This window comes from Bufo gargarizans, chromosome 3 (assembly GCF_014858855.1).
Source record: "Bufo gargarizans isolate SCDJY-AF-19 chromosome 3, ASM1485885v1, whole genome shotgun sequence".
Taxonomy (NCBI): Eukaryota; Metazoa; Chordata; class Amphibia; order Anura; family Bufonidae; genus Bufo; species Bufo gargarizans.
In genome coordinates, this window is record NC_058082.1 from 99,352,355 (window position 1) to 99,403,726 (window position 51,372).

The 51,372-nt window shown below is 43.9% G+C and overlaps 1 protein-coding gene across 1 annotated transcript; it reads left to right on the forward strand.

Annotated features, from left to right (window-relative positions):
- Positions 1 to 257: 257 nt before the first annotated feature.
- Positions 258 to 25,972, forward strand: BIRC5 (baculoviral IAP repeat containing 5). Its single transcript, XM_044288277.1, has 4 exons — positions 258 to 395; positions 7,102 to 7,211; positions 15,035 to 15,152; positions 25,850 to 25,972. The coding sequence occupies exons 1-4, from the start codon at positions 258 to 260 to the stop codon at positions 25,970 to 25,972; spliced, it is 489 nt and encodes a 162-aa protein (XP_044144212.1).
- Positions 25,973 to 51,372: the final 25,400 nt, after the last annotated feature.

The following is a 51,372-nucleotide window of genomic DNA, read 5'->3' on the forward strand; positions in this document are numbered from 1 at the left end:
ATCCGCAATACAAGCGCACACGCTGCAGGAATTCTTAGATAACCCGAACCTTGTACGCCGAACTTGAAAACACAAGTTCCCTCATCCCTTATTGCAATGCATTTTAGCACGTGCTTGCCATGGAGCCCTGACTGGAATCATTAGATGGTGCGTGAGAGCCCCCATAGGGATAATTGTCAGCTGCTCACAATGAAGACACGTCACATGACCAGCTCCATAATAGCTGTGCAGGGGGAGGGGGGGCTGGATATGAAGTCATGAATGGGTCAAAGAAAAGGTTTATGCGAGTTCTGCAGCATCTGAAGGACTTCAGAATAATGTATGACTATAACAAGCGCTTGAGTACATTTACTGACTGGCCCTTCTCCGAAAACTGCAAGTGCACACCTGAGAATGTAAGTGCCGACTGGGGGATGCCTAGAGCCACATTTACCAAACTGTTTGTGCCTGTTTTAGACTTTAAAAAAAATAATAAATAATTGCTCTTATTACTGGAATTGCGCCTTGTTTGGAAGCTTTTGTGCCTTGTTCATTTTATTGACCAATTCAAAAAATTTCTAACTCTTGTGACTTTTTAAATTTTGCACTTTACTGGAGACATTCAACTTTTCTCTGCAAAGATGTGGCTTTATTTTTTTTTTCCTGTGCAAATAAATTGAATCAGTCTAAGGGCTCATGCACACGTGATGCGGTGCCAGAACGGCCAGGGCCTGCTGTTTGCGGGCCGCAATACGGGTCGGGCCGGCACACGGTTGTGTGCATAAGGTCTAAGTCTGTGATGGCTTAATCTTCGGCACTTCAGCTGTGCTAAAACTACAACTCCCAAGATGCACACTTGCTTGGCTGTTCTCAGAACTCCATAGAAATGAATGGAGCATGCTAGGAGTCGTGGTTTCACCACAGCTGGAGCAGAGGAGGTTAGCCATCACGGGTCTAAGGCTAGGTCTACACGACGACATGTGTCACGCGGCAGATAGGACACAACTACACTGGAACATGTGTCGTGCGACAATTTTTATAATGATAGTCTATGGTGTCGCACTGCGACATACTGCGACGCGACAGTTGCAGAATTTTTTTTTTTTGTGACTGTGGCGTCGCAGTGCGACACCATAGACTATCATTATAAAAATTGTCATGTAGACCTAGCCTAAGTAAATATGACTGAGAAACCACCAGAGGTCAGACTAAGGCCTCTTGCACACAAACTTTTTTTTTTCCCGTTTACGTTCTGTTTATTTGCGTACCGTATACGAAACCATTCATTTCAATGGATCCGAAAAAAAAAAAAACTGAAGGTACTCCGTATTTCAGTGTTTCCGTTCCATTTAAAGATAGAACATGTCCTATTATTGTCTGCATTACGGACAAGAATGGGACTGTTCTATCAGGGGCCGGCTGTTCCGTTCTGCAAAAAACTGAATAAACACGGATGTTATCCGTATTTTTTGCGGACTCCAAAATACTGAAAAAGCCATACGGTTGTGTGCAAGAGGCTTTATAAATGTACCTAGTCTAATGGATCAACTGCTGTAACTTATAATAAATGCTTGCAAAAGAAAGCCAAATGAAGCAAACCCGCCTGTCTAATTTTATGGCCAAAATTGGATGAGCTTGATAAATGTGCCCCACAGTGGCTTAAGAACTTTGTTCTACATCTGTTGCAGATGTTATTTGTGCCACAATTTGGGACTTTTGCCCGCTCCTGCCAGTTCTAAAGAAGGGGATGAGGTGGCAGGCCTATCATATTTATTATTTTCTACACCTGTTTTAGGCTTTTTTTTTTATTTTTATGCACGGAACCATTCATGTCAATGGGTCCACAAAAAAAAATGGAAGTTACTCCGTGTGCATTCTGTTTTCGTACGTCCGCATTTCCGTTAAACAGAATAATAGAACATGTCCTATTGTCTGCATTACAAGCAAGGATAGCACTGTTCTATTAGGGGCCAGCTGTTCTGTTCCGCAAAATATGAAATGTCATCTGTATTTTTTGCGGATCAGTTTCTTGTGGACTGCAAAATACATACGGTTGTGTGCATGAGACCTTGGGCATAGAAAATGGTCTAGGCAGCTGGCGTAGATTTAGACAGGCGGTGGATATGCTGAAGTTATGTAGAGGCTGGCGCCCAGCTAAAGGGGTATTAAGACCGGCGTCTAAATAAACAATTTTATACCCCCCCCCCCCATAAGAGTTTAAAAAGCTGAGAAAAAGGGGTCTTGTGACTTTTTTTATTTTTACAATTTTTTATTTTTTTTAATTTATTTTTTTATGCCAAAACCTGGTGTAAATGACCCCCCACTGTAGTTGCTATGACTTAAGAAAATAGTGGCTGTAATCCCCCTGCAGTCTGTGAACTTGGCCTAAGGGAGGCTTGCATGTTGGAGAGTGGTGTGTTTAAGGCCTCATGCACACGGCCTTTTTTTTTTTTTATAAGAACCAAGACTCCTGCCTTCCTATTTACAGCTGCAGACCCGTACACCTCTCCCACCCACAGCTTCTTCATCCTAAAAAAGTCTACCGTCGACAGATGGGTCTCCTGCAACAGGGCGATATCCGCCTTCATCCTACGTAGTTGTCTCAGGACCTGCATGCGCTTGTTAGGAGACCTCAGACCTTTCACATTCCACGAGATTATTCTCAGGAATTTCTGCTGCCTAAGACCCACCCGCCGACAGAAAAACCCTCCCCACCTTTCCGTCATTGCATGAATAGTATTCATCAAAGCACTGCCTCCCAGCCCGACAGCACTCTGGTTATCATTACACATTGATCGCTCATATAGTGCCCCTAAACCAAAAAAGAAAACAAAGAAGGAAAAACCCAGCCACATTAAAATCATGGCCGATGGAGGCTAGTAACTTTAACAAAAAATTGTTTCTAACCAGTTATTAAACACCACAATTAGGTTGAGAACTTCCTTTTTTCAGGCAATAGACGCGTTCCATCACCGCCGACTAGGTGTTATAGCCACTAGTCCCCAGGAATCATGTAATGTCCCTGTAGAGCTTCATATCGAACTATAATAACGCCATACAATCAAATTAGGTCAAATTAACCATAACTGAACCTGACAAAGGATCACAGTCCACCTGACTTTCTCACTAGTTTGGATCCCGACAGCTTCTGGAACTTGGATATCCTCTGCGGGAGAGATGAAGAGTTCTGGGACACCCGATTCCATCCATTGCCCCCATCTCGAGCTTCAGCATCTCTACGGTTCTCCTCCACACCCACAGACTCCTGTCTGTTGCCCATCCGGAGCCGCACAAACTCCTCCGCCTCCATGGGATTGGTGAAATGCTTGGAACCTCCATTAGGTAATTGTATCCGAAGTATCACGGGGTATGCCAGCTAAAACCTGTTTCCAGCCTTAAAGAGGCTAGTGCAGACTGCCCCAAAGGCCCTCCGCTTCCTCGCTACTTCTGCTGAGTAATCAGCAAACAGCAGGACTTTCACACCATTCAGCATCAGCGGCTCTCTTCTTGCGCGGTATGCCCGCAAAATGTCCTCCTTGTCAGAGTAGTCCAGGTACTTACAGATCGCCTGTCTTGGCCTCTGATCCGCTCTGCCATTGGTAGATGACTTCTGATCTCTCCAGGGTCCCACTCTGTGCGCTCTCTCCACTTTCCTTTTCCCTCCCTGGAGACCCAGAGCCTGCGGTAACACTGCTTCAAATACATGTCGCAACTCTGCTACCGACACCGACTCGGGTATACCCACCAAGCGTAGGTTACTACGTCGGGAACGGTTTTCCAGGTCCTCGACCCGATCATTAAGCTTCTCAGCCAGCTGAAAGAGGTCCCGCATTTTCTGTGCCGTGTCAGCAGCCTCCTCCTCCATACAGGCCACCCGCTGCTCCACTTCGGACACTCTGTGGTCCTGCAACTCCACCTCCTCTTGTAGTTTGTTAAGCGCAGCGTGCAGGGTGGTGGATAATGAGGCTATAATGTCCGGTGCCAACTGTTTCGCTACCTCAATGGCCAGCATCTTTACATCCACCGTTTTGCCCGATGTTTCAAACAAGTCCAGCTGAGTGTTAACAGCCGGGGCTTCCTGCTCGTCCACCGACTCATGTCTTGGCAAGGGGGGAGGAAACGGCGCCATCTTAGGACAGGGCCCGTCCGTGCTCACTGTATCAGTAGCTGCCTGGGTCGTAGATTTCTGCCCACTTCTCAATAAGTAACGCTCCATACAGAGCTTCTATACCACGTTGGAGCAGCAATGGCACTCCGGCTGTGCTCAGAGAAGCAGGACAAGCTGGTATTATGCGGCGGTGAAGCGGAGCAACTTTCTCACGCGTCTCTACATGCCCGCGCCGGAACCGGAAGTGATTTTATTTTCATTTTGAGGGATATCTTTTTTCCATTCACAAAATGGGTCCACATCTGTTCTGTAATTTTGCGGAACGGGTGCAGACCCATTAATTTTCAATGGGGCCTGAATGTGTTGTCTGCATCCGCATTTGCGGATCCGCACTTCTACATCTGTGCTTCTGTTTCCGCAAAAAAAATAGAACATGTCCTAGTCTTGTCCGCAATTGCAAACAAGATTAGGCATTTTCTATTATAGTGCCGGCGATGTGCGGTCCACAAATTGCGGAATGCATATTGCCTGTGTCCGTGTGAATGGACCCTCATAGTAAAATTATTAAAGGTTATGTTTTATCTTCATGTATATTCTAATAGATTGTACAAGGAAGGCAATGTTATAATATACTTTCTATGTTAGAAAGTATATTATAGTGCATTTGTATTGTGCGGCAGTTGTGTGCGGTTCTGCTGCGATACTGCAGGTATATAGAGGGACAAGCGTTATTGGAACAAATCATTTCTACTGGTGTGATATACCAGTCGCCCCCCAAAAAAACTAATTGAAGCGGGGCGTTAGATACCAATATACTTTCTTTATAGTGCATTTGGGTACTGTATAGTGCATTTGCGCATGCGCATAAATTATATTGCCGATATTTTGCATTGAAATTTTTTTTATGGAGATCGCAAATTCGAATACTACATCTGGTATGTCACTGTCCATGTTGTGGGACTATTTGTGCACTTCTAGTATTTCTTGGCTGCAAATAGGTGGACATGGAATCTCCCATATGCCTTTCCTCCCTGAGCCCTAATCTCTCGGGTCCTGCAGAAAATATTAATGGACAAGGTAACAGTGATATTAGTGGTCCCCCTACTAGCCCAAGAGAAGCTGGTTCTCCATCCTAAAAGAGATGGCTGTGGAAGAACCGTGGAAAATACCATTTCAGAAGGACATTTTATCGCAGGGCCCAATCCTTCACCAGGACCCCAGCCTGTTCAAGCTATCAGTCTGGATTCTGAAAGCAAAATCTTAAAGTAAAGGGCTTTCAGAAAAGATAATTAATACTTTGAAATCTAGCAGGAAAAAGTCACCTCGGCTTTATCTCAATCTGGAAAAGATACTGTAGTTGGCTAGGGGAAGTCTCCCCGAATAGGTCACCCCCATGTATCCCGAAAATTTTACATTTTCTCCAGAGGGGGTTGGGTATTGGCCTTAGACCTAGTACGCTAACCCTGGGTTCACACCTGAGCGTTGCGCAAACGCGCGTTTTCGTAGCGCGTTTTTATGCGCGTTTTTTGTAATAGTAAACGTGCGTTTGACGCGCGTTTGTGTCATTGACTGCAGTGTCCTATGGCCACAAACGCGCGTCAAAACGCCCCAAAGAAGCTCAAGTACTTGTTTGAGCGTTGGGCGTTTTACAGCGCGTTCGTACGCGCTGTAAAACGCCCAGGTGTGAACCATTCCCATAGGGAAGCATTGGATTTCATGTCTTGAGCGTTTTACAGCGCGTTTGAACGCGCTGTAAAACGCTCAGGTGTGAACCCAGGGTAAAGGTCGAGATCCCCGCCTTGGGGGCCTTCTATGATATGTGCTTAGCCAACCATAGATGGATAAAAAGACTTATAAGAGCTGCCTTCAGACTAAGACCCTCTCTAACCCCAAGGGTTCCTCAGTGTGATTTAAACTTGGTCTTGAGAGGGCTAATGAAGTCGAAGTTTACTCTATTGGACATTTCAATTAAACATCTTTTCATTCAAAGCAGCATTTTTAATAGCTATAACATCAGCCAGATGCCTGGGAGAAATTCAGGCTCTCTCCTGCCAAGAACCCTACCTTTTTTATTCAATTTTTACGGACAGAATAGTACTGAGATTCGATCCGGGTTTTCTTTCAAAAGTGGTCTCAAATTTTCATAGAGATCAGGAAATCAACCTACCTTCCTTTTTCTACAGACCCACAAAATTCTACTGAAGTACAGTTCAAATTCCTCGACGTAAGAGATACAATTATCCAGTACCTAACAGCCACTAAACAATTTAGGAAGAACGGCAATCTCCTTATTCAGTTCGCAGGTCAAAATAAAGGGGGGGAGAAAAAGATTCCAGGGCCTCCATAGGTTGTTGGATTAAAACCACGATATCCTGCTGTTACTCAATGACTGGTCTTACTAGTCCCGCTAACGTTGGAGCCCATTCCACTAGGGCAATGGCGTCTGTTTTCTGGGGCGGAAAATGCTGGCATTTCCCTTGACAGGATTTGTAGAGCTGCTACCTGGTCAATTATAAATGCATTCATAAAGCCTTATTGTATAGATGTATCTGCTTCTACAGATCTGACCCTTTTGGCCAGAAAGTTCTGCAAGCTGTTCCCCTACCCCGCCAAGTAACCCGGTAGTTCTCATGTGTAGCTGTCATGGTGGAAGAAATGGAAAACCGTAATTTAGACTTACCGTTAATTCTGTTTACTTGAATTCACCATGACGGCTCGGATATTGCCTCCCTTAGTTGATCAGATATTGAGTATGAAGAAATGCTCAAATAGAATATAGGTTTGCACCCATTTTGGTAATTTGTAAACACTGAGGGTGAGAGTAGGTGGTGGCATTTTAAACTGTGTTCCTACCCTTATAGAGGTCAAGGGGTCAATCTCATATGTCGCCGTCATGGTGGATTTAAGGAAACGGAATTACTGGTAAGTCGAATTACTTTTTTAGCTCCGCAATGCAGGAACATATGAACATGGGACTAACACAGATGACTTCAGCTTTACACCTGTCTCTTTAGATGGCCAAAGCTGGCTTTGTGCACTGCCCGACCGAGAATGAGCCTGATGTCGCCTGCTGTTTTTTCTGCCTGAAGGAGCTGGAGGGCTGGGAGCCAGATGATGACCCCTTGTAAGTTTATTTATTTTTTTATTAATCTAAACATGGAAATGTATTTTGTTCTGGTGGGGTGGAACGCATGGGATTCTCCCATTTTAACATTTTACAGTAGTAGCAAGTTAAAAGAAAAATCTCACTGAATGGAACAAATTCACATGTGATGCGTGTGGTGCAAATGTTAAATCTACCACAAGGCTGTGAAAATGTGCATGGATTTTCCACAACAAAACGTGGCCTATGTGGACATACCCTTGGTACGGCCACGCAAAATGTAAATGCCGTGGATTTTCCATAGTGGAAATTCATGAAGTCCACAGCATCTGCAGTAGCAGCAAAGGGTATGAGCTTTAATAAAAATAAAAAAATAAACTCCTCCACATGCTAGAGATTTCCAGCAGTCTACTTGTGGTGCAAATGTCAAACCTCAGAGGATGACATTTGCACTAAATATGCAGTGTTTCTGCCTTGATTTGGTATGGATTATTGGCACATCCCTTAAGGCTGTGATGGCTAACCTTCGGCACTCCAGCTGTGGTAAAACTAAAACTCCTAAGCAGTGGTGTACATGGAGATGTAAGGATCAAACCAGGCCCCCCACACAGGACAGAGAGGTCTCTGCCTAAACCCTTTTGAATGACCTTTAGGCAATTTTTCCACTGCACCATTTGATAAAAGTTGTTCCTTTAGAGGGTGGAGTCCTGACTAAGTTTCCACCTCCAGTAGAAAAGGAGGTAATTCCAACTAAGACTGGGCCCCATAGCAGTCGCATGGTCTGCTGCTATGGTAGTTACGCCCCTGTTCCCAAGATGTACACTTGCTTGGCTGTTCTCAGAACTCCATAGAAATGAATGAAGCAGGCTGGGAGTTGTAGTTTCACCACAGCTGAAGTTCCGGAGGTTAGCCATCACTGCCTTACGGTATGCTCACAAGGCCCCATTTTGACCATGTCAACACTCTTCACATACCCCACAGCAAATCCTCTGCAGTTTCTGTGTTTTTTTATTTTTTTTTTCTCCCTTTTCGGGTTGGCTCCATCCAATGGCACTAAATTGCGAGCAGGCTCCTGCTGCAGCTTTCCAAGGTGTCAAAAATGGACGTGTACTTTCTTGGTGCAGTCTGGAAAACCGCAGAGGAAATCTCCTCTGCTGTATGAAGCATGGCTTCCCGTTAAAAACACTGGGAGGCGATTACAGCTCAGGTTTTTTTTTTTTTTTCCACTGAAACTGCAGTGTCCTGAAACACTGCTTAACCACCTCCCGACCGCTGTACGCGTATATGCGTCCGGGAGGTGGTTGCTTTATTCCTCCTGGACGCATATACGCGTCTTCTCGCGAGACGCGAGATTTCCTGTGAACGCGCGCGCACAGGCGCGCGCGCGCTCACAGGAACGGAAGGTAAGCGAGTGGATCTCCAGCCTGCCAGCGGCGATCGCTCGCTGGCAGGCTGGAGATCCGAATTTTTTAACCCCTAACAGGTATATTAGACGCTGTTTTCATAACAGCGTCTAATATACCTCCTACCTGGTCCTCTGGTGGTCCCTTTTGTTAGGATCGACCACCAGAGGACTCGGGTAGGTCAGTACAGTCGCACCAAACACCACACTACACTACATTACACCCCCCCCGGTCACTTATTAACCCCTTATAAACCCCTGATCACCCATGATCACCCCATATAAACTCCCTGATCACCCCCCTGTCATTGATCACCCCGCTGTCAGACTCCGTTCAGACGTCCGTATGATTTTTACGGATCCACGGATACATGGATCGGATCCGCAAAAAGCATACGGACGTCTGAATGGAGCCTTACAGGGGGGTGATCAATGACAGGCGGGTGATCACCCATATACACTCCTTGATCACCCCCCTGTCATTGATCACCCCCCTGTAAGGCTCCATTCAGACGTCCGCATGATTTTTACGGATCCATGGATACATGGATCGGATCCACAAAACACATGCGGACGTCTGAATGGAGCCTTACAGGGGGGGTGATCAGTGACAGGGGGTTGATCACCCTGATCACCCCCTGTCATTGATAACCCCCCTGTAAGGCTCCATTCAGACGTCCGCATGCGTTTTGTGGATCCGATCCATGTATCCATGGATCCGTAAAAAATCATGCGGATGTCTGAATGGAACCTTACAGGGGGGGTGATCATTGACACGGGGGTGATCACCCTGATCACCCCCTGTCATTGATAACCCCCCTGTAAGGCTCCATTCAGACGTCCGCATGCGTTTTGTGGATCCGATCCATGTATCCATGGATCCGTAAAAAATCATGCGGATGTCTGAATGGAGCCTTACAGGGGGGGGGGGTGATCAGGGAGTCTATATGGGTGATCACCCCCCTGTCATTGATCACCCCCCCCCCCCCCCCTGGTAAGGCTCCATTCAGACCTTTTTTTTGGCACAAGTTAGCGGAAATTTTTTGTTTGTTTTTGTTTTTTCTTACAAAGTCTCATATTCCACTAACTTGTGTCAAAAAATAAAATCTCACATGGACGCACCATACCCCTCACGGAATCCAAATGCTTAACATTTTTTAGACATTTATATTCCAGACTTCTTCTCACACTTTAGGGCCCCTAAAAAGCCAGGGCAGTATAAATACCCCACATGTGACCCCATTTCGGAAAGAAGACACCCCAAGGTATTCCGTGAGGGGCATATTGAGTCCATGAAAGATTGAAATTTTTGTCCTAAGTTAGCGGAAAGTGAGACTTTGTGAGAAAAAAACAAAAAAAAATCAATATCCGCTAACTTATGCAAAAAAAAAAAAAATTCTAGGAACTCGCCATGCCCCTCATTGAATACCTTGGAGTGTCTTCTTTCCAAAGTGGGGTCACATGTGGGGTATTTATACTGCCCTGGCTTTTTAGGGGCCCGAAAGTGTGAGAAGAAGTCTGGGATCCAAATGTCTAAAAATGCCCTCCTAAAAGGAATTTGGGCCCCTTTGCGCATCTAGGCTGCAAAAAAGTGTCACACATGTGGTATCGCCGTACTCAGGAGAAGTTGGGGAATGTGTTTTGGGGTGTCATTTTACATATACCCATGCTGGGTGAGAAAAATATCTTGGTCAAATGCCAACTTTGTATAAAAAAATGGGAAAAGTTGTCTTTTGCCAAGATATTTCTCTCACCCAGCATGGGTATATGTAAAATGACACCCCAAATCACATTCCCCAACTTCTCCTGAGTACGGCGATACCAGATGTGTGACACTTTTTTGATGCCAAGGTGGGCAAAGGGGCACATATTCCAAAGTGCACCTTTCGGATTTCACCGGTCATTTTTTACAGATTTTGATTGCAAAGTACTTCTCACACATATGGGCCCCTAAATTGCCAGGGCAGTATAACTACGCCACAAGTGACCCCATTTTGGAAAGAAGACACCCCAAGGTATTCCGTGAGGGGCATGGCGAGTTCCTAGAATTTTTTATTTTTTGTCGCAAGTTAGTGGAATATGAGACTTTGTAAGGAAAAAAGAGAAAAAAAAAAATCATCATTTTCCGCTAACTTGTGACAAAAAATAAAAAATTCTAGGAACTCGCCATGCCCCTCACGGAATACCTTGGGGTGTCTTCTTTCCAAAATGGGGTCACTTGTGGCGTAGTTATACTGCCCTGGCAATTTAGGGGCCCAAATGTGTGAGAAGTACCTTGCAATCAAAATGTGTAAAAAAATGGCCTGCAAAATCTGAAAGGTGCACTTTGGAATATGTGCCCCTTTGCCCACCTTGGCAGCAAAAAAGTGTGACACATCTGGTATAGCCGTACTCAGGAGAAGTTGGGGAATGTGTTTTGGGGTGTCATTTTACATATACCCATGCTGGATGAGAGAAATATCTTGGCAAAAGACAACTTTTCCCATTTTTTTTATACAAAGTTGGCATTTGACCAAGATATTTTTCTCACCCAGCATGGGTATATGTAAAATGACACCCCAAAACACATTCCCCAACTTCTCCTGAGTACGGCGATACCAGATGTGTGACACTTTTTTGATGCCAAGGTGGGCAAAGGGGCACATATTCCAAAGTGCACCTTTTGGATTTCACCGGTCATTTTTTACACATTTTGATTGCAAAGTTCTTCTCACACATTTGGGCCCCTAAATTGCCAGGGCAGTATAACTACCCCACAAGTGACCCCATTTTGGAAAGAAGACACCCCAAGGTATTCTGTGAGGGGCATGGTGAGTTCCTAGAATTTTTAATTTTTTGTCGCAAGTTAGTGGAATATGAGACTTTGTAAGAAAAAATAAAAAAAATAAAATCATCATCATTTTCCGCTAACTTGTGACAAAAAATAAAAAGTTCTATGAACTCACTATGCCCATCAGCGAATACCTTAGGGTGTCTACTTTCCGAAATGGGGTCATTTGTGGGTTTTTTCTACTGTTTGGGCATTGTAGAACCTCAGGAAACATGACAGGTGCTCAGAAAGTCAGAGCTGCTTCAAAAAGCGGAAATTCACATTTTTGTACCATAGTTTGTAAATGCTATAACTTTTACCCAAACCATTTTTTTTTTTTTTGCCCAAACATTTTTTTTTTATCAAAGACATGTAGAACAATAAATTTGGCGAAAAATTTATATATGGATGTCGTTTTTTTTTTTGCAAAATTTTACAGCTGAAAGTGAAAAATGTCATTTTTTTGCAAAAAAATCGTTACATTTTGATTAATAACAAAAAGTAAAAATGCCAGCAGCAATGAAATACCACCAAATGAAAGCTCTATTAGTGAGAAGAAAAGGAGGTAAAATTCATTTGTATGGTAAGTTGCATGACCGAGCGATAAACGGTGAAAGTAGTGTAGTGCAGAAGTGTAAAAAGTGCTCTGGTCATGAAGGGGGTTTCACCTAGCGGGGCTGAAGTGGTTAAAGGGGTTCTCGGAGTTATGAAAAAAAATGTACATGACACTGTAAATCTGATGGGCAGCAATATATACTTGAACTAAGCAAACTTTAGGTAAATAAAAAAAATATTTCCTAATTCCCCTGGTTCTCTTCTGGCTTGGTTTACCTGCAATAACAACAATCTCTGCCCCTCCCCCTGCCCTGCTCTGCAAAGGGAGTGAATATAAGAGCTGCCCTGAGTGACAAGTCTGCCTGCTGGGAGACTCTGCAGCATGTTGTGCAGCCAGCCAGTAGCACAGGGGCAACACGTGAGGTGCACGGTGGACCGATGAGGGACCAAATAATAAAACACAGTTCATCAGTTTACTCATGGTTAGCAGAAAGCTAGAACTGACAACTTTTTACTGTTGATGACCTTGGTTGCAGCAGTACAAAATACAGTCTCTTGTTGGTATGAGAGATAATCTGCAAGTCCACTGTTTCCAGGCTTTCCTAGGCCTGATTTGAGCTGTGGTTGGGATGTACCTTATTCCTGTTGATGTGCTCAGTCCTATACCTTGTCCCAATATTCAGCTTGGAGGGAAAGGACAGGTAGCTACCCTGTTTCCCAGAAGTATGGTGTGGCTGCCTTAAGAAGCTTGTTTCTATTCCAGGGAGGCAAACTCTCTCCTACTGGTCAGGGATGCAAGTGTATAGTCCGGCCACAGAAGGAAAACACTCTTCTGCACCTCACACCTTGGTACTACTTCATAGCGAAGTTGGCTCCACTCACTAATCTGCGCTGTTGAGTCTTCACTCTGCATTCTCTCCCACTAATCTAATCTGATCTACTCAGATCTGCTCCAAACTCTGATCCATTCTCAACTCTGATCTCAACTGATTAACTAGCCTGACCTAGGTGTGTGTGTAGATTAGTGGGAGAGAATGCAGAGTGAAGACTCCAAAAAATATATATTATAATCTCCATATCCCTATCTAGTGGTGGGATGTATAAATTACACCTAATCTGCCTGTAACAGGGATTTTGCAGGTAAATTATAGTGCTGAGCGTGAGTATTCTAATTGCGATTGAAATCGCAATTCGATTAATTCAAGTTATAATAATCGAATAGCGATTTCAACTTTTTACGTATATTCTTAATATTGCTCTAACTTCGTCTTTTAGAATATTCGTAATATTCTAAAAGACTAAGTTAGAGCAATATTATGAAATTTCGTAAAATACACATATTAGCCTAGCCATAGTCAATTAGTCATAGGAACGTTGCCTTATACTATCAAAAGAAAAATTGCAATACGCGATTAATTAAATCTCATATTATTCACGATAATTGGAATAATTACAAATATTCGATTTCGAAAGAATATAACACGAATATTCAATCGAATATTTGCGAAATATCACGAAATCTAATATGGCACCTCCCGCTCATCACTAGTAAATTAGTACAAAGTCATATAATACAGCATAGTACAATTTTTAGGGTAAAAAAAAAGTGCTTTTAAGCAGTGCCCACACACGTAGTGGGAGGCTACTGTTGTATTTGTAGGACTACAAGTCCCAGCTGTACAATGACACTGCTGATACATACAGGATCTTCCCCCCTACCTGTTCTTGTGCAGAACTTCTTTAGTCTGTGGACTCCTGTGCCCAGCATCTGTCTCCTTGCTGCCTGCAGCTACTAACTAAAGCCTTCAGCCCTGATTCTGTGCTCCTGAAGGGGTTAAGAATCCAGGGAGAGAGCAGAAGGCAGTGAAGGGAGGGGGGGATGGGGGAGGCATGGCCAGCACAGTGACGTCTGGTGTACAGACACACATCTGCTCTTTCAGGTTTGTGCAGAATCCTCATCAGAGCAGGGAGAGAAGCTGACATCAAAGGTCATGTGACCCTCAGTGAAATCTGAGAAAGGAGCAACTACAGATGCAGTAAGTGCATGGCAAAGCTGTTACATTTGATTAGTTAGAAACCTACAAAAAACTAACTGACAGCCCCTTAATACTGTGATTGTGTTTCATGTAAATTGTGCCTGTATATGAGTTCCAATAAAGTTGCATAGGGAGGTGGAGGTTCTAACAGGCCTCCCAGGGCTGACTCCACCCTGCACACAGTACAGAGGAGAAGGAAGTCAGTGTGTGTGATGTCTGAGGACAAAGCTGCAACTTGGCAGCCATCTTGGAGAGTTACAAAAACTCCAAAGTTAGTTCAATGTACCAGCCCATAGAAGGGAAAGATTGCAGAAGAACCAGGCAACTCTGAGAGAGTGAGAATATTGGCAAAGGAAGGAAACTGTCGTTTATCGGGCTCTAGTCTCCTTTGCATTAGGTGGAGATATTCTAAGCTGCAAACTGCCCACCATAACCAATAACAGAAAGGCAAACTGTCAGAATATAGTATTCCTATAGAGGATACAGACGTATATGATTAAAGAATACAGCAGAGAGTCCATCCCTCCAGCCTGGAGAAACAAGGGAGAAAGATTGCTATAGAGTGAAACTACCCCTTCTGCAACTTTTGGGAACTTATCTGAATGGCTGTGAAAGCTGCCTTGTTGTAAACTACTTTTGCATACATTAATGACCTTTTGGATCAGCTTCAGTAAAGTATTGGGAGTTTGTTACAAAACTTCCACATCCTTATCCCACATCTCCTAATTGCACCTCATGGCGCTGGTGTCACGAACACAGGGGCCCAGCCACCAAAGCACCCTAAGCATACCCATTACCATCAAGGGCACCTCAACTTTCATTTGGCTGGTGTTTCCTGAAGGATTTAGTGCTGTCTTCCTCATCACTGCAAGCCGGTCCCAGGGAGCTTCAAAACCGTGAGTACGACTACTACCCCCATCAGCCTACCGTGCACACACATACTGCCCCTGCGGTCCAGTCCGCTGCAAAACCCATGCCAAAAAAGGGGTATGACCATATCCTTATAATTAACCTTAAAGTGTAATACTTTTGTCTTCCATAGGACTGAACACTCGAAGCGTTCAAACACGTGTGGCTTCCTCTCCCTGAATAAGAACACTGATGAACTGACAATGGAGGAGTTTCTGCGGCTGGAAGTTTTTCGCATTAAGACATTCAATGTAAGCACTTAATTCACAGATCCTAATAATTTCAGGGCACATACTGTACATCTGTCTCAGTTTCTATATATTGTTTATTCCGCCCAGATTTAATATAGAATCAATGAGGAAAGTACAGAGTGCTTCATTGCAGGGTGTCAATCCCCAACCCCCACCATTGCCCTCCTTATTTCATCCACCATGACTGTCAACAAGGAGATTGACCCTTAACCTCTGTGGAGGCAGGAGAAGTTTAAATTGCCCCACCCACGCTCTCATCAGTGTTTGCTGTTCCTACAGGAGTCAGGAGAGAGAGGTCTCCCAAAATAGGGAGGTAAAGAGTTTGTTTTTGTCCATGGTCTAGAGCAGGGGTACCCAACTGGCAGACCGTGGTCCATGCACCTGGGTGCCGTCTGTCGTGGTGCCAGAGTCCAGAAACAATGAGCTGTCACGGCCTATGGTGTGTTTAGTGACCCTTTCCTTCACTTGTGGTTGCGCGGGGCAACGTGTGGTGTTGTGTGCATGTGGAGGCAGTGTCTCGGCCTTCTGGCTGATCCCCAGGGCATGGTTGCCACGCATGCCGTTGCCCGCGGTAACAGGTGGAGTGTGTGCTTGTTTGTGCTTTTCCCCTTTAAGTAGCTTCCATCCCTTGCCTGGTTATTTAGCTCCTGTTGGATTCCAGAAGTTGAGGGGTACTTCAGCCATGCGGTTTGCTGGAGTCATCCTCCTGGTATTATTCCAACTGTCCACTGAGGGCCACCCTGTGGTCATAAGTTATGTTAGACATTATTGTTCTTGTATTATGTCTAGTGGTGTCTTTATGTTTATTGCAGCTTATGGTCCTGGGTTCCTGTGTGATGTGTGGTATGGGCTGTGTCCATTTGTGTTCTTGTGGACATCAGCACTCGTGCATGGGTTCCAGGCTCTGTCTGTGGCAGGTATGTGTGATACTTGTCTACTTGCCTGCCATTGCCATATGCTGTACATGTTCCCTTTTCCTTGCAGCTTGGCCAGTGAGACTCCAGTTCCTCTGTGATGTGGAGGAACAGGTTGTCTTACTCTGCTCCTGGTCCAGGGCCACCCTGAGGGCTAGTAGGGATCTTAGGTTCCTGAGTATGAGCCCTCCTACCATCAGGGTTGGCTTATACGGCTAGGAGACAGGGTCAGAATTAGGGATGTGATAGGAGGTGACCTGATTCCTGTCCTGATCTAGCAGCTATCTTTCATATTGACATCCCATGGATTAGTTACCCCCACTCTGATCCGTGACATGAGCGCTTCCATCAATACAGATGGAAGCGCTCATTGTTGGAGCGCAGGGAGCTGTGGTCCTGTTGCTCACTGCTTGGCTCCCTGTGCTCCTCGCCTCCCTCAGGCCGGCTGCGCACAGAATGGTGAAGCATGAAGACTTCTCCCTGCTCCACCATTCGGCATTTATCGTTCTGCCAGCCTGTGTGGGTGGAGCCTGCAGCCCGGAAATCTGCATAAGATCAGCCCAAACAGTGCTGCAGAGCGATCTGTGTCTGCAGGGGAGAGAGGACAGTGAGCTTCAGGAATGGGACAAGGTGAGTAGCTACTGTGTTTTTTTTTTTTTTTTTTTTAACAGAGGGGGCACAATGGGCATTTCTACTATGGAGGGTGCACAGAGGGCATTATTACTGTGAAGGGGGCACAATGGGCATACCTAGCACAGAGGACATTACTATTAAGGGGGCACAATAGTGATTTCTATGGAGAGGGCATTACTACTGTGGAGAGGGCACAATGGGCATTAATACTATTAAGGGGCATTATTACTGTGGAGGAGGCACAATGGGGATTATTACTGTGAGGGGGCACTTAGGGTATTCATACTCTGTGGGGAGGAACGAAGGAGGCATTGCAATGTGTCAGGGGCACGAAGGGATCACCCTGCTGTGAGGGTGCACTTAGGGGTATCATACTCTGTGGAGAACTAAGGGATATCATACTGTCTGGGCATTAAAGGGGGAATCATTATTGCACGGAGAGGCTGAGGCTGCAAGCTCAGGCTGGGAATGATTATCAATTGTCTCAGCCAAGACAAGATTCCGTCTTGGATCCCTATAACTGGGAGCTCCTACAAGCACAGCCTTCTCCTGGCAGGGGTGGCTGGCACACTACTTGAACTTCCTTCCCTCCCCATGAGGCAGGACATGGGCGAGCCCCACTCTGCTCAAAGAGGTGTGAGCTAAACTGGAATAAACTATTCCAGTCTAGAAACCCTAAACTGTAGCTAAGTCCCTGTTGAACACATTGCTGCCACCTGCTGGTGAACATGAAAATTACAGCAAAATATATTTAACAAGGATTATAATGCATATATGTGAGAAAATTGGATAAAATCACATTAGATGACAGTACAAATACACTTAACAGGTTGTAGCGGGATAAAAGAGTTTCGTAATATAACTCTGGGATGTTGCACTACCTAGGGGCGAATGGATGTAATGACATTGCCAGCCCAAAAATAGGAAATGCCATACATTGAGGTTAATATACACATATTCAGATGTTTGAAGTGTCCTCTTTTCACACATGTGGTGGGACCCTGCACATCTGTTTCTCTCTGACTTTGCTGTACTGACAGGCTTGCTGTGTAACTCGGCTTCTACTGTATGCTGCACTTCTCTGTAGTGTGACTCTAGTTTATGCCAGGAAACTTTCCTCCTAGTTCCTGAGGCTTTAAGCTTTGGCCTCCGTGGCCACAGAGCTTAAGGTCCTCTGGCCTCACACCTGACCCCTAGCAGGGGGTAAGCTAGACTAACTGGAACTTCTGTCCCATCCATTCAGGTGCATTAACGTATGAGGTGGAGTTCCATATGGAGTAAGAGTTTGAGGAGGCGGTAGACGCGGCGGTGGAGGAGGACTAGGTAGCCAACACTGGGTTTTGGTTTTAATTTGAATTTTTTTAATTGGGGTACACTCCAAAAGAGTGGGAAATGTCAAAAATACAACAATGAGCAATTGCGCTCTAGTATAACAATGGCTGGGTAAGGTCAGTATACATGTCTATTCTGCACAAGATACGGATAAGTCATGTGGGATCCATGCCCGGTTCATTTGAATGAACGTGAGCTTGTCCACATTGGCTGTGGACAGGCGGCTGCACTTGTTTGTGATGCCCCCTACCTTGCTAAACACACGTTCAGATAATACACTGGCTGCAGGGCAGGCCAGCACCTCCCAGGTGTAAAGGGCAAGTTCAGGCCATGTGCCCAACTTGCAGACCCAGAAGTTGAAGGGGGCAGACCCGTCATTCAGTACGTGTAGGCGTGTGCACACATACTGCTCCACCATATTGCTGAAAAGCTGCCTCCTGCTAAGATGTTCCATATCAGCTGGTGGTGCTAGTTGTTGTGGTGTGCTGACAAGGCTTTTCCACATTTCGGTCATGGTAACCCTGCGTGCTGGTGGTGCCACAGCTGCATTGGCGACCTCTTCCTCCTCATCTGCCTTCGCCTTGTGCCACCAGCAGCGCGTCTACCAGAGTGCGCTTGTACTCGCGCATCTTACAATCACGCTCCAGTGACGGAATTAAGGACGGTACGTTGTCCTTGTAATGGGGATCCAGCAGCGTGGCCACCCAGTAATCCGCACAAGTTAGAATGTGGGCAACTCGACGGTCGTTGCGGAGACACTGCAGCATGTAATCGCTCATGTCGTTGCATCTGGGCAGCCTGGCACACAAGCTGTCCTCTGTGGGAGGTGTATTGTCTGTGTCCTCTGTATCCCCCCAGCCATGCACCAGTGATGGCCATGAGCTGGTTTGGGTGCCACCCTTCTGTGAACACTGTTCCTCCTCCTCCATCTCCTCATCCTCCACCTCGTCATCCTCCACTCATCCGTCTCTTGTTCCATTCCCGTCCACAGCTCCTGCGTGGTGTGGGGGTTTGTCCCCCAAACAGATAAGTTTTAAAACTGCCTGCTGTCGTTTACCCCAGGCTGTGCTGGGTAGGTGAAGGTGTTACGCTGACCGGATAAGGAAGCAACAGGAGGCAAAGAGAAGCACCCTGCAATCCTCGGTGGTGGAAGGACATGCGCCAAATTGCTATCTGCCTCTACTCACTGCATTTACCCAGTGTGCTGTTAGGGAGACATAACGTCCCTGACTGTGCTTACTGGTCCACGTATCCGTAGTTTAGGTGGACCTTGCCACAGATGGCAGTGCACACCTGATTTTGTCCCCCACTTGGTTGTGCAGGGAAGGGATGGCCAGACGGAATGACAGCATTTCAAAGGCCAGTAATTTTGAAATGCTGGCATTCAGGGCCAGGGATTGCGGGTGGGTAGGGGGGTACTTCCTCTTCTGCTCCAGTGTTTGGGAGATTGAGAGCTGAATGCTTCCGTGAGACATTGTGGAGATGCTTGGTGACCCAGGAGGTGGTGTTGCTGGCAGATCCTGTGTTTGCGGGCTGGACTGTCACTCCAGAGGTGGATAAAGAGGCCAAGACTGCAGCAGAAGAGCAAGCAGGAGGAGCCAGAGACCTTTCTTTGTTTTTAGGGTGTCTACTCCACTGCAGATCGTGCTTTGCACTTAGATGCCTGGTCATGCAGGTTGTGCTCAGGTTGAGAACGTTTATGCCTCTCTTCCGGCTCTGATTGCACAGCGTGTAAACCACTCGTGTCTTGTCGTCAGCATGTTGTCTGAAGAACTGCCATGCCAGGGAACTCCTTGGAGCTGGCTTTAGTGTGCTTGGTCCCTTGCTGCGTTGGGCAGTAGCAGGCGTACTGTCTAGGGGACAGCTGCTCCACTCTTGCACCCTGCTCCCTCTTCTGCTGTGTTGGTGGCTCTGTGCGACTACCGCCTCTTCCTCCAAACTACACAGGTCACTTGCATGACCTTGATTCCATGTGGGGTCGAGGACCTCGTCGTCATCCACATCCTCTTCCACCCAGTCTTCACCCCTGCCCTCCTTGTCGGCCTGCACACTGCAGAAAGCCACAGCAGTTGGTACCTGTGTTTCGTCATCATCCGAGACGTGCTGCGGTGGTCCTCCCATTTACTCATTTTGAAACATAAGTGGTTGGGCATCGGTGCACTTAGCCCTGCCCCAGACGTGGAAGAGATTGTGGATGGCCCTGGAAAACCCTGCTAACAGAGTCCTCAAAAAGCAGAAGAGACTGCTGCATGACTTGAGGCTCAGACTGCTTGGCTAATTTGCAAGGGGGTGAGGTGAAAGACTGATGGACATCGGCTGCAGGTGCCAACTCTGATCTTTCAGCAATTGACGCTCTCCTCCAATTTAGGATCTTGCCCAAAATGTTTTTTATTTGTTATAACAGAAGATAACAGCAGTATCTAAAGCTTGCATTTCACACTGACAGAAGCAGCAAAGGCTACAAATTTAGTATTTTGCCCAAAAATTGTGTTTTTTAAAACCCAGAAAATTATTGCAGTATTTCAAGCTTGTATTTAACAATGACAAATGCTGCAAACGCCACTGATGTAGGGTCTTGCCAAAACCTTCCAGGCTGTGAGCTCTGCGCTGTGATTGGACAGCACTACAGTCAGGGAGAAGGAACGCCCAGGGAAAAAACGGGCAGACTCCTCCCAGTACAACGAAGTCAGCGAAAAATACTGGGGACATAGCGGGAGAATGGAGCGGCGCCCCAGAATAATAGTAAGTGCAGTGAGATCCCGGGGCGCCGCTCTACACAGCCTGATATTTATCTTACAATGTTTGGACCGATGAAAGGACCTCCTGAAATCTGCAGCAGGGTTTCTAGCTGATGCTTCTGCTGAAATCGGTACGTAGGCAGCTAGAACTTCTGGTTTTGCCATTTCAGCTAGGAGAGTATTATGGCTTGGATCATGGAAAAGTGATATGGCATCTAAAAATAAAATCTGCTCTATCCCTTTTCATGGTCAGTATGTTTTTGGACCAGATCTAGATAAAATTCTAGAAAAGGCTTCAAAGAGGTTTTCCTGAAGAGAAGGATCAAGGATAGGCCTAATAAGAGATTTAAATTTCAGCTGCAATGTAGATCTGATAGGGTTAAGTCAGGCAGATGGAGTTTAAAAAAAAAAAGGGGGTAAGAGTAGGCCTTCTTTTTGGCTCCTCCCAACCATCCACATCAGAGTAGGGGGAAGATTGACAGAATTTATGCCAGCTTGGAGGAATATTACAAAAAGATCAGTGAATCCTCCAGACTTTAAAATTGGGTTACAGAATAGATTTTCTGCTCCCCGTAAGGTTCGGGTTAACAAATCTCCCCTTTTTGCCTCATTCACAAGTCTGTGTATTGGTCAGTGATTTCTATCGGTGATTGTGAGCCAAAACCAGGATTGGAGCCTCCACAGACATAAGGTATAAGATAAATATCTGCTCCTGTTTGGTGTTTAGAGCCGCACCTGGTTTTAGCTCAAAATCACTTGAATGAGGCGTTACTCTTCAAAATAAAAAATTACAGGAGGGCGTTCAGAAACTGAAATCGGGAGCAATTTGCGGGATGTTAACTTTTTCTTGTGCGGAAACCAAACGGATCAATTCGGACAATCCTAAATGTAAAATATCTGAACAGATTTATTGTATACAAAAGGTTCAAAATGGACTCATTGGGCCCCTGTGTTCGTGGCGCCAGCACCGTAAAGGTGCAAATGTTGAGAGTAGTAGAAAGGATGAGGAGTCCATTTGTAATAAAAACAGTTGAACATTTACTGAATCAATCATCTCAGGGCAGTTATTACAGTTAATCAATACAGCAAAAGCAATAATCCAGATGTTGGTTTAACTGGAATTCCTTATAACAGGTCTGGCAATTGTCAGTTGAGTTCTCCAATGCTGTTACTTTACAGGCAAAGAATTTGGTAAATTTACACTAAGTCCACTTTCTAGCACTCAGATACTGAATATAATGATTTCCTATTTATCTTGAGCAATCCAATAAGGGCGTTCTCCCTCGTGGCAGGCCAACTCTCTGCTACATTATTTGATGCAGGATGCTCTCCTGAAGTATTCAGGTTCACTATGTTCCCAGAAGGCATTTGGTGAAAGGATAATTCTGTGGACTTATCAACCAGTTGTGTCCAGGTACCTTTAAGTTCCTCCTGGTCACTGGTGGTTGTGAAGGTGTGCTCAGACAATATGACGAAAGTAGCTTTCATTCAACCTCAGGGGGGTATCAGGAGTTGTCTACTCTGCCAAACAGCAGACAAAATTTGTCATTGGGCAGAGAAAAATCTTTACTCTTTACATGCAATTCAACTGAATCAAAGGGCAGACTACTTGAGCAGGGTGGAAGTAATACCAGGAGAATGGGAGCCTTTTTTTTTTTTTCTTGGACCCATGATCGCTCCCTGCTTCTTGCTTGTGGGCCAATTAGAAGGCTGCAATGTTTTTGTCTGAGCTTAGCAACATCCCTAGCAACCAATAGGAAAGTTGTCTACTCCTTTACTATATAACAACCTCCCCAGCAACCATTTTCATTTTTTTTTTTTTTTTTCTAGTCCTTTACTATTGGTGAAGAGTTGATCCTGTCTGCTGCTAAGGACATCTGCCCTGAGCTTTTAGGAGAGGCTGCAGTTAAAAAGCTAGCACAGGTTCCTCGTTCGGCTAGCGCACTAACTAGACGAATTGATGAAATGGCAGAGGGCATTGAGGTACAATTGTTAGAGAGGATTAATGAGTCACAGTATTACTGTCACCGCCGGCCCTGGGAGAGATCTTAGAAGTTCACATAGACGGAAGATTCAAGAGTCTATCTGACAGATCTCTTGTTTTCATTGTTGCTGAAAGGGTTTCCACCCCTTCGCAGATGCTGCTCATTATCAGTCAGGTGGCTTTTATATGTTCCGCCTCTCACTTGTTTCCCTGCAGCTGATGGCTGGCTAGTTCAACAATTTAGATGTTCCACATCAAGATGGATTAAACAGGCTATTTCCAGATGTTGCATCTCTATGCAGAAAGAGGTTCCGTCTAAGTTTAGCTCTCACTCCAAGATCTTTGACTGTCTCTTGGGCAGAGAGAGCATCAGCATCTTTAGAACACATCTGTAAGGCAGCCACTTGGAAGAGCACACATTCACAAGGCATTATAGGGTTGATGTTTCAGATATTAAGGATTTGGCTTTTGGACGTAAGGTCCTGTCCTTAGTGGTCGCCCCCCCCACCCAAGACAATTCCTTTGTTAGTTCTCAGGGGTGCCATCATGAAGATGACAAAGTGTTTACACTTATCAGTAATGGGTTTCTGGAAGTCTCCACGACGGCACCCAGGGAATTTCGCTCCCTAAAAAAAAGTGTGTGTGGTAATGGGGGTTATTTATATGTAAATACTTTTGATATAGGTCTCCTACCGCTTCTTGGCAAGTCACTGAAGGTGGTGGAAGGGGAGGGATTTTTAACCTCTTTGCATGTTTTTCCTGTCCCTGGCAGAGTGGGGTCATTTCAGGGGTGCAGTTGTTGAGACTTCCAAAAACCTATTACCAGTAAGTGTAATAACACTTTTCTTATTGCCATTACTTCTGGGAGACGAATAGGTGAAATAGGGTGTCTCTTAAATTAGACCCAGTTGTGTGTTTTTTTTTTTTTTTACCAAAGGTGTAGCTAGTTTTCATAGGAATCTGGAAATTATATTACCTTTTTATAGCAATCCAAGAGAGGAACAGTTCCACTCCTTAGATGCAAGATGGACGATTATCCATTACCTAGAAGCCACAAGGTCCTTTTAGGAAGGACTATAAACTCCTAGTGCAGTTTGCAGGCCAGAATAAGGGTAGGAAGCTTTCTAAAGCATCAATAGGGAGAAGGATCAGATCTACCATTGACATCTGCTATTCTGAGCAAGGTCTCTCCTGTCCTTCTAGGATTTAGGCCCATTCAACCTGAGCAATTGCTCCTTCTTGGGCTGAGAAGGCTGGAGCGTCCTTAGATCAGTAGCCTCTCACTGATAAGTAATCTGTTAACTCTCCTTATTGGCCATCATGGTGGATTCAAGAAAAATTGAACTACTGGAAAGTCTAATTCTGTGGTGTTCTGTTGTTGTGTTTTTGTTTTCTCTTATTTTTTTTTTTTTTTTATTTTAAGGAAGTTAGGGGTCAATCCCTAGGAACACCTTTTACTTTCTCTGCTTGACCGTATTGATAAAGAATCATACTGACAGCTTTGTCACTAATTCTGTAGAAATAAAGTAAAGCAGAGGCACATAGCATTATAAATCATAAGGCCTCATGCACACGACTGTTGTGTGCATCCATGTCTGTTCCGTTTTATGTGGACCCATTGACTTTCAATGGGTCCGTTGAAAACTTGGAAAATGCACCGTTGTTCAACCGCGTCTGTAATCCGTGTTTCCTGTCCGTCAAAAAAAAATATGACCTGTCCTATTTTTTTTGACGGACAACGGTTCACGGACCCATTCAAGTCAGTGAAAAAACACGGATGCACACAAGATTGTCATCCGTGTCCGTAGGCTACTTTCATACAGACGGATCCGAAGATCCGTCTGCATAAAAGATTTTTCAGAGCTGAGTTTTCACTTCGTGAAAACTTAGATCCGACAGTATATTCTAACAGAGGCGTTCCCATAGTGATGGGGACGCTTCAAGTTAGAATATACTATGAACTGTGGGCATGAATGCCCCCTGCTGCCTGGCAGCACCTGATCTCTTACAGGGGGCTGTGATCTGCACAATTAACCCCTCAGGTGCCACACCTGAGGGGTTAATTGTGCGTATCATAGCCCCCTGGAAGAGATCAGGGGCTGCCAGGCAGCAGGGGGCAGACCCCTCTCCCCAGTTTTAATTTAATTGGTGGCCAGTGTGGCCCCTCCCTCCCTCTACTGTATTAATTTCATTGGTGGACAGTGCGGCACCTGAGGGGTTAATTGTGCGGATCACAGCCCCCTGTAAGAGATCGGGTGCTGCCAGGCAGCAGGGGGCAGTCATGTACACAGTTCGTAGTATATTCTAACTTGAAGCGTCCCCATCACTATACAGAATATACTGTCGGATCTGAGTTTCCACGATCTAACTCAAATCCGATGGTATATTCTAAAATAGAGGCGTTCCCATGGTGATGGGGACGCTTCAAGTTAAAATATACTATCGGATTGGAGAAAACTCTGATCCGATGGTATAATAGGGACTCCTGACTTTACATTGAAAGTCAATGGGGGATGGATCCGTTTGCAATTGCACCATATTGTGTCAACGTCAAACGGATCCGTCCCTATTGACTTGCATTGTAAGTCAGGACGGATCCGTTTGGCTCCGCACGGCCAAGCGGACACCAAAACGACTTTCCTTCATGTCCGTGGATTCTCCAAAAATCAAGGAAGACCCACGGAAGAAAAAAACTGACACGGATCACGGAACTACAGAACCCGTTTTTTGCGGACCGCAAAAAAAAACTGTTGTGTGCATGAGGCCTAATACTGTGCGCTCAAGCAAGTCCAGAACGAAGGATCATGATCACACACTAAATGGACTCGCTTGTGTCAATGGGCCCATAATCTAGTCTTTTAATATAACTGATCTGGGTTTGTACTCCACCAGGACATTGGAGAACACTTGTGGTGGTTTTTTATTTTTGTGAATTTTTGCTGAAATATTGCAATCTGGAAAAAAACTACTATTCTGGTGTAGCAAATCTGATGCATTACCACCAAGTGTCCATCAGCAGGAGCTCCCCAGCACTGCACCATGGATGCTAGTAGCCTTCATTAAATTGGGAAACTCACTGTATTAATTTCATTCCAGCGCAAGTTTTCTTCTGTTGTTGCCGAGTATCTAGATGAGGAAATGAGTGCTACCACCAAACGACTAGTGGAATACTTTGCCAATCAACATAACTGCTCTCTAGAATCGGATTTGGAACGTTAACTATTTTAAGTACTAAATCTGTATTTGACATTAGTTTGTAGACTGGTTTCTTATTGTAATAACTTGTAAATAACTTTAATAAAGATATATTTATGTAATTTTTTAGATTTTTGAAAGGAAAAAAGTCTATCCATTTGCAGGAATTTGTAATCCTTGGATGGTCTTATCTAGTGTTGAGTGAATTGAAGTTAACAAAGTGAAATTCTATCTAAATATCAGGAAAAATTTGATCACCATTTTTAATGGCTGCTGCACATGTTTATAAAGTGAAAGCCTGGCAACGATGGATCGCCCATACTGCTATGCAGCCAGCCCCTGTGATGTCCGCCATTTTCTAGTGAACTTAGTGCAGGCAAAGACGTTACAGGCACTAGTGACAGTGATTTAGGAAAGTTTATTCACAAAAGAAAAAATCAGATTGGGGACTAATAGGAGCTATTCTATTACACCCTGCTACACTAATTGGGGTTAAAAATTGTTCTAATACTACAGATTTTAGGTTTATATTCTTCTATACATAAGTAAACTGGTTTATCTGTGATACTGTAATTGAGGTGAAATTGTGGCCTGACATTACTGTAAGGGTCAAATCAGTACTGTATGTCAGACAGGTGTCAGGGCCTTCTAAGGAACAGGCAGTGGCCAAAATGTTTCTGGAGCTGGCAGAAGGAAGAAATGACTCCATGTGCATTCTGTTTCCATATGACCACATGGCTGTTTCACAGAAAAGATAGAACATGTCTTAGTCTTGTCAGTTTGGTGGACAAGTATAGGCATTGTTATAATGGAGCCACAAAAACGGATGCAATACAGACGTTATCCATATTTTGAGGATCAAGGTATTGTGGGCTGCAAAATGCTTACGGTCGTGTGCATGAGCTATAAGAGTGATGCCTGTCATACTGAAGCACAGTAACTGTCACTACCACAGCAGACTAGCTAGGCATGTTTCTGAAATGAACAGTGATGTACACCAAGATGCATGCTCCCTGCAGCCGGGAAATAGCTGGTTCTTAAATCTCTTCATGACTAATGAATTCAGATAGAATTTTTGAAAAATTCGCTCTTGGTCTTATCAACCTATAGTTGGATTGCATGCAGTGGTATGACTAACATAGACGAGCATGTACTGATCTGGTCCTCCCATTCACTTCTATGGGGAGAGTGCTTGGTGGTGGCCGGACCCAGGGAAACTCTGGGTCCTCCAGCCACTACATTCCCACTCTTCTCAATATAGCTGTGGAACCATACCTATATCGATCAATGGGGAGACATCCTAGTGAGATGTCCCCATTGTCTGACATGGGAATACCACCTTAATTCTACATCCTATAACCTAGAATTATACATGCAAACTATAGGCATTAGTGACTTGATGGTAAATATCCACATAAGGCTGAGGTCACATCACTGTTTAGCTTTCCATTCTGATCCGTCAGAAAAATGGATCCCTGCTAATTTTTGAAAATTTTTCATCTGTTTTAGTTATTTGTCCGAGATCCGTTATTTTTGACAGGGAAAATGCCTTTGTCGAGGTCTGTGCAGAAAATCGCACATCTGAAGATGCCAATTCAGTTGAAAGGATCTGTGTTTATTCTGGGTTCTGTCCGTTCCAACCTTGGACAGTAAATGGTGTGAAAGTGCTCTTAATCCTCACCAAAATTTTGGTGATAACAGCTGCACCGAAATTCCACTGAAAACACGTGATCCTCAGCACTACCTCCTATTGAAATGAATGGGAGGCAGAAAGGACATGGTGACTGAGTTTTCTGCAACATTTTGGTGCAGATAGCCACACCAAAATTCAGCTGTGAAATCCATCATGTGAACATACCCTTATGCACATGGTGCAGATTACTTGCTGTTTTTCCAAGCAGATTCTGTGGAAAACCCACAGCATAAATGGCATACAGTGAAGGCGCATGAGATGGACATATCTCTTGTACAACTTGTATTGTGAGTTGCGGATTTTGAAATCCTGCAGCATGTCACGTTTGATTATAAATGAATTTTTTGTGTGTGCAATGTATTTCAATGCAAGGGTGAGATTTGTGGCAAAACTGCCTCAAATCTGTACTTAAAAACTGTGCAAAAAATATGATGGTGCAGATTTCATGTGTATTTTCTGCACATATGGTACATGCACACAAACGTTTTTTTTCAGTTTTTTTTTTTTGCATTTCAATGGGTCCGCAAAAAAAATGCGGACAGTACACCGTGTGCTGTCCACATCAGTATGTCCGTTCCGTTGCCCTGCTGTCCTATTCCTGTCTGTTTTAGGCACAAAAAAAGGATGGCGTACTGATGCAATTTGCGGACCGCAAAACACCTATGGTTGTGTGCATGTAGCCTATATCTGCGCGGTGTGCAGCCAACCTTAGGGTAAGGTTACACAGTGATCTTGGTTGTCGCACCCAGGTATCAGTGTAGCAGAGCAGCTGTAGAAATGAATTGGGTTGCAGAGCAACTCGCAAGTCATGGCAAATATGAGTCGAACTGTGCCCTCCCCATTACTTTCTATGGCTGCCCTGCTCAAAAACACATTGGCAGCACAACAATCCCACTTGTGTGGATACGGCTAATACCACGTTCCCTGGTGCACATATTGTAAGATTCCCATAACATGTCTGAGGAAACTGCAGCGCTCCTCCATTAGATACAATACCGGTTTACTTGCATACAGGCACCAAACATGGTGATTAGGGATTAGCAAAATGAGAAACATCCAAAGTTGATTTGCATAAAACTTTGTTCTAATACTGTACGGAGCAGGAGCCTCGTACAGTATTAGAATGTATTGGCTCCGATGAGCCGAAGTTATTGCTTCTCAAAGTCTTGCGAGACTTCACACAATAATTAATTTGTACTGTAAAAAAAACATTTCCTGAACTCTGGTTTGGTTCCAAGGTACCACTTTGAACCGAACCAGAGTTTGGGAAATGTTTTTTTTACAGTACAAATTTATGAAGTTATTGCGCAAAGTCTCGCAAGACTTTGTGAAGCAATTTCGGCTCATCGGAGCCAATACATTCTAATACTGTACGAGGCTCCTGCTCTGTACAGTATTAGAACAAAGTTTTATGCAAATTGACTTTAGATGTTTCATCCATAGTCGCTTTTGCTCATCCCTAATGGTGATGTTTCAACTTCTATAGGGGTCCATTCAGACGTCTGTAGTTCTGGGTCTGCAGCCATTCCACAATTTTGTGGAACGGGAATGGACCCATTTATTTCAATGTGCTATCTGCATCCGTTCCATGGTCCTGCAAAAAAGAGAGAGCTTGTCCTATCGCAGACAGGAATAGGAATTTCTAGCAGAGGGCTGGTCACTTGCGGTCTGCAAAATGTGGCATGCACATGGCCGGTATCCGTGTTTTTATGAGTCACAATTTGCGGACTGAAAAACACTTACGGATGTCTGAATGGACCTTAAGTCTATTTAAGTACTTCAAGCTTACTGGATGTTAATGGAGGATTATAATGGGGTGTTTTGGTTGGCAGCCCTCGGTAGGATGTTTCTGTGGGTCCCATCGCCACCCAAAACACTCGTTACAAGGAACAAGAGCTGTGATTCTCTTAGGAGAAAGGACTGTTGATGACCTCACCGTGTGACCAGTAACACATTGATATCAGTGATCACATGGTGATTTCATCAAAAGTTCTTTCTCTCTGAGGAGTCTTGCTGAAGGGGACACTTCCCATAATTATGGAGGCTTTTTTGTGTGAAGATTATATCAGGAAAAGGTGATGGGCTATTGTGCTATAATACTACTGTAGGATATAACACTGTATACTGTGTGCAGAGCGTTGTATACTATACAATGAGTGTGTTTTATGGGGGTGACGCAGATAAATCAAGTAGAAGAAAGAGGTTCTGCGTCGGCGCGAAATCACTGGTGAAAGTGGTCTTAAAGATGAATTTTTCTTTTATTCAGAAACAACGTGTTTCGGGGGTCAAAGGCTCCCCTTCATCAGGTTTCACAGACATATAGCAGGTATTGTCACAGTATCATATTTATAGGTAAGTTAATTTAAAAAAACCGCCAAAGGATGCACCTGGGTGACGCCCCTTATGGGAGGAGCTATCTCCAGGTGTCATTTCAGGACATACAGGTCATCCCAACATATTTAGCATAAAGTTATAATGATTAGCTGTGTATGCCTTGGGGACTAAAACCGCTTCTTTATTTACATAAAATTCATAGCCGATTGTAAAATCCGAAGTAACAGGGTAAGGTATGGTTCCCGGTCATGTGATCGCTAGTGTAGGCGTCACATGACTCGGGAGTCCGGAAGTGTTCTGCTGTTCCAGCGCCGCTCTCATCGGGCGGAAGCAGCAGTGTCAGCGCATGCTCTCATGGGCAATGTGAGCCGGCAGCTGAAGTACGTAACAGGGATGTCACATGATCGCATAATGCGGTCATGTGACCTGTAATCTTGTAATACAGCGTCGTAGGTCTTGTATACTTCAGTAATCACAGTGTTAGGTTCTAGACTTCATAAGAGCGATCTATACATAATGAGCTCATATATAGAGGGCAACTTATTTCATAGGTTATACCATAGTTTTTATAGTTATAAGATTACTTTGGGTGCCATATAATATAATATAATATATAAAAGCACAAGGCAAAATAAAGGGTATAAATAGCAACCAGTAAAGTATCATAAAATCAAGTGACTCATATAGGATTATAATATTAAAAAAGGTGTATAAATTATATAAAGATAGTATAAAAATGGTAATAAATAATAAAGGGATATAAAAGAAGAGAAAAAAATAAATAAATAAATGATAATTAATAATAAATAAAAAAAAAAAAAATTTCTTTCATTTTTAAATAAAATCGATTTCCTTTTATTGTTGGTATCATTTCCTTTAAAGGTTAATTTCAAAAGCCTCATTAAGCCCATATGGATTGAGGCGATTGAGTTTAAAAATCCAATACATCTCCCGACGTCTAATATATTGGACGTCTGTTTAGAGATGTATTGGGATAAGTTCGATTGGCGTTATCGTGAACCCTACAACATTACCATCATGGTGTTCTGCCGCATGTCTAGAGACACTATGTTTCATATATCTTTTCCGAATTTTTGAACGGTGTGTATTAAAGCGTTTGCGTAAGGTTTGTATTGTACGGCCTACATATTGTAGGTGACAGGGGCACTCTAATAGATAGATGACAAAATTTGAGCTGCAGGTCAAGTGATGTTGGATTTGGAACAGTTCCCCAGTACTCTTACTATGAAAGGATGATCGTTGTTTGATGCTATTACAGCAGAGACATCTTGAATTCCCACATTTGAAACTTCCTTTGGGGGCCTCAATATCTAGATCGTTTTTACTGGAATGAGTTGTTGATCTCATTTTACTTGGAGCTAAGATGTTTTTCAGGGTTTTAGCTCTTCTGTATGTAAATTTAGGGTTCTCCGGAATAATTTGGCTAAGTATGGGATCCCTTTTGAGGATATGCCAGTGTTTCCCCAATGTCGTCTTGATAGCGTTGTGATTTTGATTATAAGTCGTTATAAAATTATAACAATACGAGTTGATATCATTTTTATCATCTCTTTTTTGGGGGGGCGCTAGGCTTTCTAATTGAGTTAGCTTGTTCACTTTTTCTCTGGCACCAATAATAATATCCCTAGGGTACCCTTTTTGGTTGAATCGGGATGTCAAAATGTTGCATTGTGAGTCAAAATCTGAATCCGATGTACAATTTCTGCGGATCCGTTTAAATTGGCTAAAAGGGACGTTTGACTTCCATTTTCTGTAATGTGTGCTGCTGAAGTCCAGATAGCTGTTACTGTCAACCTTTTTAAAGAAGGTGCGTGTTTTAATTTCATTATTTAGGATAAAAATTTCTAGGTCCAAGAATTCTGTTTTTGTTTTGTCATATGTACCTGTAAATTTGATCCCCCAGTTGTTAGTATTTAAATGAGATATGAATTCCTCTATTGTAGATTGTTCGCCATCCCAGATGAAAATCAAATCGTCAATGTATCTTTTGAAGTAGATGATATTTTTATGCCAGAACTTCGTTTGGTATATGAAATTTTCTTCGAACCTTCCCATAAACAGATTCGCGAAGCTTGGCGCGAAACGCGTCCCCATCGCGGTGCCCCGTATCTGTTTATAGGTCTGGTCCTGAAAGGAGAATATATTGTGGGTAAGGATAAATTCCATGCCTTTGTTGATAAAAATTCTTTGCTATGGGGGCATTTCGGTATCATTGTCTAGAAAGGTAGATACACATTCCAAACCTAGGTTGTGGGGTATGTTTGTATATAGGGCTGAGATGTCTAAAGTTAGCCAATAGTAGTTCCCTTTCCACTTTGTATTTTTTAGGGATGTTATCAATGATGCGGAATCTTTGAGATATGATTTTAGATTTTGAACGTATTTCTGGAGATGTATGTCAATATAATGGGAGAGGTTTCTGGTCAAAGGGGACACCCCAGAAATTATCGGTCTACCGGGGGGATTTATTAGGGTCTTGTGTATTTTGGGGAGATGGTAAAAGGTCGCTAGAGTTGCATCTTTTACCAGAATGTATTCTTTCTCTTTTTTGTCTAAAACTGTTTCCGCTGATTTTTATTAGTTTGTCAAATTCTTCTCTGTATTGGTTAGAGGGGTCACTGTGTAGCGGTTTGTAATAGTTTGTGTCCGAGAGTATGTTTAGTGCTTCTTTTATATAGTCCTCTCTATTCTGAATCACGATTCCACCCCCTTTGTCCGCGCTTTTTATCATGATGTTTGTATTAGATTGTAATTTTTTTAGAGCTACTCTCTCGTACGGTCTGAGGTTATGTTCTTCACATTTTTTATATTTTTTATGTTTTTTATGGCTGGATGGCATTACCCCCTGGTTTATTTGTCTGAAATCATTTGATACGAGAGAGTAGAAGGTATCTAGGAAATTGCCTTTGTGATGAGTAGGATAGAAATTGGATGGTGGTCTTAGGCCTGACGGGATGGCTTTCTGGTCTGGTCCTTCTACAGTTGGAGTGGTTTCTACTGATCCCTGGTGCCCAATTTACACTTATCCTATAACCTGTAATAATAAAACTACCGTACTCTGTATTTCATTAAATTAAGTTTTCTGATCACTAAACACCCGGATAAGTATCAGTGAATTATTTTGTTTATGTTCACGCCTGCTCTAGGGATTATGGTTCGTCACCACTAGTCCCTTATCTTTTGCTTCCTTATCAATAATTAACTGCATTGATTGTACAGTTTAGTTTCGGCACTGATGAGAGCAGTCTTCTAAAATCGCTTCATACATTGCCCCAAAATATTTTGCCAGATCCCTGGTGGGTATATGGGCAATTACACTATTTACGTGGCATAAGTGGTTGTGGTGTGTGTGTGTGTTTTTGTTTGTTTGTTTGTTTGTTTGTTTGTTTTTTCAGAAAAAAAGGGGCACAACATGAAAGAGGGGATGGTTGTGATAAGTGTAGGGGGCCCAAGATGGGTAAACTGCTCTGGACCTATGGTGCACTTAATCTGCCCCTGGTCCTGCTACTCTGTGATACCTGGGTGCAACGCCTGTTGTGCAATCAAGATCTCCGTGTAGCGCTACATTTATTGCCACAAAATCAATTCATCGTAAGTTCTACATTTGGAAGGTTGAGATAACAGTATATCGAACTATCCAGATTTTAAAACTTTTTCCCTATAAGCCATTAGAACAACAAAGTTTAAGTGCTCTGCATTTGTTGCTGGGAAATGTGGAAAAGAAAGAACTGCTATTTAATAAATCTGTATAGACAGAGCAGAGAAATAAGTAATTCTGTGAATGTTACCAATAGTTCATTCATTGCAGCATAATACATGAAATGTCTATCTCATGATTACCACTAGATGTCGCTGCAGCTCCTTACAGAGGTAAAAGTTCCATTAGTATAGGAAATCTAGGCAGGTTTGTTCTGTTCGGACATAAGTTGCCAGTAGGAGGAATGCCACAATGCAGTTCTAAGAAAGATGCTCCAGAATCATTAATTTATGAGAAATGGACAAATCGGTTATCCCTAAATACGGCTAAAGATTTGTTAGAGGACACTTTTGGAAATTGAATCTAAAATGTCACCCTCTGTGACTTGCCCCTGCTGTCGCTCTATAAATGCTGATCTATATCATTGCTTCTGGGCATGCCCTGCAATTCAATTAGTATGGGAACATGTTAAACGATTTTTAACGCTTATGTTCAACGTCTCTATAAATTTATCTCCATGCATTGTTTAATATATGAAATGACCAACCTAAGTATAAGTTTACAGCGTCTGAATGGACAATCTTGTTTGGGCAGTTTTGAGATGGGGAAACAGCTCTCATTGTCTGAACACTGTGATTAAATGTTTTGGACTGACATTCTGCTGTTTGGCCACAAGATGCTGCTGTTTCCTAACACAGCTACAGACTGCACATATATCTCCATATTCATGAGAAAGGTGGGGGTTTTTACACACAGTCTGGGGAGAAAAGGAAGCAGCCATCTTAGAGGAAGCTAGACTGAGTAACTGTGTGACCAGAGAGTCTGACATCCAGGTGTGAGAGCATCCCTCAGTGACCAGAGCTGCAGCTAGGTGAAGCTGATCTTGTTCAAGACCCTGATTCTGTCTAGAGGAACGAGGATTGCTGCAAGGAACACTGATGAGAGCAAAGGAACAAAGCAACATACACTGTGGTACCGCATGTTTGTTGGAGAGACATTTGTTCTGTTCAGAGTCACCAGCTGATGCAAAGCAGACCCGGGTCGGTAAGATCGTGCACGCACCTCATTAGTGTTGGCGCCTAGGGAATGAGACCAGGCCTTTAGTTAGGGTCTCTGTTTGTGTCAGACCACAAGTGTTACTACTGTTCATTGCAAGGACTCCATAACTTAGTGATATTTCACATTGTAGAGCTGATAGAATTCCCACAAACTCAAGTAAGGCTGGCCTTTTGCTTATAAGGAATACTCAGGAACGTGCTACAGGCCCAGTTATAGGAGGGGGAATACTGTAGATCTGTGTAAGATTGTATGCTAGTGTGCTGCACCACAGGCTAGCCCGTACCACACCCATAAAGTGCTTCTTGCTCTTTTAGGGTAATAACAGGTAAGGTGTGGCAGTTGTGCCCTCCAGTAGGTAAGTTACTGCTCTTTCCTCCTGCATCCATCAGAGGGTGCCGTGCTGTGCAGCACAAGGGTCTCAGCCTTCGGGCTGGGTGTATGGAAATGTATTCTATGTTCACAGCATTTGTGGTTGTGTTTATTGCCACATTTAAAGGGTTTCTACCACTTAGGTGTCACATATTTAGCTGTCAGACACTAGCGATCCGCTAGTGTCTGCTCTGGCCAACCATCCTAATATAATTACTTTTGGGGCAGTGGTTTGGCTAAAAAAACTACTTTTATTAATATGCTAATGAGCCTCTAGGTGCTATGGGGGCGTCATTAGCACCTAGAGGCTCCGTCTACCTTCAGAAACTGCCGCCGCCGAGCGCGTCCCTCCAGCCCGCCCATCTCCTCCTGAATGCGATCGTATGTATTCTGCGCATGCGCAGTGAATGTCTGACCGCTTCCTTGCTCAGACATCTCCACTGCGCCTGCGCGATGACGCCATAGTGCTCCGAGGAACAGGCGCAGTGGAGATGTCTGAGCAGGGAAGCTGTCAGACATTCACTGCGCATGCGCAGAATACAGGCGCTCACAAGGAGGATCGCATTCAGGAAGAGATGGGCGGGCTGGAGGGACGCGCTGGGCGGCGGCAGTTTCTGAAGGTAGACGGAGCCTCTAGGTGCTAATGATGCCCCCATAGCACCTAGAGGCTCATTAGCATATTAATAAAAGTAGTTTTTTTAGCCAAACCACCGCCCCAAAAGCAATTATATTAGGATGGTTGGCCAGAGCAGACACTAGCGGATCGCTAGTGTCTGACAGCTAAATATGTGACACCTAAGTGGTAGAAACCCGTTAAGTAAAATTCTGTTTTGGCAAAAGTTGGGTTTGCTTTCCTCGTTCGTGAATTCACTGTATCCTAGGGAGTCCACTTCGGTACACTGCTTACACAGTGGCCACACGCAACTGCCTTCTTTGCTGGATGCTTATCCTGCAACCAAAATTGCCATCAAACAATGCTTTCAATTTACTTTATAGACATTAATTAGTACAAGTTTGAAAATTCTGTATCTTCTATTGCGTAGAATTTGATCTTTGAATCTCTGGTGTGCATGGATGAACAGTTAGGGTTGTGGGATGGGTAGGAACATTTAAGAGATATGTGTTTTGAAATATTGGTCCCTTTTTGTATAACCTGTCTTATCTGTAGATTGCATTTGTGACCAAATAAAGATATAAAATAAAATCAAGTAGACCTGTTGAGCCAACCAATCCTTCAAAAAGGGGTTACAGTATCTTAACTTTTGCTAATTCTACGAAACTTTTGAGGACCTTTCCATGACAACTCCACCTTATTGGCCTCTATAAGGACAGGCACACAGAGGTTAAAAGGTCTTACCACCATTGTTCCTGTCCTTACAGAGGACAGGTGCAGCAGAGAAGATACTATGGACTGTTAGAGGCCCAGATCGGAGTGGTGGGGAATGGGAGGAAGGGTGGTTTCCAGTGTGCATCGAGATACTCATTAAGGAAGAACAGCCTTCCTTGTTGTCTCAATTGAAGCTCATCATTCGAGAGGAGGTCCAATCTATGGTGGCAAGTCTCGTCCCTCAGTCTGCAACCCTGTCCACCTAGACCAAAAGACCCAGGCTTGAAACTGAATCAGACTCTGAATTGGAGCTCTTCAGCCTACTAATGTCTGAAGGATAGGTGGATAAAGAAGAAAAAAACTTGCCATCCACATCAGCAGAAGAGGTGTGAATAAGTTTTTAAGGTAGAGTTTACTATGAATCGGCGTTCCCCAAACATCTCATCCTGGACTGAGGGAGGTTTAGAGATCTTTTCGATCAGCGGTCCGTCCGACTATGAATGTAGAAGAGAATATCCTCAGAGGAGAAATAGTATTTTCTGGAACAGAGGCAGGACTCTTAGGCAGAGAAAAGGCTACACATACCTTTTAAGAATTAAGGAATTGTTTAGCCTTTGACGCAGCCAAGTGTTGCGGCTACCTCAGTGGCAATATCCTTGTTTCTGTGGCTTTCTAGTTGGAAAATCATCTAACATTGAGGACCTCTAAGAAGAAAATCTTCAAGTCAATTCTTCTCCTAAGAATGGCAATAGCCTCCTATTGCTGATGCTTCGGGCAAATCTATTAGGGTTGAAGACAGGAATGGGGCCCTATCCAACGCTACAATATGAGTCCTATGGTTAGAAATGGGTTCAGGGGATATCCTATCTAAAAAAAAAAGTTGTTCCATTCCATTTTTATGTTCCCATGTCTTTGGATCTGTTCTGGAAAAAGCCACAGACAGGCTTTCCAGAGGAAAAACCTAAAAAAAGGGCAGTCCTTTTTGGAAGCTGATCTGGTGTCACTAGGACAGCCTAGTGAAGGGAATAGAAAGTCTAGTAGATGGAGCTACACGAAAGGAGGGGGGAAGGAAAGGTATTTCTCCTTAATCCAAATACCACCCAGGAAAATAAATTATGCCAGAAAACTGAGTGTCAGACCAAAAGCCTTCTTTCCCCAGTGGTCAGAGATCACCTCCCACTCTTGGCTACTATGCATTATAAATAGTGATGAGAAAAACTTTGAAAAATTTGATTCAGCAACTTTGCTGAAGTTAGCCAACAACTTTGATTTGTCAATTAGCCGACAGCTGCCTTTCATTTAATAATTAAGAGCGCACTTCATAGTCCTTTATTGTTAATGGCCGTGTGGCAGTTATACACAGGGGATGTTGCTGGTGTGGGGGTGGGGGTGGGGGTGGGGGGACAATATGCATATTATTGCTGTTATTACCTGTAATCTCCAGCAGGTTGACAGTAAATACAGGATATTAATCAGGTCTGACATGCCCACTTCTCTAACTCCAGCGCTCTCCTATCCTACTGGTGGAAGACTTTCTTCTACCATCTGCTTTTTTTTTTCCTTTTTCACATCTAATATCGATGAGAATGTCATCAGGAACATCCAGCTCCTCCTCTATCTGCTAACTTATATTATAGCACATGGAGACTTTGAAGGATGATTTGGAAGACTTAAAGCCAGAAAAAGATGAGGATGGTCATAATTAAGACCTGGCCCCCCTAAGGGGTTGAGTCTGGATGGTATTGGTTGGCACGCTGCCACTAGAATAATAAAGGCTTCCATCTTATTTGTATTGAATTATATAGCTTATGGCTGATGTAGGAATAAATAAATAAAACTGATGCAGAATAAGTCTCCCTTCTCCAATATTCTTCTATTAATAGGAGCACCGTGACACACACACACACACTCACACACTTAGGGCTGCACCATACCATTTGGCATTCCTATAGCCCTGGGACACAATCAGCCCTGGGGGCGGCACGTTGGACTGTCTCTGCGCAGCATTTTAGGTGATCTCTCCTTCCTGGACTTCTTACTTTCACTTTGTAACACAAGCTGTCACCATTTTAGGAAAAAAAGGATTTGTTACCATGAAGCGCGAGGATATTTGAAGTTGTTGCGAATCAAAGTTTTCCTAATATTCGGATCGAATTCAGCCTCGCTTAGCTCAACACTTATTATAAAGTTAAGGCACAATTTTTTATTTTATTTTTAAACCTATCTATGCCTATGAGAAGCTATTAAGAAACGTCTTTATCTGGGGGCCATCGTTCCAGTACCTATAGAACAATGCTTCAAGGGTCATTACTCAAGTTTCCTAGTAAAAAAAAATAAAAAATTGAAACTCCAGCACAAAGTAACTTGTGTAATACAATTGGCATTTATTTGATAGGTGCCTGTGTAAATCATGAGAAGAGAAGGAGATGTGCGCTGTGGATTATAAGTGTGCAACAGCACTAGAGAAAGCATTAGAGAAAGGGTGTACTTTCTCTAATGCTGTTGCACACTTATAATTCACAGCGCACATCTCCTGATCTCTTCCATCTGCATCTTTGAGCTGCACCAATTTGACCAAGGAAACACTGACTATACTGCCAATGAAACCTAAAGCTAGGAGTTCCCTGGAATCTTCATTCTTATGTCCTGATTACAACAGAATCCAGCAACACAGTATAGGGAGGCTCAAGTTCAGGACTTCTATCTCCAGAGCTGCTGGTCACAGATGATCAGCAGCAGGTCATTGAGAATTGCAAGCTGTCCTGGAGACATTATTACAGGCAGAAAGTTACCTAGCAGGTCAACATCTACACATTCTGTCATATAATATGACAGCAGTATTGTTCCGGAGACGACAGGGAGGTATGAGGTTTCTTTTTTCTGCAGTCCTTAGCAGACCAGATTTTCAGCTGGGCAGAAAGATCAGTTATATTGATCTCAACAGTACATCTAAGAGGTTCTCTGAATCAGATAGCAGACTTTTTAAAGCTGGAAATGAAAGGAATGGAGCCTAAACAGGGAAGTTTTCTCCCAAATGTGTCTTTAGACCAATGAGCCAGTAAATAACCAGAGGAAGTAGATACTCCTATATTTAAAAAGATAAAAATAAAAAATGGGACATGACCCTGGTTTATGCCTTCTCTCTAATCTCCTTGGTCTTTGGAAAGCTTCAGACAGAATCAACAAAGCTTATTCTGATAGTTCCACTCTGGCTAAAATGCATCTGGTTTCCGGTTTTAAAGAATCTAGCTCTTCAACACCCAGTACTTCTTCCAGGATCTACTTCTACAAGTTGCCCTTCTCTATCCAGAGGTGGACAAATTTTAATTGACTACTTGGATCCTGAGCATATCTGTGTTGAATTGGGTCATATATGCTTTATAACAAAGCAATAAAAATACAATCTACAATATGATCTAGAAGACATTCTGTTTGTGGTATGAACCCTGTCAACTGAGTTCCTTTTCCCCATCCATCCCAAAAATGTTGGAATTTTTGCAAAAAATAGTTTTGATAAGGGAGTCAAGGAAAGGGTTTAATTGGGACTTGGGCCTAACGATGCATGTGGAAGGGATGTGTTCTTTTTGCTCCTACAAGTAATCCCGGCACTTGCACTTCTATTATTCAGTATTTTTTTTACACTAGATGTAAGCAGATCAGTGATTAGATAACTGGAAACAACTGAAGCTTGGAGGAAAGGTTACACCACCTAATTCAGTTTTCAGGAAGAAATAAAGGAAGAGATATTACAAAAAGAATGTTGGCAAGATGGGTAAGATGGCAATAGTGTAGTTTCCAGCAATGCCAGATCCAAAAAGACCCGGCAGGCTGTTCCCTGCCGAAACAGCCTGTCTGACCTCACTAACGCTAGTGTGAAACTAGCCTTATTGGTTTATTTAGGATCATAATCCCTGACATGCAGAGTAAAGAGGAGGATGAGGCAGCTCTTTAGCTCAGTGCTGTGAAGTAACTTGTCCTGCTGTGTGATTTGGACAGGTTTTGTGTGTACTAATAGGACAGCGGCCATTTTATTTCCCCTGACAATTGCTCCAAAGACCAAATGAGCCATTATAACTAATAAAAGGTATTTGTCCAAGTTCAGAGCTGAACCTGCACTTAAGCTCACCACACATTTAGCTTGTATCAGTGGAGCATCGGAGCATTTTTAGCGCCAATGCTCCCCCTTGCCCTGCGCTGCGTAGTGCAGGACTACAGCTTTTTCTTCACTACTGGTGCTGTGCAGGGGTTCTCATGGGCATGCTCGGTGGAGGCTTCCACCTAGCAGTGAGCCCAGTGACATTACTGGTACAAATGAGTGGTCTTTAGCGCTACACTAGGCTGTTTTAAAGGATAGGGCAGCGCTAAAGACCACCCATTAGTGCCGGTGATGTCACCAGGATCGCTGCTAGGCGGAAGCCTCTGCCTAGCATCCTGAAAAAAGCCAGGTACGTTACCGGCGGTAAACAAAAAGCCCTTGCCCTGCACTATGAATGCTATGATGCTCTACTGATACAGGATAAATGTGTGAAGAGGGGCTTAAGGCCAGGTTCAGCTCTTAAACTGGACAACCCTTTTTAAGTATTTTCATTAATTTTATTAATTCACAGAGAATACCTTTTTAAGAAGTAGATTTTCCTCTACGTTCTGTGTAGAGTGGGTGGCAGCTAGTCTCCACCCACCAGATGTAGGAGAACTGCAAACTAGGGACAGAGCCTACAAAGCTGAAAACTTTTAAAATGCTGAATATACACAGTAAGTGATATAATGGGCAAAAATTGTGTTACTCCACATGTACACACACTGTACTGTTAACAAGGAAAGAGGAAAATCCAGGTCCAAATCACAGCAGGAAAAATCTTTATTCACGGTTAAAAATCCTTATGTACAGGTCAACTTGTCAACGCGTTTCAGACCATATAACAATTACGGTCCTTCCTCATGCTTGGTCATGAGGAAGGACCACAATTGTTATATGGTCTGAAACTCGTTGACAAATTGTCCTACACATGAAGATTTTCAACTGTGAAAAAATAATTTTTCCTGCTGTGATTTGGAGCTGGATTTTCCTCTTTCCTTGTTGTGAGATTACCGCTTCCAGGTGCGGCATCCGGGCTCATCCAGCAGAGGAGCAGGTGAGAGCTGCTGTTTGCACTTATACTTGACACTGTACTGTTGATTAATGCAAAGTTTGTTGAAAGGTTAGGTATGCTTTAAAGTATACTTTAAGAGCTTTTACTGGTATATACACTTAAAGATAGTGCTTTGATACAGTGTACACAGAGCCTAAGATGCAGAAGTATTTGAGCATTTAAAGGTGTATTAAGGTTATAAGAATTTATTCCCTATACACAATATGGGGATTAGTATTAGATTGCTGGAGGAAAGACCACTGGGACCCCACGGATCATGATAGTTGCCTTCTACTCTGAAATTAATGGAGCTGTAGGTTGTGCATGCACTTGGCTGCTGCATTCATTTTCTATAGGACTGTTGAAAATAGCCAGATTCTGTACATGACTAGCTCCATAAGTCCCATATAGAATGAATGGAGTGGCATGGTGCATGCTTGACTTGCCACTCCATAAATGTTTGGGGAAGGGGGCCTCTGTTCTTGTGATTGGTGGGGGACCCATTGGTCACACCCCCACTTATCAAATAATTATACCATATTCTCTGAATAGAGGATAACTTCTTATAACCGGAATGCACCTTTTTATCCTTTGCATGTGTTGTGTAGAATAGTAGTCTCCAAATTGATTCTTCAGTTGTGAAACTAGTACTCCCACCATGCCTTGACGTCCTATAATAATTTACTGGCAGTTACACAATACCTGGAAATCCACTGGTAGAATATACATTGAGTGTTGTGTCCACCACATAAACTAGGATGACTACCTGATATGTAACAGCTGTCTGCAGATGAGATGCTGGCTTAGTTATAAGTCATGTCTCTAGGCCTGTTTAAAAGGTCAAACACTTTACATCTGGTGGCTTTAGAGGCCGAGCTGTGAGCTCATCTGCATCTCTTCTTATCTGATATGTAATAAGTGCAAAAATAGCAGAGCATATAGACTGCTCATGACCCCCAAAAAATTAACTGCAGTGGGGATCAGTTACTCACACCTGTTGCCCACATGGATGATAATTTGACTTTGTTAGTCTTCATAATATGGTGGCAAAAGCCATGCTCCACCCAGCTCAAGTGGACCAAGCTTAGAACTCTATGGTAATTTAAACTGGTTCACCGCAATTATTTAAAATGCCTGCTGCGACCTGCCCTAGAATGACTATGAGCAGGACTTGTTACCACCACTTGCAGAGCTACCTAAGGGAATAAGGGGACGAAGCCACACTACACACTATACCTGGCACTTGTATATACCAAATTAAGAATACCCCAGCACTCTGTGTATTCTTCTAATTATGCAGATTTATTCACCAAAAAGATGCAACATTTCAACTTATCAAGCTGGTTAAGACCTGTAGGAAGTCCAAAACGTTGCATCTTTTTGGTGACTAAACCTGCATATTTAGAAGAAGACAGAGTGCTACAGCATTCTTAATTTGATACTGTAAACCGGGGGCCCTCAGGCTAGGACCTAACTTCGCCGGCACCTCCACCTAATGTACTCAAAGACTGTTGTTGAGTGACCTTAAGTGCTGCTACACCTCTTTTTTATTGCAATTGCATATACTATATTGGTGGGTTTTACGGTCAGGCTGCTCAGCCATGATGGCATATTGTAGGCAGGGTCACATCATTACCATCTATTGTAGAGCAGTGCATTGTGTAGTGATGGCCCGCACCCTCATCCCCATAGGCAGCTCTGCAAGTGGAGGCAACCAGTCCTGCTCACGTTCTAAGACAGGTTGCTGGTGGCTATTTTAAGTCATTCAAGGAGAATATCATTAAGTTTAACTCAAAGAATGAGGTTGACCCAGTCCTAACATGATGGATGTATTCACACGTCAGATTTGAAGACCTTTCTAGAAATGCCTTATTCATCTGAATGGGACTAACAGAAATCAATATGTTCTGTGGAACTGTTCAAACTAAACTGATTTTCAGTCAGTCAATTGCCGCAACAAATCTGCTGCATGTGAATATAGCCTAGATGCTAAAACTCACATTATGACCATCTGTTTAAGATTGTAATCTGATAAATGGCTAAGCCGGTACACACTGTTATTTAGACTTGATCATAGAGGGAGGAATGTTTTTCAGCACTTTAAAATCAAAAATTGTTAACAAAGTGTGTGTATGTGAAGGAGCCCAAATTATCTCCCAGAAGTCCTTCCAGTTCCATTTAGAATTACCATGTACAGAGGTGCCATCCTTGCCAATCCTTTTGGCTAAATATATCCTGAGTTGTGTGGAATGAGAGTACCAGCTTAAAAAAACAAACATGATTTTGCATTGTTCTGTCATGACAGGTCTATCCAGTATCTACGGAAGGGCATCCGATAGTTGTGTTGTGAGTTGCAGCCTCTCAAGGTTTTTGCTAGCATGTCGCCAGATTGTATTGAATTTGTTTCATGGGAAATTGAAAAACCTTCAAAAGGTTATTCTGGAAAAGATAATGATGACCTATCCTCAGGATTGGTAATCATTATCACAGCGGCGAGGTTCAGAGTCCTGGCATTCCCGCCGATGAACTGTTTCAGGGAGCAGCCGCACTCAATGGATCTCTGGTGAGCGATGCAGGACCCGGCAGTTTTCCATAGACAGCACCGTACATCATATAGTGGCTGTGCTTGTTATTGCAGCTCAGCCCCATTGACTTGAATGGGACGGAGCTGCAACTGGGCCATGTGACCGTGTACAGGATGGCCTAGGTTAAGGTTTTGGCGCTAAAGTCCTCTTCTAACAGCTTATCGGCCGGGGTCCTGGATCTTGCACCTATGCTGATCTGATACTGATGACCTATCCTGAGGATGTCAAAAATTATAGTTTCCTGGATAACCACTTTCACCAAATTCAAGCTAAGCTAAGGGTGTTGACACATCAAAAGGCTTTTGTCATATAGCTGTAAAGCCCACCATACACATCCAATAGCTATCAGCCAAAAGACAGGTCTGGCGGTGGTTTATCTTCTTAGAGAACAAAAGAATCAGGCAAAAGTATTAATTTTGCCCAATCCTTGTCTCCCCTGCTATCCTATGTCGGGCGAGAGTCAGAAGCTGCCCACACATATCCCCATTTTTGGCAGGTTGGGCAGACAAAAGTATGTGTGTGGCCAGCGTTACTTTGATTTGTATCCTGTGACTTTTTAGTAGAACATGTACTAAAAAATTTGTTGTGTGAACAAGACTAAAGAGGATTGAATCTCATTTAACAGTAAATGTCACTTTGGGGACACATGACATACAGTACAAAGCCAAAGGGTTCAAGCAAAGAAAGAAAGGGTGCTGAGGGGAAACTATATGGAACAAAAGAGTCAGAAAATACCATTGTCATGTCTGGTATTTCATGGTTCTGTGTACTGGCTTTATAGCGGTTATTGTGGTGTGTTTGCCCCTGCTATCTTCCTGCGGCCACGCTCTGATGTAATCAGGCCCTGCTTTCTTCCTATGCCTGGCTGCCAGTTAAAGGGTGCTCTCACTTCGGCAAGTAGCATTTATCATGTAGAGAAAGTTAATACAAGGAACTTACTAATGTATTGTGATTGTCCATATTGCTTCCTTTGCTGGCTTGATTCATTTTTCCATCGCATTATACACTACTTGTTTCCATGGTTTGACCACCCTTCAATCCATCAGTGGTGGTCGTGCTTGCACATTGTAGGAAAAAGCGCTGGCAGGAGTGCACATAGGCTGGTGCTTTGTCCTATAGTGTGCAAGCACGACCACCACTGATGGATTGCAGGGTGGTCATAACCATGGAAACGAGCAGAGTATAATGTGATGGTAAGATGAATCCAGCCAGCCAAAGAAGCAATATGGATAATAACAATACATTAGTAAGTGGCTTGTATAAACTTCTTCTACATAATAAATGTAGTCCCATTTTGAAGTCTTTCTATTGCAGGAAAACGACATGGATATACATGACTTTTTTTTCACAGGGGAAATGGTGCTGCTATCCGTGACGCCATAGTCACCATATGTAAATATTTTCTTGCTACTTGGACCCTAAAATCTGGATTAAGGAGCAGCAGATGAATGAGAGGAGCACGGATTGCTCTTGGATGTAGTATGGATGTATGTCCACATCTCTTCCATATGGACTACCCCATATAAACGGACAATACCATGAAATGTGACCCAATAGTCTACCACCGTTAAGTGTTTTTATCTTTTTACAATATATATCTATTTCAGACCCAGTTTTATTTTCCCATATTTAATACAGTCACTAAGTATAGTGTTATCGGATAAGACTAACTTCACAAATCAAAACCGCCCTTGAAAATGAAGGGTCAGGGGGTAATGTGATCTGGATCTGCTAGGCAGTGAATCTGGACAGTCATCAAAGAGTCACTAGATGTTAAAATAAAATCAACTTCTGGCATTTACACTCTAACTTTCCCCTGCCCAGAACCTAGCCCCCAGTCACCTGTGCCTCCTCTCTGACAGATGGCAGGGAGCCCACCCCCCTTCACAAACTGTTGCAGCTAAGCCATCTGTTCTGTGTGTCCTGTTAGGGCTGCCGGGCTCGAAGGGGATGAGATCGTCAAGAAGTGCAACAACTAATATTTTTTTTCCAGACAAGCTAATAAATTCATATTATTTTGTAATGAACTATCAGGATAGAATTATACGGGGGACATATTCTGACCTTCCTTCTATATATTTCCATTGCAAACACTAACAATAAAATCCAAAATTCAAAGCCCAAAATAATGACTGAAATATAATCCCTGTCTGTATGTGTAATAAGACTTATGCTATTAAGCAATTAAGTAGGTGGACAAAGACTTACTGTAGGAACATTGTGTAAATTCAACTCTGACAAACTGAATTCGAGGTTATATGAATTTTGAATAACTAGTTGTTTTTTTTTTTCTGTTTGTGATCATTTTTGTATTGATTTTGCAAATCTGGCATGTGTTTTAAGTATGCCTTAAATTGGTTGTTCACCCCTGGGGGCCTCTTGGACAGACTCCCCAGCAAGGCCGCACCTGCAGGGGGCATCATACTTACCGGTATATGATCCCTGTCACTGGGTTCCAGCTCCTTTGCTCCACTGGGTCACTGCAGGTCTCTCTGCGTCAATATCCAGTTTGAGGTGGGTCATGTCGCCACTGCAGTAATTGTTATTACTAGAGATGATGAAAAATTCGATTCGGCAGCTTCACTGAAGTTTGACAACAAAATTTGATTTGTTACGAATCACTATGTTAAAACCTTATTCAGCCTACCAATCAATGGGACCAGTTTTAAAGGCCGCTTAGACAGAAGTGAACCCGCCATTAAAAACGGTAATACGCTACTGCGATATGGCCTTTTCAGTAAAAAAAAAAGACCTGCAAAGGACCTGAGCAGAGCGTGATGATGTAACCACATGCTCACACTGGGAGAGTGAAAGTGACGTCATCAGGACTGCCTTTGCGCAGTGGATGAGGTGATTTTTATTTTATAATTTTTTTTAACTCAAAACTTTTTTTTTCCTATTCTTTCTAAGACAACTCTAGCCACCATTTTAGGAAAAACTGTTCGTTACCACGTAGCCAAGGAAATTTGGCTTCGTGGCAAATTAAATTTTTCCTGAACTTCGGATCAAATTCCACTTTGGATGCTTAACACTAGTTATTACATGGGGAATGCAAGTGCTTACCAATACAGACATTTCAGGAGAATGTCAGTCAAAATTGAAGATTTTCACAGAACTGACAATCTATTATTATTTTGTGGGGTGTAGTGAGTAAAAACCAATTGCACTGACTGTTTTTGTCTATGTGGCCATCCAGTGGTTGTTTTGTGTTTTACAGCCTGCTTAGGGCTCTTTCACACTTGCGTTGTCCGGATCCGGCGTGTACTCCACTTGCCGGAATTACACGCCGGATCCGGAAAAAACACAAGTGTACTGAAAGCATTTGAAGACGGATCAGTCTTCAAATGCTTTCAGTGTTACTATGGCAGCCAGGACACTATTAAAGTCCTGGTTGCCATAGTAGGAGCGGGAGCGGGGAGCGGTATACTTACAGTCCGTGCGGCTCCCGGGGCGCTCCAGAGTGACGTCAGAGCACCCCATGCGCATGGATGACGTGCCATGCGATCATGTCATCCATGCGCGTGGGGCGTCCTGAGGTCTCTATGGAGCGCCCCGGGAGCCGCACGGATGGTAAGTATGCTGCTCCCCGCTCCCCACTACACTTTACCATGGCTGCCAGGACTTTAGTGTCCTGGCAGCCATGGTAACCATTAGAAAAGCTAAACGTTGGATCCGGCAATGCGCCGAAACGACGTTTAGCTTAAGGCCGGATCCGGATCAATGCCTTTCAATGGGCATTAATTCCGGATCCGGCCTTGCGGCAAGTCTTCAGGATTTTTGGCCGGAGCAAAAAGCGCAACATTTCTGCGGTATTTTCTCCGGCCAAAAACATTCCGTTCCGGAACTGAAGACATCCTGATGCATCCTGAACGGATTTCACTCCATTCAGAATGCATTAGGATAAAACTGATCAGGATTCTTCCGGCATAGAGCCCAGACGACGGAACTCTATGCCGGAAGACAAGAACACAAGGTGTGAAAGAGCCCTTAGGGTTCTGCTATTATGTTGAGATATTGTGGGAATTTGTGTAACGCCCCAGAGTTGTGTTACTACACGCCTCTACCCCGCTACTATCTCCTAAGAGCCTTTATACTGTCATCTGATGTAATTTATTTATATCCTCCACAAGTGTGCATATAAAAGCTATGTTAAATTCAATTGTTCATGTAATTGCCTGGTTACCAGTAGGTGGCAGGAACACATTGGCAATTAAAAGTACTGTTTATTGTATCTGGATTATCCCAGCTTAGCAGCATGGGTGGAGGAGGGAAGTTAGCATTAGTGTAGCCCTACCCCTGCTAGGGGTAGGGTGTGTGTATGTGTGTGAGGAGTTCCCCTGCATAGAGAATACAGCAAGCACTAGTCTCGGCTGAGACTTGGTCATATTCCCAGTCTGAGCACCTTCAGCTCGGTTGGATGAAGAGAAGCAGAAACCACAGACAATCTCCAGAGTTCCAGGAAGAAAGCATCCCTGAGAATCCTTCTGTGAGATAAGTCCAGAGTCCAAGGAGAAGCCATTCCTCCTCAGCTAGTCTGTCCCCCACAAAGCAGAAGTTACAGATAAGTGTAGACAGCTAATCCTGACATAGTTACAAAGCTACCAAGCAGACGTTTTATCCTGCAAGCTCCACATTTAAAGAAGTATTTATTCCTGCCAATGATTGTTGAAAACCTGCTGGGACCAAGAGACCAAAGTTTGCTACGGTTTGGATGCAAGTTATGTCAAGTAAAGAAACGTTTGAACTTCATCTAAAGGTTGGACATATTTATCTGCAAAGTTCCTCTATTACTCCTCCTATCACTACACTCAAATTTATTGCCAGGAGTCTGGCCGTACCCAGGTAGGAGACACCGTGACACAATTATCACTACCCTACATTATAGGCCATTACACCACTCTGGCAATCCTAATCTGGTATGTGCATTATAACACCTTGGAAGGTCCCTGGGATAGTACCCTGCGCACGCTGCAATTGGCGTCATGAACAAATACAGAATATTATCCATCCGTACCTGGCCACTGCAAAAGTGGCGTCAGCGAAAAGGATCGAATTGTGTGTCTAACACTACCACAAGGCCTAAGAACTGTGTAAAAACCCTCAAAATTGACTTTATTGCTTTTATTGTGGCGCCAGAAAGCTCTAAACAGTGTGCCCCAGCACTTCAAGGGTTAATTCGCCACATTTTTGTAATGGCGCAGCTCCTTCATGACCTTCAGAAGCGGGAAAATACAGGAATGGCCTCTCAGGAGCGCGAAAATGCTGACTACGCCCCCCTAGAAGCGGGAAACCTAAATCCTGCCCACCAAGAACTTTGCAAAAACAAGGAACGGAGCTCATAGTACCGTGTATAAAAATATAATTTTTATTTTGACATAATTAAAATATGAAATGAATAAATAGTATGCCGTTAAAAAGTGAAGGAAAGTAGCAAAGAGAACGCCATCCTGGTGCTGCACCATATCAAATATAGAGACGTAATAATGAATGATACTGAATATATCCGGATATAGTATAATCAACTATTAAAAAATAGTATATGTAAAGAGAATATCTAACAAGTATTAGGGGAGTCTGCAATCAAAAAATAGCTGCACGGCTAACGGAGAAAGGATTGCATGCAAGTGCAGCGATGACCAAATAGAGGCAATCCACAATGGTAACCAGGTATCGAAACAATACCTATGTCCAATGCCGTATAGAGTCCAAGAGGACAGAGACTCGCCTAAGGAAATCGTGTGCTGTACCAACCATGATGGCGCTACCCCACCAAGAACTTTGCAATGTGAGCCAAGGGAGTGAAGACTCCCCCTTCACTTTCTGCATCCAGCCTCACTGAGGAGCAAAGGGGGACCAAATGAGCGTAAAAGGCGAACCAGTATACGAAAAGTACCCACCGAAGATCCGGGTCTCCCAACTCGTCTGCAAGAAAGGCCCGTTGGTGTTTGTCGTGATCCCAGAGGCTGCAGAATCCTCATCGGACAGCGAGACAGCTGCCACCGCTGACTTAAAGATGGCCGCCGTTCTTGAGCCTGCTCCCGGTGAAGCCGACAACAGCCCAGCTCCAGATCCCGGAGGCCGTGGATCCCTCCGCGCCAACTGACCCAACAGCCCAGCCGTCCGCCAAGATTGGCTCCACAGTCAAGCCAGCTCCTGCGGAAGACCGACTGCCAAGTCGTCTAGACACTGGAAGCGTCTGCACCGCCAAGTGCCCCATCGTCATCACCAGCGACCGAAGTCCCAGCCCAGGAACAAGCCGCGTCCTCTGAAGAGCCGACCACAGTTCCGGAGACAGCCGCGACCGCCAACAATGACCAGCAGGAGGCATCGGAACCGGCTGCCTGGCCATGACATCAGGTAGTAGCCACTCGCTCCCTGAGGCCCCTGTCCAACTCGTAGCTACCCTTGCACTGCGCCCGGGGTACCCGACACCTCTGTTAGGCCCAGAGAGGCCCACTCCACACGCCAACTGGCTGCAGTTTCCACTTCGCCGCCCAGGAGGACTGAACCCAGGCCCAGTCACATTAATGCTGAGGTCCTTCTCGAGATCACTCGCCAGGCCCAGAGTCACTAGGAGTATAAGACGGCAGTGGATGAATGGGTAAAGCAAGTCTTGGATGACCCCCGGCCCGGCGATCCTAAACTCGCCCTGCGCATTGGGACTGTCTTATGGTTTTCCGTAGAAGAGGAGTGGGATTCCTCCAGGACAATTATACTGGAGCAGAATTATTTGTGGGCCGCCGCTCTGTTAAGCGGACTTACCTGCCTCAGGCCCCACAATCTCTATTTCGGGGATTAAGTGGAATATACCCCGATGCGGTCTGTACAAGGTTTATTTGCGGCTGGAGTGACCCTTCTGGCCAAACCGTTAACCCCTGCTACTACCCCAGAGGCCTGGCAGAAAGAACCAGGTTCTACTGGGAGAGTCCGGTGCCTAAAAGAAGCCCTGGCTGGCCAATTGAGATTTAGGGAGCGAGCTCAACCCAAACCAGAGCCCCTTATCCCTGAGCTGGCTGAACCCCCAACACTATGGGTGGGCCAGATCAACAATTCAGTGCTAACTTTTAACCCCAGGGTACAACCATATGTTTTACCATGGAAGCTCCCACAGGCACCACTAGCTTGCCTTCCAGAACCTCTACAGCCTGAGGTTTTGCCTACCTCTGCGCCGGCAAGGGATTCTGACTTGCAGCAGGTCACAGCAGCATTC

What these genes read in the sequence shown, in the direction of transcription:
- BIRC5 (XM_044288277.1), top strand. Translation starts at nt 258, where the DNA reads ATGAATGGGTCAAAGAAAAGGTTTATGCGAGTTCTGCAGCATCTGAAG. An exon ending in GCAAGTGCACACCTGAGAAT is followed by an intron (nt 396 to 7,101) that starts GTAAGTGCCGAC and finishes CTGTCTCTTTAG; the next exon opens with ATGGCCAAAGCTGGCTTTGT. An exon ending in TTCGCATTAAGACATTCAAT is followed by an intron (nt 15,153 to 25,849) that starts GTAAGCACTTAA and finishes ATTTCATTCCAG; the next exon opens with CGCAAGTTTTCTTCTGTTGT.